The 72,089-nt window shown below is 35.9% G+C and overlaps 1 protein-coding gene across 1 annotated transcript; it reads right to left on the bottom strand.

Annotated features, from left to right (window-relative positions):
* Positions 1–42,442: 42,442 nt before the first annotated feature.
* Positions 42,443–65,266, bottom strand: LOC131077772 (TMV resistance protein N-like). Its single transcript, XM_058015322.2, has 3 exons — positions 65,070–65,266; positions 52,964–53,927; positions 42,443–43,186 (listed from the first exon to the last, which is right to left on the bottom strand). Exons 1-3 carry the CDS (start codon positions 65,264–65,266, stop codon positions 42,443–42,445), a joined length of 1,905 nt encoding a protein of 634 aa, XP_057871305.2.
* Positions 65,267–72,089: the final 6,823 nt, after the last annotated feature.

Below are 72,089 nucleotides of genomic sequence, written 5' to 3'. Positions count from 1 at the left end.
GTTGAGGAAATAATGAGGAGGGATAGACAATACTTCTTACAAATGATGGCACAAAGTGGAGCAAAGATACCTCATGATTTTGACATGTCTCAAATAATGGAAAATCGACCTTTGCAACAAACTCACTCCAACATGGATCAAAGGAGACCTAATAGTGGAGGAAATAGAGGACCACATATGGTACCTGAATCACCATCAGCTTTGCTTCAAAAACCAGAGGTCCCACATACACATGGTCAAGCATATGATACTCACCTTCACAGACCATTATGGAAGTCTTATGCAAATAGATATGCTCAATCACATACCAATGCTAAGGATCAACCACCAAAGCAATTGGGTATTCAAAGGCATGCTCAAAATTTGGACACAAGGAAACCCTATGTCAAATTTGGGGACAACACATTAGAACATGACATGCCTGTAGAATATGGTATACATGCACAAAATAGATATGGTGTTCCTCAACATGAATCTATACCAAGTGGTCCATATACATAGCATTACTATAGACCTCCTCCATATGAACATGTGTATGATCAATATCGTCTGTATATGCAACATGCTCCTCCTCCAATTGGTGCCTCAAGCATGGGGTATGGTCCAAGAATTCGATCTCCACCTAAAAGCAATTTGGAGCGACAAATCAGGGACTTACAAAAGAAAATGGAGGACATAAATACACCAAAGCCAACATACACAATGAAAGATATATGTCCTTATCCATTTGACAAGAGCATTCCAATGCCTCCTTTTCCTACACACTTTTTGATGCCTAAATTTGATAAGTATAGAGGAAAAGGGGATCCTAAGGCACACATAAGATAGTTTTTCATAGCCTACATTGAGGTAGCAGCAGAAGAGACATATTTGATGAGATTATTCCCACAAAGCTTAGGTGATCAAGCTATGGAATGGTTCTCCCAACTTCCACCTGGAATTAAGTCATGGGGTGACTTAGCAGAGGCATTTATTCAACATTTCTCCTACAACATAGAGACAGACATATCAGTCACTACTTTGTGCAACACCAAGCAAAAAGAGGGAGAGTCTTTTGCATCATTTTTACAAAGATGGAGAAATCTAGCTAGCAAATGCTCTTGTGAAATTCCACAAAAACAAATGGTAGAAATGTTCACCCAAAATGTTAACAAAGACATTGGCTATGACTTAAGGAAAGCTTGTTTGTCCACCTTCAAGGACATTATTGAAAAAGGCTTAGCGACAGAAAAGGTCCTCATTGAACAAGGAGTCATTAAGCTATTCAAGGAAAACAAAGATGACTTTAAAGGAAAAGACAAGCCAAGATTTTGGAATAAAAACAAGAACACAGTCAATGATGGGGTGGTTGATGCCAATACAGTGCGACCCAAATTCATCTTTTCTAGATCAAGTTCTACAAACAATCAAGTGAATACTCAAACAACTTCCAAATCACGAAGGAAGTACACTCCATTGGGAGAACCACTTGAGTCAGTCTTCAAGAAGCTAGTGGCAAATAAGGTAATCACAATTCCAGATTTTCCCCCATATGAACCAAAGGTCAAGCCAAATTGGTGGAATGATGATGAGTATTGTGAATTTCATAAGAGCAAGGGTCATAAGATAGGAAATTGTCATCGACTGAAGAACATCATACAAGATCTCATTGATAGAGGTGACATTGAGATTGAGGGACATTCGTCTAATCAAGAACATGAGATGTTTAAGGAACCATTCCCAAAACATGACAAGGTAAAAGCTAAAGCCACAGAGGATCAAACCAACTATACCAGAGCATCTTACAACTATGATTCAACCATCAATCACATCTCGATGGACAATTATGTCTCTACCATTATCATCAAGGACAAAGCGTCTGAGAATTCTACTCGGAGACCCAAGATTGTCCTAAAAGGTATTGGATCTTCTTTTGAACCTACCTCTGAATGCCATGTTACAACCCGCCGAGGTAAAATCACTTTGCAAGGTGTTCCAGCCAAGAACACCACTTCCTCATCAACCAAACCTGAGTATGACCTTGTAGAACAATTAGGGAAGACACCCGCGCTCATCTCCATTCTTGAGCTCCTATGCATATCCTCCGCACATAAATCCATTCTTGACAAAATCTTGAGAGACTCCGACGTTCCTACTGATCTGAACGTGGACCAGTTTCAAGCCATGGTGGGATACCTTTCCATTCCACACTCCCTTACATTCACAGAAGTCGATGATGCCTCCGTAAGTTAGCCACATAATGCACCATTACACATTGAAGCCTTCATACACAAACATAGAATCAAACGAGTCCTGATAGATGGAGGAGCAGGTCTAAACATTTGTACATTAAGCACTATTACACAATTGGGATATTCTGATAAAGTTGTGAATTCTACAAATCAAATCACCATTAAGGCATATGATGACAAAGAACGTTCATCCAAGGGCACAGTCACCTTACCTCTCAGAGTTGGGCCAGTTACAAAGGATGTGGTTTGTCAAGTCCTGGATTTAAATCTCACTTATAACATATTGTTAGGACGTCCTTGGATTCATGAAATGAGGGTAGTCCCATCCACATATCACCAATGCATTAAGTTTCCTCACAATGGCATGCAAGTAATAGTTAATGGTGATCCTAATCCATTCATATACTGCAATAACCTGAAATCAAAGACTGAGACCATCATTCCTAATAATCGTGAAGTTGTTCCTTCGTCGGCATACATTGATCCTGAGTCATTAAAACCTTCGACTTCAAAACAAGGTGAGCTTAAAGGCAAGTTTTAGGACAAAGGCATGAGGGAATATACTTTCAATCAGACCATGTGCTTACGACAAGTCATGACTTCCCCAAAAGAATATGGAAGACCACATCCTAACAAGCAAATCTCCATCATGATGCTCAAATGGGACCCTACTACCTTTCAAAGATGGGGTGAACTAGAAGAGGAAGATCTATACAAAATGCTTTTCAAAGATAATGAAGAGGAAACACAAGATCACATCAATCTACCATGTGAGAAATATGGCAAAGGCTTCAAAATTCTACAAAAATTCGGGTATGATGGAAAAAGCCCTCTGGGGTTACGAAAGGAAGGCATCATTGAACCTTTACAACCTGAATTGACCTTCAAAAAGGAATGCTCCAAAGGACTTGGTTTCTTAACTTCCAAGGACCACACCCAAAGGACAGAAGAAGCTTTACAAATCAAAGCTGCCAAAATTCAACAAGAGGATCGCTATTCCACAGATTCCAATGAATGGGAATGGGGTTCAGACAAGTCTTCCAGTGACTACAAGCTCAATGAGATATTCAGAGAGCCAGATGAACCCACAGAAGAAGAGGAATTTTATAACAAGTTCAGAGTTGGTCAAGAAACAACCCATGAGGATTCCACACAGTCCTTGTCTCAAGGTTCTAGGTTGAAATCACATAGGATGAGAACACCTGTCCTAGAATGCGCTACTAGTGATGATAATTTGGATTCGCTCACGATCGAGACTGATGAGGAGAGTGCCATTGATGACCTCGATAATTACCTTGACATACCCGAATACAACTGTATCTTCACTCTTAGCTCCCCTAACTTCGAAGACATTAACGGCCTTCCCCTTGTTCACCACCAACTCATTGACTGGGATCATGAAGGACCTACACAGTTTGACACATTCCAAAATGATGAGGCTTTTATTGACTATCTTGGCATACGGGATGATCTTCCCCCTGGAGACCATAAAGCGGGATACACTATAGAACTCAATAGCGTGGCATATTTTGGTGAGGGTGTCGGACCTTGTAGTCGCAAAAATGTGAAAATAAGAACAAATCAAGGGTCTTATGGCGAAAACCACATTGTGGCGCTGTCTAACCCCAAAAAAGTAAAAAGAAAGGACGTATCTAAGGGCGAAAACCTCTCCGAGGCACCCAAAGATGGAAGGCTTGACATTCTCCCAGCATCATATGAGGAAAAGTCATCCATGTTGGTAGAGAAGACTATCAAAACAAACATTGGTAAAGAAGAGGTTCCACACAATATATTCCTAGCTCAATCATTGACAGAGTCCGAAAGGTCAAAATTCATAAGTTTCTTCAAAAAATGACAAATCAACTTTGCCTAGTCATACGCTGATATGCCTGGATTAGATCCGGATTTGGTAATGAATCATTTGACAATCAAACCGGGGGCAAAACCAGTAAAACAGAAATTAAGAAAAATGCATCCACAAGTGGCATTACTAGTCAAAGCAGAACTTGAGAAGTTATTGGATGTCGGATTCATACATCCAATCGATTATCCCTAATGGATATCCAACTTGGTACTTGTTAGTAAACCAGATCGCAACATCAGAATATGCACAGATTTCAGAGACATCAACAAAGTGTGTCCAAAGGATGACTTCCCATTACCAAATATTGACTTGATTGTTGATCTCACAGCAGGTCATGAAATGTTATCATTGATGGATGGATTCTCTGGTTATAATCAAATAAGGATCGCACCCGAGGATCAACAGAAAACATCATTTACTTGTCCGTGGAGAACTTTCTACTGGAATGTCATGCCTTTTGGGTTAAAGAATGCAGGTGCTACATATCAAAGAGCCATGACTACTATCTTTCATGATCTCATGCACGTAACCGTGGAAGATTATGTCGATGACCTCTTGGGAAAATCCATAGACAAAAATACACATTTGGACATACTTTCAGTCGTCTTTGATCGGTTGGAAAAATACAAAGTAGGATTAAACCCCAAGAAATGTGTCTTTGGAGTAACCTCCGGGAAGCTCCTAGGATTCATTGTATCCAAAAGAGGAATCAAAGCTGATCCAGCAAAAGTCAAGGCCATCTTGGAAATGCAACCACCAAGAAATATCAGTCAACTTTGGTCCTTACAAGGCAGACTCCAGTCCATACAAAGATTCATAGCACAACTTGCAGATAAGTGTAATCCTTTTCAACACCTGCTACATAAAAACATCAAATTCAAATGGGATGATAACTGTCAACAGGCTTTCCATATGCTCAAAGATTATCTTCTAAATCCACCAGTTCTGATGCCACCAGTTCCAGATCAACCACTATTACTATACATATCAGCTACTCCAACCGCACTGGGGGCACTCTTAGCACAACAAATTGCTGAAGGCAAGGAAAAAGCAATATACTATATCAGTCGCACATTGGTAGGATATGAGCTAAACTACACACCAATTGAACATGCATGTCTCACCGTGGTCTTTGCTTCACAAAAATTACTCCATTACATGCTCACTCATAAGACTTAGTTAGTTGCAAGGATAGACCCATTGAAATACCTTCTCAATAAAGCAACACTTACTGGGTGACTGGCCAAATGGGTAATGATCCTGAGTGAATTCGACATCGAGTATATGGATAGAAAAGAAATAAAAGGACAAGCCATCACAAATCAATTAGCAGATGCTCCCATGATAGATGATGTTCCTCTAAGTTCAGAATTTCCAGATGAATCCATTTTGACAATGTCACATGCAAAGCCATGGCAACTGTACTTCGATGGCTCATACACACAGCATGGGGTAGGAGCTGGCATCCTCTTTATAACTCCTCAAGGGGATTCTATACAAAAATCATACTGCTTATCATTTCCTTGCACTAACAATATAGCAGAATATGAGGCATTAACAACAGGATTACGAATTGCAGTTCAATGGAAGATCCAGGAACTTTGTGTTTTTGGGGACTCCCAACTTGTCATCCATCAAGCAACTGATGATTACCAAAAAAAAGATGAAAAATTAATGCCTTATAAACAAATGGTGGATGACTTGAAACAACACTTCACAAAGATAGACTTTGAGCAGATACCAAGAGAGCAGAATCGCGCCGCAGATGCCATGGCTACAATTGCTTCACTGATTGATCTACCTCCAAATGAGACTTGCTATGAGTTCTTGGTGGTAACCTTTTGTTTCCTTCATATGAGATCATGCCTACTGAGATGATATGCATTGTCGGTCCCGAATCCCAATTATATGGTTCTATTTTCACATACCTACGTGACAATACTCTACCTCCTGATCTATCAAATAACCAACGTCGCACTTTCATTTGCCAATCCTCTCGATATGTCATTTTAGCTAATATCCTATACCAGCGAGGTCTAGATGGCACTCTTCTTATATGTTTAGAAAGTGACGAAGCTCGGATTGCGTTACGGGAAGTGCATGAAGGGATATGTGGTCCACATGCTAGTGGTCCTACCTTGGCCAAGAAACTCATCAGGACTGGATATTACTGGCCCAATATGGAAAAAGACTCATATCAGTTTGTTAAGAAATGTAAGCAATGCCAAATTCATGGAGACCTCATACATGCACCAGCACAAGAACTTCAACCACTTGCGTCTCCTTGGCCCTTTTGTCAGTGGGGACTCGATCTCATAGGCAAGATTCACCCTCCTTCTTCCAATGGTCATAAATTCATTATCACTGCCATAGAGTATTTTACAAAATGGATTGAAGCCGTGCCTCTCACACAAGTCACTGGAAAATAGATTGCTACATTCATCCTCAACTATATCATCTGCCGATACGGTATTCCTATTTCCATTATCACTGATAACAGACGTCCCTTCAAAAATCAGGATGTTCGTGAACTCTGTGACCGCTTCCATATTTCCCATCATTTCTCCACACCATATTACCCCCAAGGTAATGGCCAAGCTGATGCGTCTAACAAAACAATCCTTAAAATCCTAAAGAAGACAGTCAATGATGCTGGTCGTAATTGGCATATCCAACTTAATCCTGCACTTTGGGCCTACCGCACAAGTGTCCGCACACCTACAGGAGCTACACCCTATTCACTTGTCTATGGCGCTGAAGCTATCTTGCCTATTGAGGTTGAGTTACCCTCTTTACGAGTCTCTTTGCAAAACATCATCAGTGATGAAGACTATAGGGTCTCTCACTTACAAGAGCTAGAACTACTGGATGAACGAATGAGTCATAGCTACAATCACAAAGTCAAGCCTCGCACATTTGAGGTAGGGGACTTAGTTCTCAGAGAAAATCCTAAAAATCAACAGGATAGAGAGAAGAAGGGCAAGTTCGAACCAAATTGGCTTGGTCCTTACATCATTACAGCAGCATATGGATTTGGTGCATAGCAGCTCTCAACTACAGAAGGTGAACCTTTGGAGGATCCTATCAACAGCATGCATCTTCACAGGTTTTACACATAGCTCTTCAGAGTATCCTAATTCAAAAAATACAAAAAGAAATCAAAAAATTTCAAAAATACAAAAAAAATCAAAAAATTTCAAAAATACAAAAAAAAAATCAAAAAATTTCAAAAATACAAAAAAAAAAAATCAAAAAATTCAAAAATACAAAAAAAAAATTATAAAACAAAAAAAATCATTACTTGGTGAAAACCTGGCAAACAGGTACCTTGTGACACAAAAAAAATTGAAAAAAGTAAAGAAAAACATTTCGTCCAACAGTGAAAACCACTTCGGTGGCGCCCTAGGCAAGTACCATGGTGACAACTGGATCACCAGCGCCATGTGTAGAGACATTGCTCCTCCATCCTTCAGGATTCTCTTTCATCACTTCACTTTGCACACACTTATAACCTATTCATTCATAATAAACTTACCCATTCCCATCATAGCTTGTTATTGATCTACCCAAGATTGGTTAGCCATTCATAATAAACCTCCCTTTTCACTCCCTTTCCATCCATAATAAATCAGATCCTATCAGTGGCTAAGGCAAAATCCTATGTCTAATGATGGGTGTGGAACTGAGAACATCACATGTTTCGAGGAGTACTGTTTCTTCCAGCTTCCTTCAGTCTATCCGCGCACAATCTGCAATAAAGCAACATTGGCATCACAGATCCACAATAAAGTTTCATCTTCTCCGCAATAAAGTATCGGTTTCATGAATTCACTCAGTTTCAGATGAGACACAACAGCAACAATGGGTTTCAACGAATCAAATCTTTCAATAGACTCAGACAACATTATGGTTCAGTGCTATCTATCCATTTTGTGAAAGTGAACATTGTGACCACAATCAAATAAGACTTATACAAGTGACAAGAGACACTAAACTTGAGGGCTACAGTGGATGTTGGTGTCGAGTCTTGGTTTTCTTTTGATTTCATCTTTTTTTGGTGACATGTCTTTTAGCTTTTTCGGGATGTCTCTGACTAGAGATTTTATCTCCAGGATGTCTTTGACTAGAAAGGCGAGGATGGGGTATTGTCACCTATTTGTATTTACTGTCTGTGGATTGTCTCTTAGTAATGCTATGACTGGTCCAAGGATATGAGGACACTATGAGTCTAGTGTGAACTGGGGCATTCCTTGTTTGTGACTGTCTTATCTCCATGCAAATAGGTACAATGACTTTCTGGGTCAAACATATGCCTCGATTTTCATAACCTACTTGCCATAATAAAGCTCAATGATGATAACGCACAAGAAGCTCTTTCACTTTCATATCTTTTGTCTTCCATCCCCCTTTCTTGATTGACCTCCATAGTCCTTCTCGAGTCCGCGTAGTCTGCTATCACATGACTGAGTATAATGACACACCAAAAACATTTGCATTTCATGTAGTTGCACCTGCATTACCACATATAAGCATTTCATACATACATATAGATATCACAACTGCATCACATCCTGCACACAACACCTGTTAGCACAATTTACATTTGCATTATCATATTCATCTGCATTACATACATTCACATTTGCATCATGCATACACATATAAAACATAAAAGAACAAATATATATATATATATATATATATATATATATATTGCATTGCATCATATACATATTTGCATCCATATCATAAGCATCACATAAGAACATACATCACATAGGTACACATGCATATAGCTGCTGCAAAGATGAATCATCTCATATAATCATAAAGTGTCATGATACAATGATGTCAAAATCATATGGCTACAAAAGCACCCGCAGGTGTCTACAATACAAAAATGGTACAATACTAATACATAGGGAGCCCTCTACGGCTATGATGAACTCCCTCCCTCGGAGCCGCCCGGCCTTGATGGAATCTGAGCCCCTGAAGGACCCGCCCAGGATCATCCTGTCTGTCTCCTCTATCTGGTGGTGGTGGAGAACCTATAACCCCACCACTCGATGCCTGTCTCCTTTGGCTCCCTCCCGTAGCTGTTGCTATACGCGATGGTCTATGGAAGCTCCTCACCCGCTGATCGGCTAGCACTGCACCATAGTAGAGATCTCGCTAGTAGGCAATCTCCTCCCCTGCTTGCAGGACATAAGCATACCCTACCCCTGTGTCCTTCGCTGCCTGTCTCCCGGCCCTCAGTGTTGTCTCAGCCTCTATATAACACTGAATAGCTTGATCCCGCTCACACTCAGTATCTCTGAGCCTCATCTTGATCCGATCCCTCTCTCTCTCCAGCTCCTGGATCTCATCTGCCTTGCCCTGGCAAATCTCCCTCAGCTCTAGCAGCTCATCCTCCACTGGGTCAGCCCCCTTTGCCTCTGCCTGTGGCTCCCCTTGCACGGGTGTTTGCCCCTGTGCCTGTACCTGTACCTATAATAGTGCCTGTACTGGTACCTGTCTCTATCCTTGTCCCTGTATTTGTGCCTGTCTGGGACCCTGTGCTGCTGGCACCTGTAGCGGAAATCCACCGTGACCCCTCACTACCCGAGCCTGCCTCTCCTCACGACCCTCCCTTCGAGGTGCAACCCTCCTCTCTCCAACTGCTCCCCTCCTCCTCCATCGGCCTCTGCCCCCATCACCTCCACCATCATCATCATCCCCACCCCCATCTCCATCCAATGGCTCTCCTGGATCTATCGAGCATCGGAAGGGATGCTCTGCCCAGTATGTTGTGTACTCAGCATCCATGTCGGCATCCTCAATCTCTGGCCACATGTCCTAGGGTAGGGGCATCATCTCTACCAGCTGTGTAACTGCCTGATCATATGACAGTAAAGGCCCAAATTGTGCCTGATCTCTGACCGTCTGGGCATACATGCCTGAGCCCCGGGGCATCCTCTGAATCCTATCAAACTGTCAGCCAACCCTATCCACTAGCTACCTCTCTAGCACATAGGGCGTCCGCCCAATCAGATACCTACTCCGGAAGGTGTAAGGCAACTCAACTGCATCATCCTCCCACTGCTCACATCCCAGATATGGCCTCCATATGACCACATCAATATCATCTATCACTCGCCGCCAGTGCTCCAACCTACCAATCTGTGGTTGCGACATGATCATATCATACAGGTGCATAAAACTGCATCTATGTCCCTTGCCTCTGAAGTGTATCGGCCTCGTCACTGGCAGATGCTCATAAGCCCACACCTGCAACAATGTCACCCCGCAGCCCAATCCCACTAATCCATGGTATACGAACTGATGCAGCTCATAGTAGAGGTGTGCTAGCACACACGATCCCCAAGCATATCTAGTGTGCTGTGTCACCAGTGTCTCCAGTGCTCCTCCCCAACCCACAGCCAACCCCCGTGTCGCCCTATCTGGACACAGGAACCCACTGATCACTCCTCCTACCACTACCGGTAGTGCTAGCCCTGTGGCTGTCATAGTATCCCATGCCACATGTCCTACCCTCATCTCCAGTTCTCGGTCCTAGAATACTCATCTCAGGGCCTCCCTGTCTCCATCTTGATCATATGGGATCAACTCCCCATCGATCGGTATCCTCAGTATCCGGTATACATCCTCCAAGGTGACTGTCATCTCACCCATTGGCAAATGAAAAGTACAGGTCTCAGATTGCCATCTCTCCGCCAGCACAGTCAACAGTCCCATGTTCGCCTGAAACTCAGGCACATACAGAACATGTCTCAATCCCATCTCCTCAATGGCAACTCTGTCCTTGAATGACAACTCAGGTCGCAACCTCTGAGTCGATGGGAATCTCTCCCGTGACTCAACATCGGCAAATACTCCTGCAGTCAAGCAAATCAATCATGTCAGTCATAGTGGCATTCACTGTTCATCACAAAATGCTACTTTTTTATCCAAATGCATATTGCTATCTATCCTAGTGACACTCACTGTTCATCACAAAGTGTTTCTATTTATCTTAGTAGTACTCCCTGTTCATCACAAAGTACTACGTGTGTGACACTCACTGTTCATCACAAAGTGTTGCTCATATTTGCACTCCATGTTCATCACAAAGTGCTGCTCATATTCTAGTACTCCCTATTCATCACAAAGTACTCTATCTTGGTACTCACTGTTCATCACAAAGTGCCTTGATCTATCCTAGTCTTCCTAGAGGACCTGCTTGAGTGTATCCTCTCAGCAGCTTATCCAATCGACAGCGTATGTTCATCACAGAACTGTCGATTTGACCTAGAAGATGCAACTTTACTTTTTAAAATGCAAACGCACTTACTTGACATAAATGCTCTCAAAGACTGCACAAACGTGCCTGGAAAACACAAACGCGCCTGACAAACACAAACGTGCCTATGCTCTACATAGATGCGCCTGGGTGACACAGATGTGCCTTCTTGGCACAGACGCGCCTGCACATCACAGACGCGGTCGCAATTGACATAGATGCGGGTTCAAACGCAGACGCGCCTAGCACAAACACAGACGTGCTTCATGAGCATAGACACGCCTGGCACCAACGCAGATGCGCCTGGACGTTTTTGGACATTTTTTGGACCCTAGTCTAAGTGCATTTATTACCCTATCTAGCATGCATTAATGACAAAAATTAAATGCATCAAAGTACAAGGAGGTTTGGTGGTACTTACTGGCTCTCCTGCCTCTGCTGGCCTCTGGAATCGGTGAACGTGGTCGAATCTGTGAAGGAAGGCCATCACTGCTGACTGTTGCTACTCAATTTTTGCTCTGCAATATGCTCTTGTGGATGTGTAGATGACAATGAGGATGTATTTTCCCCCATGGTTTATCTTATAGCCTACCCTACCCCTAGCCCTCGTTTCCCGAGTCAGTCTTCATTATCCCGTGACTCTATCACTTTATCCGGTCAATCCATTCTATCCCGTCTTTCTTATCGAGAGATTGTCTGCAATCTTTTCAGACATTTTCATCCAATCTCTTGAGGGGGCATATCATTCCCATCTTGGGGCAACTTTGTATCAATTCATATTATCTTCTTTGAAACAACGCGACAAGCCGCATTGTCTCAAAGAGGGGCAAAATGTAGACACCTAAAATTGTCATGGCTAATTAAATAGATATTTTATTTATTTAATTATCTAAGCCTAATTCTTCTATTAATGAAATAAATCTTTATTTATTTAATTAATTCATTTATCCTCTTCTAGCCTTATTTCTCATTTAAATAAATACATTTATTTATTTAAATTATCCTTTTCCTAAATTAAATAAATATCTTATTTATTTAATTATCTCATTTCTTCTATTAATTAAATGAATCTTTATTTCTTTAATTAATTCATTAACCTTTTCTACCCATGACATATGTCATTCATCTCTTAATTCATACACTACCTACCCCTTTCATTATTTTATTATTTCTTTTACGTACCCTCTAATCATAGCCGACCTCCTTTTACACCTCTCAATCTTATCCCTCCATTTCATATAGTGTCTTCTATATAAGGAGATGCTTCCTTCATTATCAAACCCTAATGATATATTCTAATGAATCTTATACACTTGACTACACTATGATCCTACTTGCAACCACATTCCGTTCTTTGTTGAGCTCTTGTGCATATAAAATCTGAGAGCAAATATATCAAGCAAGATCAATGGAGATAGGAAGAATGGAGATCAAAAACCTATTGGACATGTGATGGTATAAACTTTGTGATTTCATTTGATTTGCATTGTCTTAGGTAATCTTCATATGTTATGGTGGATCTTTGTTGTTGTTAGGCTAGGGTTTTGTGGTTGAATTCATTTAGCCTTTCAATATTGTTATTATTGTTATCCATTTTCACCATATATAGGTGGCACCTGTGTTCTTTAGTCCAAAGGGCATGACTTGAGAGAAAATATTCCCCATGGAGTGCTAAAAGTTGTTTTATGTTGATTCTCTTCAAAAAATTTGATTTGGTTGTAGCTAGAGAAACCATCCATCAAAGAAAGCATCTTGTGTCCAATTGTAAGGTCAACAATCATGTCAATGTTTGGTAGGGGAAAATCATCCTTAGGATATGCTTTGTTGAGATCCTTTAAGTCTGTACAAATGTGTATGCCCCCAGTGGGCTTGCCAACAGGTAGAATGTTTGAGATCCACTCTAGATAGTCCAATTAGGGTGCCCTTCTCCTCAATGTTTTGGGTCAAATTTTAACCACTTAATGGTCCACTTGTTTGAATAGGAATTTTAAACCCATCTTGGCCTGCTTTTCTTTTTACACCCTAAAATGCTTGTTGAGGTATAAAGGCAACTTATTTCACCTCATTTTAGGAGGGAAACAATTGTAAAGGACTAGCTCTGCAATTTCAAGACATTCTATGAGGTGAAGATCTATAATCAAAGGAAAATCAACAAACATCAATACTTCAATCCACATTTTTCATCAATCAACATGGAATCTTCAAGAGATGTTGGAGGATAATAGGGAATTACAAACTGATGATTGGCTTGTACATTTCTCTTTGGGTGTGGCATGATTTCATATTATTCTCATGTTTCTACATACAACCTTCAGATCTAAGTTTCATTATTTCAAGTTATGTGATTCATATAATTTTATTTTCAATGTCATTTAGGGTTTTACACTAATACATTTGAGTAGATCTCTTGGCTATTTTTATGCATTATTAACTCATAGAAATATTAGGCACTTAAAATTCAAGAGTACACATGATTCCAATCTTGATATCAACTATTTGTGGAGATGGAAACTATTAAAATAGGGGTTTGACAAAGAAAAACCCTTATATGGACACACATACACACCATTTTTATGTGTTGCGGGTTTAGTTATAAGTCTAGATAAAATTTTGGTAGAAGAAACTACCTTTTGCACTATCGTAGACTTATATCTTAGATTTCAACCTCATTTACATGGATCCAGTCACCCAGGGTTCCCTAAACCTATGAGAAAGGTGCCTTGGGTGTCCCAATCCCCAAAAATTTAGTCTAGATTTCACCCAAAATCATAACAGACCTCCAGGAACCTAGATCCTAAATCCTAGCTAGTTTCTTAGTCTCAAGAGCCAGTTGCTTTGGGTGACCAAGTCTCTACAAGAATAGTCTAGATTTGAATCACAGGTGTAGTGTACTATTCTTGTTTTGTTTCTACACCTAATTTGTAGTTCACATATTTTTGATACATTTTTTTTTAGACTAAACCTTAAAAACCTAGCCTTTTGTATCATTCCAATTGACATCTCCAAGCAATAAAAGAATAGAAGCCCTAAGAGAATAGTTAATGAATTGAATCTCTTGGATAAGAGATTTGTCGATCATATTCGTCTCTTGGTGGCTATATTCTAATATGATTGGAAAAGAGGATTCTCAACCTAGTTGGCCTATCTTATTTTCCCACTATCACACTACCACAAAGTAGTTTTATCATTGATTAAGATATTAGTAATTTTGAACAAGGAGGGGTGCGCTTGAAAAGTGACTTTGTTATCATTTATTAGCATTAGCCTAACTCCAAGCATGTTGATTTCTCAACCAATTTAGTATTTTATAATCTGAATCACATGGATAATAATTTCTTCATTTTATCACTTAATGTCATAGAGCCAAATGATCATATCTATATTATTGCATTGATTTGCATTTTCTTTTATATGGCATAAAATTGAGTAAGAATACTTTAAGACTTGATTTCTTATCTAATACATATACTTAAGCGCTTGCACACTAAAGAATGTTAGTCTTCCATAGTAGTTTTCAATTTTCTCTTTCTTTATTGTAGATTACAAGATATAATCTTGGAAATTTGCAATATGCTATCTTATAATCTTATAGTTTGAATGCATTGTAGTATGTTTATTTTCATATAACATTGTTGAACATGAACAGGAAGAGGAACCCACCAACTGTCCACCTCATGTGGTTTTTCGGATCCTTCCACAAACCCTTTCAAGATCCATGAACTAACTTACTCTAGTGCTATTGTTTGCCATTATGCTTGTGCATCAAGGAAGTTATATAGAAATCAACATACATATCACAAATGGGAATGGAACATTGGGGTAAATGCACAAAGTTGGGTCCCAAACCCAAGGAAGTTCGAGGGTTGGGAAAAGATCCTACTAGAAACAGGTGCTTGATTTTTACAAATCGGGCACCCGTTTCACTTCGGGTGCCTGAGGTATTCAAAAGCGGGCACACGTTTTTTGGAAACGTGCGCTCGTTTTGGTTCAGGTGCCCGAAGCTAAATGGGCACCCCCGATTTTTACAAATCGAGTGTCTGATTTGTAAAAAATATGCGTCGTTTTTTTAATGTATTTATTTATTTTTCTTAAACTATTTTCCATCATTTTCACTGCTTCAAAAACAGGTAAACGTTTTAGAGGAGCATGGGTACCCATTTTTTTCATCCCAGTTGACCCCCCCCAAACCTTTTTTTACATCCTTCCAGGTACGTAGTCTTGTTTTTTATATTCTTTTTTTTTTTTTCATAAAAAAATGTTAATTTGTTGTTATTTTTTAATGTAGTGTTTTAAAGTTTGAAAAACGTTTTTTATTTTATTTAATTTCATGTATTAGATTTCTCCAGGAGGTCATTTATATAGTCTTCCATGATGTCATGTAGGAGGCCATGAAAGATGTTTTTTATTTCTCTTTGATAGGTGGCACCTGCGTTCTTTAGTCCAAAGGGCATGACTTGATAGAAAATATTCCCCATGGAGTGCTAAAAGTTGTTTTATGTTGATTCTCTTCAGAAATTTTGATTTGGTTGTAGCTAGAGAAACCATCCATCAAAGAAAGCATCTCGTGTCCAACTGTATGGTCAACAATCATGTCAATGTTTGGTAGGGGAAAATCATCCTTAGGATTGTAGCGTCCTAAAATTGCGACACTTGCAATTTCGACTGCATTTCGGTCTTCACGATGGTGACGCAACACGCAACCTGAATGGAGACCCCGAAACTTGCTCACGACACTGAAAACTGCATTTTTCAAGCACCCTGGCCTGAACCTCCTTGCACCCTGTTGTCCCGGGAGGTGGGACCAGAGCGCCCAGTGCCCTGGTCCTTCAGGACCAGGGCGCCCAGCGCCCTGGTCCCTGGGTCCTATTTTGGGCCCGGTCTCCTAAGGGGTCTCGGGTCTTTTTGTTTGCAATTTGGAAATTAACTTTTCTGGTTGGCCTAAGGTCGGGAAAATCAGTCTATCAGCCCTAAATGACAAGTATATAAACTACATTTTTCTCTCTCATTTGGCATGAAGAGGATATATGTAAAAGTGTGGAAACTATACTCAAGTATTCAAGCATTCAAGCATTCAAGCATTCCTTCAAGCAATTGATCATTTCAAGTCTCCATTCAAGGCTAAGTGTTGCATTCAAGTCAAGGATTCAACCATTGAAGAGGAGATCACATACTACATGCTACAACATACAACATACAACATCTATACCTTCGCACATAAGGATACAAACATCCTTAGAACAAGGTATTAGTACTTGTTTTACAGTCATTTACATTTACAGCACTTGCTCATTTCTTGGTTAATTCCAAAACTGGGGTTTGACTTAAAGGCGAACCCCTAATCCCTAACCCCCCAATCGTCTTCGCTTTTCTATGTGTAGGTTGCAGGTACACGGCTGAAATTGAAGATCTGAAATCCTTGTGCAGAGACGAACAGATCCCCCTTCGTTTCGCGGATTTTTCGGAGGACCGTGGTGCCGGGCGCCATCGTCCCGACAACTTTTGCTCAAATTTGCAGGACAGTGCCATATCGACATTTTACTGCTAATTCCAGGTCCGCAGCTTCATACTGTATTCCTATCTCAGTTTATAAGCAATCTTTATCAGTTTATATGCATGCTTAGCTTAATTCTTCTATCAACATTCTTTACAAAAGAGGGTAGCCTTGCTGTCTTAACCCTTGAAACACATTTAGCATCCAATCTTGCATTGCGTGGGATTGGATCTTGTGGGTTTCAACCCCTCTTTTGAATGTAAAGTCTCTCCCCTAAGTGAAAACCATCGAATCCTAGCGAACCTCCCTTCTCTCTCCTCGGAGTTGGAGGAGGGGAGAACAACTAGGGTTCGATCGCGATTTTCCGCTTTACATTTTGGTGAACCTGACATGAACATCCTTTCTGATTTTTCATGCTTAGATCTGAAAAAATTGATTACATTTCCATGTTTGATCTTTTGCAAAATTTTAGAGGTGATTGCATAAAAACCCTAAATTTTCTTTTTAGTAATTGAACTTGCGAAATGTCTAAATGTTAATGCCTGTTTCAGATCTGTCCTTCTATTACAAATTTTCAATTCATATTTGTGCTTTAATTCTGAAAATTAAGTGGTTAAGTGTCAAAACCCTAATTTTTGAAACCCTCTTGATTCAACCTTTGTCCGACAATTTCACCAATCAAAACATCTCCAAATCAGCTGTAACTTTGGATTCCGCAATAAAATCACAATATCTTTCATCCCTAAAAATTTGGAAAAAAGTTGCAAGGACCGTGGCGCCGAGCGCCATCGTCCCCGACATTTTTTCTGAAATTTCGGGAGCGAGATCTTACTGTGTTTTTCTGCTAAAATTCAGAATTTTGGCTGATTTTATCAATTATAACACCTTGAAAATTACAGTCAAAGTTGGTCTTGTGATTGCTTGGATTAAGGCTTCTAAACATTTAAAAATCATTGAAATTGAAATTTTGTGTCAAAATTGTGTTCTTACTGTCCTAAATCTGAAAAGTGTGTTATCATTCATTAAAAATTTCAGTGCTTTATTCAAATTCTTGCAATTTGTGACTTTTGAAATTAAGTGCTTAATTACAACAACTTTGATTTCCGCTTTCAAAATTGAATTTTGCATGAAATTGAGTCAATTTTCAAATTTCAAAATTTGCATTGCTCTTGACATTCCCTCTAAAATCATAAAATTCAAAATTTCAGTTTCCCTCTCTTTTTCAAAATTCAAATTTTGCATTTTTCGACAATTTTGGTAGGGTTCAATTTTGAGATTGCAACTTTAATTTGGCCTATCTACAGATCGTAAAATCACTCAATTTTTTCAGATTAGCTCTAAAATCATCATACCTTTCATCCCTGCAAATTTCGAAAAAAGTTGCAAGGACCGTGTTGCACTCCGAGCGCCACGGTCCCGGACATTTTTTCTGAAATTTCGGGAGACTGTTGTGATTGCATTTAACAGCTTAAATCCAGAAGATTGGCTGATTTTACTGAAAATTGCTACCTCTAAATTCAAAATCTTCTCTCTCTTTCTAGTGCATGAGTTTTACAACAATAAGCCCTACTTACACTATTCCCGTTAGACGAAGCCGTAGAATTAAGTCTTTCCGAGGTTTAACTACTGAGGAGATGGAACCTAATTTGAATAGCCTTTTTAACGAGGACATGGGTAATTCCTCTAATCCTCCTAATGATGAAGAAGCTCTCCATGAGGTTTCTGTAGAACAACTTTCGAAATTGGATAACCAATTTGACGATTTTCGACAATGGATGTCTCAAGAATACCCTGATAGTCAAGCTCTTCCTTTAATTGAGGGTCTAAAACGTATGCTTCAAAGTGATAAGAATGGAATTGATATTTTGCGTGGTATTGCACACATTGTGGATTCGAATGTGATGCCTATGAAGAGTTATGCTGAAAATTTGGGTTATACACAACCTCCTACTCAAGTCAATCATTCTATTCCTTTGACAACTTCTATTGCTAGCGTACCTACCTTTACATCAAACATAATGGCTACTTCTACACAAGACATTCCTCCTGTGATCACCAGTCATGGGGGCAACCCTTCTTCTTCAATTAACCCTCTTCCTTCATTCAATCCGACTTCTTCATTCATTCCTTCCATGAGTGTGCCTATTATATCACCACAAATGAACATGATGCAAGGGGGCAATTCATTTAACCATTCCATCCATCCTTGTAGTATTTCTCCTATCCAATCATCTCCTATGACTAATTATCATAGAGTCCCACCACCTTACTTTTTACCTTCTTTCAATAACATAACACCTCCATCTCAATCTAACACATCCAATATGAATTCTTCGACTGAAGCGACCATTAACAATCTAGCACAAACTGTCTCTTCTTTACAGCAACAAATTGCCTCTATGAATCAATCTAAGTTTAGTGTGCCCACATTTGACGTTGCGAGCCCACTTTCTCTTGACATTGTTCGAGCTATCCCTCCTAAACATGTTGAAATCCTGCATTTGGAACTTTATAACGGTAAAGGAGATCCTCTAACACATGTTAAGACTTTTCAAACAATATGTACCGATTTTGCTTATGACCAAAGGTTGCTTGCAAAACTGTTTACTAGAACATTAAGAGACAAAGCCCTACAATGGTATTGCTCGTTGCCTTCTTATTCTATTACTTCTTTCGAACAACTTGCAAATGCTTTCATTCAACAATTTCAAAACAATATAAGTCCTAAAGTTACTTTGATTGATTTAATGCATTGTAAACAAGGTGTTAAAGAAAAAGTGACTGATTTCATTGGTAGATATAAGCATTTGTATGCTCAAAATTCTTTTCCAGTGCCTGAAAATGATATTCAAAGAATCTTTATTTCTAATTTACAAAAGGATATTCGAGACGAACTTCTGTTTTCTGAGTTTACTTCTTTCCAACAGTTGTGTGCAACTCTTCACAATTATCAACTGACTGTGAGTCAAATGGAACAATCACATCCTATGGCTCCGAGTGATAAGGGTGATAGCAGTCAACAACCATTTGGGAAGTTTAAACCAAACAAAGATTCCATCAAATTCAATGAAAACATCATCAACAACAATGTGAATGCAGCATCAGGTGTGCCTCCTATTTCTAAATTTTTCAAGAAAGAAAGAAAGTATACTCCTTTGAATGAATCATTGCATAGTATTATGAATAAGTTATTGGAACAAAATGTGCTTACTCTTCCTCCTATAAGACAAATTGATCCTGCAAAGATTACTTCACCTTATTTTGATAACAAATCTTTTTGTCAATTTCACCGTCAGCCTGGGCATGATACTGAAAAATGTTTTTCTTTAAAGGGTAAAATTCAAGATTTGATTGATAACAATACTATCTCTGTTTCTGGAGTGAATGATAAAGGCAACACATCTGTAGCTCCTCCTAACCAAAATCTTCAGATTTTCACTGATCCATTGCCTTCTCATACCTCTAATGCAATTGAGGCTAAGGATTCCTCTCTCTCATTTGATGGTCTTGTGTCTATGACTCCGAATGTGATTAACTTTGTAGAACAGCAAGAAATCCCTAAAGAACCTTCCATCACATTTGATTCCAGTGAAACCATTAGGGCACCTGATGGTCCTTTATACATAGTTGCAAAAGTTAAGAATACACCTTGTCGTGGAGTGCTTATTGATCCTTCATGCATGATTAATGTGATTACTGAAGAATTCCTTTTTACTTTGCAATTGAATCAAGTGATATATGACAAAACAGATGTGATTGTAAAATTATTTGATGCATTTTCTTCTCCTGCAATTGGTTCTATTACTTTACCTATTGAGGTCCATAACAAATCTCTTGATGTGAACTTTGCTATTATTCCATCTTCTGAACAATTTCGTGTGAAGCTTGGCTATCCTTGGCTATCTTCCATGAAAGCTATTGCTTCTCCTATTCATAAGTGTTTGAAATTTCCCCATAATGGTGAAGTTGTTACTGTCAATCATAGTCTCTTTAAACCAGCTGAAAGAACTTCTAGCGTTCCTCTTGATTACTTTTGGCCTAAACAATTCCAATCTCTTCCTCCGCGAAGTGATCATCTTTTCAAATCTTATCAAAAGTGGAAAACAGATATGATCCTATCTCTAAGTGAACCTAGAACACCTAAACTTGATATTCCTATCATTCTTGAGAAGGAAGTTCTTGCTTTGAAAGATAAAACTAATGTCTTTCCTCAAGAAGATTCCCAACCCATCCCTATGGATGTGACTATGTCTATGCCTAATAAACTTCCTAAGAGTAGACCTATACCTCCTCGTCATGATGGACTTGGGCTTCTCCCTAAACCAAAAATTCCTCCTTTATATGGAGCAGTTCCTCCTCCTTCTTTTTATAGAGAGAAGAGACCTTCTTCTTCTCCTATTATCCAGCCTAAGAGACCACAACCTAAACACCCAAGTGCTAAGGATGAGAACATTCCTCCTCCTCAATCTTCTCCACTTCCTACTAAGACTAGACGAAATCGTTCTGCACGTGAACGCCGGCGAAAGCGTCGTCTTAGAGCTCAAACTTTGCAATCTCCAAAAACACCTTCAACAAGCATTATTCCATTTTCTCCTCAGCCGGACATTGAGCCTAAATCTCCTAAACATAAGATGCATGATGGTCTTGATCCTGTGTGAGTTAAAGATCCTATTTTTATAAATCTTGATGATGATATAGATGAAAATGTTATTCCTGATGAAAATGTTACTCCTCTTGCTTCTGATAGCGAATATGAACTTGTTGATATTGATAACCATTTATCTAATGAATTTTCTAAAGCACTTATCCTAGCTCCTAGACAAGAACAACGTGGCTCAGAACATGAACATAGCCCTTGTTTGGATCTTGTGATAGCTCCATCTGTTGTGTTGGATGTTCCTCCTCTAGCGTGTTCCCTGCCTTCCCGAAACATTGATCAGCAAGATCGGGGGGTAGATGACGTGCTAGACTAGTTACATTAGCATAGCAGATTCTCTCCCCCTCTCTTTTGTTACTTCTTCTATATGTTATTCTCATTCTTCTATTTGTTGTCCTTAGTGTTGTCTACTTGAGGACGATGCAAAGTATTGAGATCTCTTGATCTCTCTCATGTTGACTCAAAAGACACATGTGTTCCCTTCTTCTAGGTGACCTTCCTTGATTGGGGAATGAAGAACAATTATGCATACATACATATGATATATATACATGAATTATCATACAGCATACTGACCCCGAGGAAAGCGAAGTCACCTTGTGCTTTGTGTTTTGTGTCTATTATCCTTGGGTTTATCTCACACTTGGGGGCTAAATCCTTGCGATAATGTGCTCCTTTCCTTTCTCATTTCTTATGTGTATCACTACGTTAAAACAAACACCCCCAGTGCGGCGTGTGTGATCGCTTTAACGTAGGGGGGCATACATCCCGTTCATATCTTTTCAAGATACTTGAAAATTTCTTGGTAAATTTAGCCTTGCCTTGAAAATTTTTGATATCTTTCTTGTATGACTCATAGTGAGGGAACCTTACTACTGACAGTCATGGTTCTTCCTCGTGATCTTCCCTTTTACTTTGTCAATCGAAGTCGTAAGATCCTTAGTCCACTGGGGGCTTGGTGTATCTTGCCTCCTTGACGTGGTGAAAGTCTTTCAATATTGTTTCCTTGTACTTTACCGGAAGTATGAGCATACATACTCTCGCTAAAGTGGGGGCTAAATGTAGCGTCCTAAAATTGCGACACTTGCAATTTCAACTGCATTTCGGTCTTCACGATGGCGACGCAACACGCAACCTGAATGGAGACCCCGAAACTTGCTCACGACACTGAAAACTGCATTTTTCAAGCACCCTGGCCTGAACCTCCTTGCACCCTGCTGTCCCGGGAGGTGGGACCAGAGCGCCCAGCGCCCTAGTCCTTCAGGACCAGGGCGCCCAGCGCCCTGGTCCCTGGGTCCTATTTTGGGCCCGGTCTCCTAAGGGGTCTCGGGTCTTTTTGTTTGCAATTTGGAAATTAACTTTTCTGGTCGGCCTAAGGTCGGGAAAATCAGTCTATCAGCCCTAAATGACAAGTATATAAACTACATTTTTCTCTCTCATTTGGCATGAAGAGGATATATGTAAAAGTGTGGAAACTATACTCAAGTATTCAAGCATTCAAGCATTCAAGCATTCCTTCAAGCAATCGATCATTTCAAGTCTCCATTCAAGGCTAAGTGTTGCATTCAAGTCAAGGATTCAACCATTGAAGAGGAGATCACATACTACATGCTACAACATACAACATACAACATCTATACCTTCGCACATAAGGATACAAACATCCTTAGAACAAGGTATTAGTACTTGTTTTACAGTCATTTACATTTACAGCACTTGCTCATTTCTTGGTTAATTCCAAAACTGGGGTTTGACCTAAAGGCAAACCCCTAATCCCTAACCCCCCAATCGTCTTCGCTTTTCTGTGTGTAGGTTGCAGGTACGTGGCTGAAATTGAAGATCTGGAATCCTTGTGTAGAGACGAACAGATCCCCCTTCGTTTCGCGGATTTTTTGGAGGACCGTGGCGCCGGGCGCCATCGTCTCAACAACTTTTGCTCAAATTTGCAGGATAGCGTTGTATCAACATTTTACTGCTAATTCCAGGTCCGCAGCTTCATACTGTATTCCTATCTCAGTTTATAAGCGAATCTTTATCACTTTATATGCATGCTTAGCTTAATTCTTCTATCAACATTCTTTACAAAAGAGGGTAGCCTTGCTGTCTTAACCCTTGAAACACATTTAGCATCCAATCTTGCATTGCGTGGGATTGGATCTTGTGGGTTTCAACCCCTCTTTTGAATGTAAAGTCTCTCCCCTAAGTGAAAACCATTGAATCCTAGCGAACCTCCCTTCTCTCTCCTCGGAGTTGGAAGAGGGGAGAACAACTAGGGTTCGATCGCGATTTTCCGCTTTACAAGGATATGCTTTGTTGAGATCCTTTAAGTCTGTACAAATGTGTATGCCCCCAGTGGGCTTGCCAACAGGTAGAATGTTTGAGATCCACTCTAGATAGTCCAATTAGGGTGCCCTTCTCCTCAATGTTTTGGGTCAAATTTTAACCACTTAATGGTCCACTTGATTGAATAGGAATTTTAAACCCATCTTGGCCTGCTTTGCTTTTTACAACCTAAAATGCTTGTTGAGGTATAAAGGCAACTTATTTCACCTCATTTTAGGAGGGAAACAATTGTAAAGGACTAGCTCTGCAATTTCAAGACATTCTATGAGGTGAAGATCTATAATCAAAGGAAAATCAACAAACATCAATACTTCAATCCACATTTTTCATCAATCAACATGGAATCTTCAAAGAGATGTTGGAGGATAATAGGGAATTACCAACTGATGATTTGCTTGTACATTTCTCTTTGGGTGTGGCATGATTTCATATTATTCTCATGTTTCTACATACAACCTTTGGATCTAAGTTTCATTATTTCAATTTATGTGATTCATATAATTTTATTTTCAATGTCATTTAGGGTTTTACACTAATACATTTGAGTAGATCTCTTGGCTATTTTTATGCATTATTAACTCATAGAAATATTAGGCACTTAAAATTCAAGAGTACACATGATTCCAATCTTGATATCAACTATTTGTGGAGATGGAAACTATTAAAATAGGGGTTTGACAAAGAAAAACCCTTATATGGACACACATACACACCATTTTTATGTGTTGCGGGTTTAGTTATAAGTCTAGATAAAATTTTGGTAGAAGAAACTACCTTTTGCACTATCGTAGACTTATATCTCAGATTTCAGCCTCATTTACATGGAGCCAGTCACCCAGGGTTCCCTAAACCTATGAGAAAGGTGCCTTGGGTGTCCCAGTCCCCAAAAATTTAGTCTAGATTTCACCCAAAATCATAACAGACCTCCAGGAACCTAGATCCTAAATCCTAGCTAGTTTCTCAGTCTCAGGAGCCAGTTGCTTTGGGTGACCAAGTCTCTACAGGAATAGTCTAGATTTGAATCACAGGTGTAGTGTACTATTCTTGTTTTGTTTCTACACCTAATTTGTAGTTCACATATTTTTGATACATTTTTTTTTAGACTAAACCTTAAAAACCTAGCCTTTTGTATCATTCCAATTGACATCTCCAAGCAATAAAAGAATAGAAGCCCTAAGAGAATAGTTAATGAATTGAATCTCTTGGATAAGAGATTTTTCATATTCGTCTCTTGGTGGCTATATTCTAATATGATTGGAAAAGAGGATTCTCAACCTAGTTGGCCTATCTTATTTTCCCACTATCACACTACCACAAAGTAGTTTTATCATTGATTAAGATATTAGTAATTTTGAACAAGGAGGGGTGTGCTTGAAAAGTGACTTTGTTATCATTTATTAGCATTAGCCTAACTCCAAGCATGTTGATTTCTCAACCTATTTAGTATTTTATAATCTGAATCACATGGATAATAATTTCTTCATTTTATCGCTTAATGTCATAGAGCCAAATGATCATATCTATATTATTGCATTGATTTGCATTTTCTTTTATATGGCATAAAATTGAGTAAGAATACTTTAAGACTTGATTTCTTATCTAATACATATACTTAAGCGCTTGCATACTAAAGAATGTTAGTCTTCCATAGTAGTTTTCAATTTTCTCTTTCTTTATTGTAGATTACAAGATATAATCTTGGAAATTTGCAATATGCTATCTTATAATCTTATAGTTTGAATGCATTGTAGTATGTTTATTTTCATATAACATTGTTGAACATGAATAGGAAGAGGAACCCACCAACTGTCCACCTCATGTGGTTTTTTGGATCCTTCCACAAACCCTTTCAAGATCCATGAACTGACTTACTCTGGTGCTATTGTTTGCCATTATGCTTGTGCATCAAGGAAGTTATATAGAAATCAACATACATATCACAAATGGGAATGGAACATTGGGGTAAATGCACAAAGTTGGGTCCCAAACCCGAGGAAGTTCGAGGGTTGGGAAAGATCCCGCTAGAAATAGGTGCTTGATTTTTACAAATCGGGCACCCGTTTCACTTCAAGTGCCCGAGGTATTCAAAAGCGAGCACACATTTTTTGGAAATGTGCGCTCATTTTGGTTTGGGTGCCTGAAGCTAAATGGGCACCTGATTTTTACCAATCGAGTGTCCGATTTGTAAAAAATATGCACCCATTTTTTTAATGTATTTATTTATTTTTTTAAAACTATTTTCCATCATTTTCACTGCTTCAAAAATAGGTAAACGTTTTAGAGGAGCATGGGTACCCATTTTTTTCATCCCAGCTAACCCTCCCCCAAACCTTTTTTTACATCCTTCCAGGTACATAGTTTTGTTTTTTATATTCTTTTTTTTTTTTCAAAAAAAAACGTTAATTTGTTGTTATTTTTTAATGTAGTGTTTTAAAGTTTGAAAAATGTTTTTTATTTTATTTAATTTCATGTTTAAAATAGTTTTTAGTTTTTAAATATTGCAAAAAACATGAAAGGTAAAAAATAGTAAAAACTTAAAACCGTAGGAAAAAACAAAAAACAAAAACGTAAACGAACAATAAACATTAGACACAAAAAACATACAATAAACCTTGGATAGAAAAATGAACAATAAACCCTAGATAGAAAATAAGCAAAGAAAAAACCTTACAAAAAAATCAACAATAAACCCTAGACAAAAAAAAAAAAAAAAAACTAGAAAATAAACGAACAACAAACCCTAAAAATTAACGAACAATAAACCCTAGATGAAATCAACAATAAACCCCCCTCTCTCTCACACACACACGTTATCCTCTCTCTCTTTCATTACCCTCTCTCTATCATTACCTACTCTCTATCTCTCATTATCTATTCTCTCTCTAACTCGTTGTATCTCAAATTACCTTCTCTCTCTCTCTCTCTCTCTCTCTCTCTCTCTCTCTCTCTCTCTCTCTCTCTCTCTCTCTCTCTCTCTCTCTCTCTCTCTCTCTCTCTCTCTCTCTCTCTCTCTATTTTAATCGTGCATAAAAGTTTGAATGTTTAAATTTATATTTCTAAATGTTGTATTTAATTATAAGTTTCTTTTGTAAAAGTTAGATGTTTAATTTATGTTTTGATGTTTAATTTATGTTTAATTTATGTTTAAATTGAATTTTAAATTGATCATGTGTTGAAATGTTATGTTCTATATGTTTCCAATGTTATGTATAAGTATTAAACATGTATAGTTAGAAGTTAAAATGATATCCTAGGACACCTTAGTATAACCTACAACCTTTTAAGATACCTAGGACTCCTTAAGATGCCTAACTACCCCTTAGTAGGACCTTTAATACCATAAGATTCCTTACCTTCTCTCTCTCATATTACCTACTCTCTCTCTTATTATCTATTCTCTCTCTTATTATCTATTCTCTCTCTCATATTACCTACTCTCTTTCTCTTTACATACTCTCTCTCTCACTTATTATCTATTATCTCTCTCTCATATTACCTACTCTCTCTCTCATTACATACTCTCTCTCTCTCATATTACCTACTCTCTCTCATTACATACTCTCTCTCTCTCTCTCTCTCTCTCTCTCTCTCTCTCTCTCTCTCTCTCTCTATGTGTGTGTATATATATATCCTCTCTCTTTCTCTCTTATTATCTATTCTCTCTCTCTCATCATCTACTCTCTCTCTCTCTCTCATTATTTATTCTCTCTCTCATATTACCTACTCTCTCTCTCATATTACCTACTCTCTCTCTTATTATCTATTCTCTCTCTCTCTCATGATTATTTTTATTATTTTGGTGGAGCTTATACTAATGCATCTTTAGATGTTAAATCAAATTCATGTTCCTTATATAATATTGATCTATCTTAAATCAAATTAATTTATCAAATTCATGTTCCATATTAAAAATGACTTATATAATAATTATTAAAAAATGATATATTAAGAAAAATAGGTAAAAAGGTATTGTTTGAGTTGCATTGGCATTATGATGTTTTATTTTGTAGAATATTTTTTATACTTTGATTTTATTGGGTCATATGGTGTCCTAAGGGGTCAGATGGTGTCCTAAGGGGTCATAGAACACCATATAACCCCTTATGACATTCTATGATCCCTTAGGACACCATATGACCCCTAACGACACCACCTAATGGGTCATAGAATACCATATGACCCCTTGCGACACCATATGACCCCTAACGACACCATATGACATGTCCTAAGGGGTCATATGGTGTCTTAAGGGGTCATAGAACACCATATGACCCCTAAGGACACCATATGACCCCTTAGGACACCATATGGTGTCTTTAGGGGTCATATGGTGTTCTAAGGGGTCATAGAACATCATATGACCCCTTAGGACACAATATGACCCCTAACGACATCATATGACCCCTAACAAGACCATATGACCCCTCAAGACACTATATGGTGTTCCTAGGGGTCATATGGTGTCCTAAGGGGTCATAGAATGCCATATGACCCCTTTTGACACCATATGAGCCCTTAGGACACCATATGACCCCTAATGACACCATATGTTAGGGTCTTAACCTAGCTATGTTAGGGTCTTTAACTATTGTCGTAGCTCACCATATGTATTCTATGCCTCCCTATCCATATCTAGCTACTGACTATGGTACCCAACTGTCTCTGTTCACGCACCATATGTGGATTGGTGGATTTCTCATAGTTGGCGCTGCTGCACATGCAGCTATTTTTATGGTAAGAGACTATGATCCGACTACTCAATACAACAATCTTTTAGACCGTGTTCTGAGACATCATGATGCAATCGTATCACACCTCAACTGGGCATGTATTTTCTTAGGTTTCCATAGTTTTGGTCTATATATGGTGTCATTAGGGGTCATATGGTGTCCTAAGGGGTCATATGGCATCCTAATGGGTCATAGAATACCATATGGCCCCTTAGGACACCATATGACCCCTAACGACACCATATTGTGTCCTGAGGGGTCATATGGTGTTCTATGACCCCCTAGGACACCATATGACCTGCTTTAACATCCTATTACATAACATGAGCACTTGCGACACCATATGACCCCTCAACACAGAATATGGTGTCATTAGGGGTCATATGGTGTCCTAAGGGGTCATATGGTGTCGTTAGGGATCATATGGTGTCCTAAGGGGTCATATGGTATTCTATGACCCATTAGGACACCATATGACCCCTTAGGACACCATATGAGCTTTAACGACACCATATGACCCCTTAGGACACCATATGACCCCTAATGACACCATATGGTGTCGTTAGGGGTCATATGGTGTCATAAGGGGTCATAGAACACCATATGACCCCTTAGGACACTATATGGTGTCGTTAGGGGTCATATGGTTTCATTAGGGGTCATATGGCATCCTAAGGGGTCATATGATGTCCTTAGGGGTCATAAAACACCAAATTCCCCCTTAGGACACCATATGACCCCTTAGGACATCATATGGTGTCGTTACGGCTCATATGGTGTCCTAAGAGATCATATGGTATCCTAAGGGGTCATAGAACACCATATGAGTCCTTAGGACACCATATGACCCCTAACGACACCATATGACCCCTTAGACACCATATGACTTGTAACAACACCATATGTTGTCCTAAGAGGTCATATGGTGTCCTAAGATAGATAGTAATGGTTTCCTAAGGGATAATATGGCCCACCATGCTCCTGCACATACCCAAATGGTTTATATAAAGATATAAGATACCTAGAGGGGGAGATAGGTGTGAGAAATATAGATAGGGTGAGAGAGAGAGAGAGAGAGAGAGAGAGAGAGAGAGAGAGAGAGAGAGAGAGAGAGAGAGAGAGAGAGAGAGAGAGATGGTTGAGATAGATGGAGGGGGATAGAGAGAGGTTGGTAATGAGATATGGATGGAGATGTAGAGTGGTGAGGAGGGAATGAGGGAGAAACCTAGAGAGGGGTAGAGAGGGTGTGATGGAAAGATGATGATGTAGATAGTAAAGAGAGAATAAGAATGTGTAGGGAAGGGAGAGAGATGGGGATAAGGAGGGAGAGGGAGATAGAGAGGGAGAGTGGAAGAAAATAATTGAGATGCCTATAAATGGGAGGGAGGGATAAGAGGAGAGATGAAAGAATAAAGAGAGAGAAGAGTACGAGGGGATTGAGGGAGAGGTAGACATGGAGTGACTACAAGACCTAGGGAAGGAGAAGATAGAGAGGTGGGGAGAAAGAGAGAAGAGGAGGAGAGAGTTCAAAAATAAATAGGGGTAAAGGGGGAGGGAGATAGAGGGGAAGAGAGAGGGAGAGAACTAGAGAGGGGACAAATAGATAGGTGAGAGAACTATATTGGGAAAGAGAGATGAGAGACCTAGATGACAAGAGAGAGGAATGAGATAGATAGAGGGGGGTAGATAGAGGTGAGTAATGAGACATGATGCAGAGGTAGATAGGTGGAAAAGAAGGAAGTGATAAACCTAGAGAGGTGAGAGAGAGTTTATGTCCTAGAATGTAGAGAGAGAGAATAAAAGAGGAAGAGAGAATAAAAAAGTGGGGGAGTGAGATATATATGGGGGTATGTATGGATGGGGAGGTAGAGAGGGAGAGGCGAAGAAAGGAAGGGAGAGACCTAGAGAGGGGAGGGAAGGATAAGAGAAGAAATAGAAGAACAAAGAGAGGAGTAAGAGGGGATGGATGGAGAGGTGGACATGGAGGGAGTGAGAGACCTATGGAAGGAGAAGATAAAGAGGTTAGGGGAGGAAGAGAAAAGGAGGGAGTTCATAAAGGGATAGGGTTAAGGAGGAGGGAGAGAGAGGTAGAGAGGGACAGAGAGAACTATAGATAGATGAGAGACCTAGATGGCCAGAGAGGAGTGAGATAGATAGAGGGGGATAAAGAGATGTGGGTAACAAGACCTATATGCAGAGGTAGATAGGTGGAGAGGAAGGGAGGAAGAAACCTAGAGAGGGGAGAGAGGGTGGGATGGAGAGGTAATGACCTAGACAATGAAGATAGAGAATAAGAGAGGAAGAGAGAAGATGAGAGAGTGGGAGAGGGAGATAGAGAGGGAGAGAGGAAGAAAGGAAGGTAGATACTTAGAGAGGGGAGGGAGGGATAATAGAAGAGATAGAATAACAAAGAGATGAGTAAGAGGAGATGGATAGAGAGGTAGACATGGAGGGAGTGAGAGACATAGAGAATGAGGAGATAGATAGGTTTGGAGAGAGAGAGAGAGAGAAGAGAGGGAGAGAGTTCATAAATAGATAGAGGTAAGGAGAAGGGAGAGAAAGGTGGAGAGGGAGGGAGAGAACTAGAGAGTGGACAATTAGATAAGTGCGAAACCTAGAGGGGGAGAGAAAGGTGGGTAATAATATAGGGAGGGAGAGGCAGTGAGGTGAATAGGGAGGGAGGGACAGCCCTAGATATGGGGAGAGAGAGGATAAAAGGGATAGGTAGTGACGAAGAGAAAGGAGTGGGAGGGGAGAGAAATAATAAGAGAGTGAGAGAGAAGAGAGAGGGAGAGAGTCAAGGATAGAGAAGTGAGAGAGACAAGAGAGGGAGAGAGATAGGTCTAGAGTTTGGGGAAGATAAAGAGAGTGAGATACATAGCTAAAGAATGCTAATAGGAGCATGTTGATTACTGAAATTTGACATGCTGATTACTGAAATTTGACTATCTAAAATTTTATATGATCCTCTAAAAACTAGAATCTACATTATAAGTCCTAAAGAGCTATACTTAAATGTTATATTTCATGTATATATTCTCCTTTGGGGGATGGATATAACTTATGCCCAGATTGGAAAATCTACACACTCACAAAACCTTCACATTGGACAATACAAAATATTTGGTGCATGCCAAATGTGAAAATTCAAAAAATTTCATTTGGCGCTCGCCGAATGGTTTGCCTGGGAGAATACCAACCCTTTGGGTTGGATTTTCCCTGGGCATCCAACCCATAGGTTTGGATGACCTTTTCATGCCAATGACGCATTTTTATGAAAAGATAAAAAGTGGCACCTTTTTGGTACCACAACTTGGTGCACTTACCCCTATATATATATATGATGGTATGATGAAAGAATAAGTATCTGGCAGAATACTGAGAGGGGGGGGTTGAATCAGGATATTGAAAAACTGATACAAAGTTCCCAAACACAAACTCAGTCAAAGGAAACATATCTCAGTCAAGATCAATATTCATAAGAATACTTGACATCAACTGATTTAACTGTTATGACAACTTTAACAGTAAACAACTTCAATCTTGTAAACATCAACAATGCTTAATCATAACTCAACATATTCAACTCTCAATGCTTCTGCATAACATGCCTTATCAGAAGTTAACCAAATCAACAAATAAGATCACAACCACAAAAGCATTCACCACTTGACACAAATGTTTATACGTGGAAAACCCAAATAGGTAAAAACCACGATGAGATGAAACTCACAAGGATAGCTATCTGAACTCTTCTGAAGTTTGCCCTGTTAGGAGCCAAGCCTGTTAAAGATTTACAATAAGTCTTGTTAAGAGCTAATTTCGGTTAGGAATCACCCGGTTAAGAGATTTACAAATATGCCTTGATGAAAAGCACAATACCCTGTTAGGAGTAAGCTCGCTGGAGGATTTAAGAATTCAAGCTAATGGACCACCTTGTTAGAGGATTTAATGAGTAACCAAGTTTGTTAGAGCTTACCTGGTTAAAGGATTTCACTTCTGCTGTAATTGTTAGAAAACAACAGGTTTTTCTTGATATGTCTGAGTAGCACTAAATTTTCTTGATTAGATCCTTCTAAGCTTCAATTTGTCTTCACTCAAAGTGCAAATCCATTCACTGGTTAAGCAACTACACACTCAACAGGTTTCTATCAATCTTGCCAGCACTCTTTACAAACAACTTCATTGACCTTAAATACAAATCAATTAGGTCGGTAACACAAGAAAAACCTAATTCTCATCATCAAGATTACAAACAAGTTGGTACAATCTTGACCATTAGAAATCATGACAATCTCTTCACATTCTTCAAGAAAATTCCAACCGCTCCATGATCACTGCTTCATCAGACTTTGTAACTCATCACGCATTGTGCATTAGATGCAATCCACTTTGCTCCTTCCCTAGACAAGAAACAAACATGCCAAAACAATTTGAACATATCCTCATACAATGATCACATGTGTCTCTATCATTACCACTTATCAGATAATAAACCATCAAACTTGATCAGTTAGGATTTAACAGCTGATAGGGTTACCGGTTACATTACATAGAAAGGTTTAACCCTTTACACCGGTTCACCGGTTCAACTTACAAACTTTACATACCAGTTTACAACATCTTCCACAAAGCTCTTCTTACCAGTTACTAGCCAATATCAAAAACAACAATATCAACAATAACATGAATACCATTATCGGTTCAATTGACATCAATGACAACATATCATTAATGCAATCTCTATCCAAAATGCCAACAATATACTTTATAATTTATGTATATACAAGTTTGATTCATGCTTTATATATGTTGTCCAGGTCGATACCACTACCAATATTGGTATGGCTACGGGATTGAGCCAGATGCAACCGTCGACATTGTCATTTGCGGTGATGGTTACAAAAAAAATTTCTAATTTGTTTATACTATGTATCTGGCTTTTATAGGGATTATCAAAATTGATGTACAATGTTTTTTTACAGGACTTGACTACAACCACTTTTCTTGTTCATGATAGTGGACCTCCATGTACCAGTGAGGGCATTGTAAAGCATGGTCAAATGGTAATTTATTTTAAATTTTCAGTATTTGATTACTTTATAAGTGAATTATGCAAGTAACTTTTTCTCATGTAAATTTTTTTAATAATGTACAGGAGGGTGGAGACACTGATACTGCACACACATAGGATGGTGCATCTCAAGACCACGTGCAGTAGGATGATTCATCTCAGCCACCTTCACGTGGAGTGAAGAGGACTCTAGATGAGATGCATGATAGTTCTTAGCTTATATATTTTAGATCATGTCATGTTATTGTATTATGGACTTTTTATGATGACAGTTGTTATGTTATCCTGGGACTTGTTATTATGTTATTTGGACTTGTTATTATGTCATTTCCTTGTTATTATTTTTTCAGGACTTGTTATTATGTCATTAGGACATGTTATGTGATTATATATAGGACTTTATATTATGTCATTTCCTTGCTATTATGATATCAGGTCTTGTTATGTGATTATATATGATCATTTTTTATGTGATTTGGTGTCCTATAGTGATTATATATGATCTATTTATGACTTTCTATTTTAACATTGTGATTTATCATCTTATAGTGCAACAGTTTATAATTCAATAAAATAATTATCCCAATTTACAATAACATCCTATTCTTAAAATAATAATAAAATCAAGAACTTACAATTAATCTATGAAGAGATTACAATAAAATAAATATATCATAAAAAATTAGAATGATTGTAACACAATTATAATGTGCACAAAATAACATTAAATTATTATGAAACCAAAATTGTATCAAAACTAGACAAATACAATGTAACACAATAAAAAATTAGAATGATTGTAATACAATTACAATGTGCACAAAATAACATTAAGAAGAACATAACTAATACAATGTTGTTTATGAAACCAAAATTGTATCAAATGTAGACAAATACAATGTTAAAGGGACAAAGAAAAAAAATTATCATAATTAAATATAAAAAAGTTCACACAATTAACACAAACTTACATGCATATAAATTTGATTCAACCTAATGTACCATCTGCATCCTCTCTCTTCTACAATGCGTCTATGATTTCCTTGTGCTCTTCTACTGAAAGTGTCCACAATACCTTATTAGCAAGTCTACCTTTGTATCTTTCTAATTTGATGTTTGTTGCCACCACCAAATAAGAAAAGTGTATAATCTTATTTTTTGATTAGTAGTCTTCATAAGCTGGTAAGTCATTCCTTCTTGTTAAGTATTTGCGTAGCCATGTGCCAACTACCACAACAGACCCAACTGGATACTAAAAACCATCATCATCTACTTGATCACATATCAACTTTTTCTTAGGTTCTACACATATAGATAGCCAATACTCAAACTGCTTATCATTATCCTCAGGTGCAACAATAGCATGCACATGTCCTAGAAAACAAATTTAAGTACATGTAGAAATAAAACCTATTAGAATTTATAATTTAAATACAATCATAAATTATATGACAATACATAAAAATATATAATTTAAAGTTATAAACAAGAAATTGAATTAAATTACCAAGTTGTATGAGGTCTGAAATACGATCATAATCTTTTGATGCAAATGCATGATCTGGGTCTTCATTTTTTCTAACATCTTGATATTGTGTCTCACTAGGTGTTAAGGATTTTTGTTGTCATTCTTAGACCCATTCCGTATTCTCGCATTTTTCCCATTCACCTACAACACAAAATTGACAAAAACATGCAAGCTCTCTAGTCCATATAGTCCAAGTGTTAGAATTAGAACTCTTAAATGAATGCCATCTAGCTGACCCATTAATTGTATCAAAATCATATCTTGGAAGGATATTCTCCTCTTTAACTAGCCTTAAGAAACATCTAATTATAGATTTCTAACTTCATCCTGTGGATAAAGTTGTACTACACCAATCCACAATTGCACTTGCATTTTTAAATTTAGCCTTTTCCTCAAATTTGAGTTGCTCTCTGCAAAGGGCTCTCTTAACACATGCACCAACACCATCATGTTCTCCTTTCCCGTGTCGAGCCTCAAAAAAACTCCACGTGTGTTCGATATTAGTTTTCTTATGAATCCTACTCAACCAATAAAACATTGTAGCATTCTTGAATTGCCCTGTGCAATCAAATTCTCAAAAAATGTCTTGAAGAAATACTGGACAAACTCATATGAGTGTAATTTATTATCACTCATACAGAAATGGTACTCTCACAAAATTTTATGATCCTCTTCTGTACTATCTGGTGCATGCATATAGACAATATGGACAAAAATCGATACTTGCACTAAATTGTAGTATTGTGATTGGACCTCATCTTGTGGTGAAAGTGTGTAGTTCTCTGCAAACTCAACGACTGAAAGTATACTACCAATAGGAAATGTATCCTTACATATTCAAAACTGACCATCGAGCCATCTAGCATTTTGAGAGTGTTTAACATATTTAGGTATGATCTTACTCTTAAATTCATTCATAAATGCATGAACACTAACTTTTTCAATGATTAGATTGCACCGTCTTCCAACCTTTCCATCCTTTAATGGATACTCAATAGTTTCAAATCTTTTAACATCAACTAATTTTTGTCCAAAATCAATTGAAATATTTTCATGCAAACATTCATCCAACAATGCAAGATTGCCACATATATCACATACATTAGAAACACATGCATTGAAAAGAAAATTTTGCTCATTTGGTGGGTTCCAAAACAAACTTGATATATCCTTTATAGTTTCAGGTGGTATATTTATACCACATTCTTGCAACATTCCATTACTATACATGGTAACACATATATATCGAAATACATCATAATGGTAGCGAAATTGAACATGAGTTTTACAACAACATGTGACTCTTTCCTTGTTAATTCGAACATACCAAGGTTTACACTTTTCAAAAGACCTTTGACAAATGCTAATAGTCAACACCTTATTATCCAAAAAAAAATTGTACAATTTAGTTTTAGTCATGTCCAATAGGTTTTTTGGATGTGGATCACGAATTTTTGACCCAACTCTTAATTTAAGAACATCTCTAGCATTAGGTGATATTCTCGTATTATCGTGCCAGAATTTTTCGATCAAATTTTTGACTTCACTAGTAAGTTTCATATTAGACCTTGGTAGTCTACCACTAAAAGTCCACAAATTATTTCTCGGATCACTTTCAAAGTTAACTCTTCTTTTTACAACTCTTGACAAATTTTTACGATGAATATTAAGATATCCACTCATGTTACTCATCATTCTTTTATTAGAAGTTGTTTGGCTTACTAAAGTTGTTGTTATTGCCTATCGTGCCGCATTTTTATCTTTAGAATGACTCTTATTTTCAATTGTATCAAAGGCACTAGCAACAGTCGATACAACTTGTTTTAAAGACTCATCCTTCTTCTTGGGTTTGACATAAAAGCCTAACTTCTTCATCACTTTTCGCATTTTAGTCATTTTAATTAGTTGTACCATTAATTGACATTGAAACCCAAATTTCTTATTATAAAAAAAATGTCTAAACAATCTATTTGCATGTGTCCTAATCTGTCTCCATGAAACCAAGCCAGGAAGATTGTCTAGTACATCACTTTTAATTTCAAAATTTTCATTCGTTTGATTATTATTCAAACATGTTTCATTTTCAATTGGTGTTTCCATGTCTACATCCACATTATTGGTTTCAATTACAAGTGGATTTTCAATTTCATTTGGAGTTTCAATTTCGATTTCAATTTCAGTTTCAAGTTGAGATCTAGTTTCATTTGGGATTTCAATTTGGATTTCAATTTCAGTTTCAACTTGAGTTCTAATTTCATTTGGGGTTTGATTTCCAATTGGTGTTTGATTTAATAAGTAATCTGCTTCTACTAAATCACCAATTTCTTCAAGAGAAAAAACATAGGGCTATAAAGACATACCTGTATCCAATAATGGATTAGAAGATGCACCTGAATTAAATGGTTCTATTGTGTTTCCTTCATCGGCATTTATGGTCTCATCGATGTTCTCCTCTTCTGAAACGATTGTGGAACTTGAAGCTCCGTGTCTCATTCTTGCTATTCTCTCTCATTGACGTATTGCCTCCTTCTCCCTATTTGCTGCAATCTCCTCAGCTATCGAAACCTTCCCTTGCCTCTTCCTATGTTGATTTGATCCCATGGCTACACCAAATTTTGAATTCGAAACGATCTCCTTACCAAATTGATAATAAGACAAGAAAAGAGAATGATTAATCAAAACATTCTCTTTGTAAATCGTACTTGTCAAACAATGATTGAAAAATCATTCAATCATTGGGATTTGTTCTTGTGGGCCAGATTTTGGCCCAACGAATCTTTTCAGAAACAGGTGCCCATTATTTAATGAAATGAATGCACATTTTAGAATCGGGTGCCCGTTTCTAAAAACAGGCGCCCATTTTTCTTTCAATGGTACGAAGCGAAACAGGCACCGTTTTTTGAAAATTAGGAGCGGGAAACAACCCTTAGCCTTGTTTGTTGCTTTGGGATACGCTTGGTCCCACCAAGCCTATGCTTGGACCTTGAAAAAAATGGCTAAGGTAAAACGACATCAGATTTCTACCTTGGCCTAATTTTTTGAGGGCCTTCCTAATTGAATTTTTTGACAAAACAAAAACCCATTAGATTTCTCAACATTCTGATTTCAAAAATATAAATTTTATAGTGATAAGATTATTTTTACTATTTTTATATTATTTATTAATCAAAAGTGGTACCTAAACCTAAAATACCGAGGTTCAGTAAAACTTTAATAACTTTTTTTTTTAGGCTCTTAGAAAAAAAAACTATATGACATCAATCTACATACAATTCTTTAAAAAAAAAAAAAAATTAAAATTGAAAAATATGAAATTTTCATCAAATTATGGTGGCCATACACCCGATGTTTTGAAAATATACTTTATTGTCAGTTAAAAATTAAAAATATATATATATATTCAATAACAAAATAAGAAAAAATATTCTTATCAATATTTGGTGTCTTAGGTATCGTTTCCCAGAAGGATTTGCAAAAATTCATTTATTTGTATAAAAAAAGGGTGGTCATACACATGTGTGGAACAGGCATTTTGAAAAACTATTTTTTAAACATGTCTACTAAAAAGAGATTTCTACCATGTGGGTATTAAAATAAACTACATATTTGAAAAGTAGACTCCGAGCACTACATTTTCTATTACTGAAGTTTTTTGAGATTCAATCTCTAAGTGCATCAAATTTTGACATCAATCAACAGAAAATTTGAAAAATAGAGAAAACACTTCCACTTTTTGCCCAAAAGTGTGACTCAACTTCTTGCAGCCACCCATATCATCTTGACATAAATTCTTTTCTCTAGTGTGTCATATTTTAAAAAAAAAAATTAATAATTTTTAATATTTTCCTTTGACAAGATAATCAATCTCATATTTTAGTGTTGATGACCTACTTTCAATAAAAATAAAATATAAAAAATAAAAAATAATTAAAATTTTAAAAGATATATATTTTGGAGTATTGACTTGTATATATATAAAAGGGTAGTTTTTTATTTCAAAAAAAATATTATTTATAAGAGTAGGAGTTGTTGAAACATTGAGTTTTTCAAAACAAAAAAAAAATCGTAATTAGACCCAAAGTGATACAAAATATACAATTAGTAGACACTTCCAATTGGAGAAGATGTGGCCCATATATAAACTAGTTATAATGAATCTAGATATACCATATGTTTGACTAAAATTAATTTTTAGTTAGAAATACTTAAATGCACTTGTGTTGATAAGTTGACCTGAAACGTGACATAGTATTGCACTTTTACCTGGCTCCAAAACTTTAACTCCATCTGATTTTTTTTCATTTTCTAGTTCTTCATTCTCATCCTTCTTCTCATTTTCAACAATTGATACTTCATCAACTTGCACCTATTCTATGGAATAAGAGTCTTCCTTGGGCTTCAATTTTTTTAGCGAATTATAATTCTCAATTTCTAAGGTGCTAAGAAATTCCTTAATAACGAAATTATTTTCATCATCTAATTGATCCAAAAACCTCTTTTGAGTAGCCAACATCTCATACAATGTCAAATCTTAATTATGATGAACAAATCCAACTTCAGCTTGACCCTCTGCTACATACAAGGTGCCCAATTTGTTGCCCCAAGAAATTACCAAGGCCCATTTTGTTACTTTCCACCTATTGGATTCAAAATTGATTTCACATCCTTAAGAACCCAATTGACTAGTAGAGATTAAGTTTTGTTTGAGCTAGAGAACATATCTAACTTCCCACAACAACCAACTATTTCCACTTTTTGGTTTTAATGAAATATCCACTTTGCCAACAATATCATAAGATCTATTGTTACCAAGAAAAAAATTACCGAATTCACCACTTTGCATATTTTTTAAATACTCCTTGCATGGAGTGACATGAAATGATGCTCCCAAATCAAGTACCTAAACATCAGTTGCAATTTTTTCTTTGGTTAAAATAAGAACACTTGCATCTTATTGGTACGCTACATTGTCTTCCTCCTCTTTCGGCTAATTTAGTGTTTTCTTATTATTTTAACAATTATTTTTTATGTGGCCTTGCTTGCTACAATACCATCAACCACCATCTCTACCTTTAGATTTTGATCTTCCTCATGATTTCTCATGATCTTTTGGACTCTTTACTCTTTCTTTTGATTTGCCTCTATCATCTACAATCAAAGCATTACCTAATGTTGGAGTCTCACCCTCACTCTTCCTTTGCATTTCCTTACTTAGAATTACACTAACAACATCATCAAATGTTAATGTATTTGAACTAGAAATAGAGTTACTAACTACCATAACCATGCTATTCAATATTTCTAGCAAATAGGACAAGATTAATAGAGCTCAAACTTCTTCATCAAAACTTATTTTTATAGAAGCTAACTGACCGCTACCTATATTAAAATTATTTAAATGTTTTGCTACAGAACTACCTTTAGCCATTTTCATATTAAACAACCGCTTTATTAGAAACACCTTATTTGATGTTGAAGGCTTTTTATACAACTTATCCAAAGTGCCCATTGTAGACACCTAAAAATGTTTCACGAATCATGTACTAATTATTCGTCTAATTAATTAAGTAATTCTTTAATTATTTAATTAATTTAAACTTATTTCTTCTAAATTAACTCAATCATCACCTTCTACACAATACTAATTATTCTATATATGTTTCATAATCAATTCATCATTAACCCCCTTCTCAAATATAAATTAAATATTAATTTTATTATTTAATTAATCCTATTTATTATGATTAAATAATTTCATTTAAATTATTTAATTAACTAATTTATTCTTCCAAATCCCCAAATTCAAATTTTAACTGATTTCAATTAATTTCATATCATCAAATTCACATTTCACCAAATCTGAATTTCAATGAATTCCAATAAATCTCATGTGCATTTCATCATTCGAAAATCAAAATCAAAATTCAAATTGAAAATGAAAATCAAATTCAACTTCAAAATCCTACACCACATGTTGAAACCATGACTAATTGATCAAATTAGTTAACCATGTTAACTCTCCAATCTCCCCTTTTCACTCCAAATCACCTTTTCTGACTAATCAATCAATTCAGCCCTCTCTTCAATATATCCAGTCAACTGACTAATCTATTCAATTCACTATCCAATCAATCTAGTTGACTATCCAATCAATTTAGTTAACAAATCAATCAATCTAAGTTAACAAATCAATCAACTCTATTAACTGGTCAATCTAAATCAGTTCACTCCCAATCAGGACTTGAGTTCAAAATCCCTCCCCATCTCTCATGAAAATCTATATAAACAAGATCATTTTTTCAATTCAAGCCGGATCACACTCTTCAAAATAATTGCTATCTTATACAGGAATCCTAGTGCAATACCTAAGAGCCACCTACACCAGTAATTTGGAGAAGAACAATGGAAGCAATAATGTAGAATAGGGAGTTTAAATCAGTTTAATTCTTCCATTTCTTTCATTTATTCTATTGCATTATGTTTTAAATCAGCTTGATTAGTTAAGGATCTATGATCGCCCTTATTTCCTAATTAGCTTAGATTTATGATTTCAAGCATGAAAACACCCATCAACTCAGCAGTTATTGTTGCTTTAGATATGTTAATTGCCACAAATGAAGACAAGCACAACCAAATCACTCCCCGTGATTTTCTATCCAAAATATCCTAATCTTCATCTAGCATAATTGTCGGTTTCTTTGCTTTAACATATAGTGGTTGCCACAAATTTTTCTGGTATTAAAATCCTTCTGCATTTTCCACAATGGATAATTGTGGCCATTGAATCTTTTGACCTTTCCTTCATCAGTCGACATTACTCCCATTCAAATTTGAATTTCTCCTACTGAACACAACATGCTTTGATACCAATTGTTAAATAAATAAGAGCAAATAAATTAAATTAAAACAGAAATAGAGATTCAAAAATAAGACACAACATAAATTTATAGTGGTTCACCATAAAAATATACTTCCACTCTTCAAGCAGGACAATATATTATTCGTTAAATGTTTCTTAGAGATACATTATTGTATATTGCATACAACAGCAGCATGTCATTTATAATATCCAGAATATAAAGTGGCAAAAGTTATTGGAGTGACTGTTGGGTTTCACATTCAACACGGTCCCCAACAACACGTAAGCACCATGAAAATCTTGCGACCCGATCTCGTGTGCACTCTCAAATAAAGTGGAATCTGGTATAGAAGCTGGAAAGAAAATCCGCCCGTTTTCACGGAATCCTAGTCTCTGTTCTCTAGTCTCTTATGTAGCGGATATTTAAAGCGGAAAGTTGAAATGGAATTGCGATTGAATATTTGGAGACAGCAATTTTCGGGCTCCTCTGCCTCGTTAATTGCTTCCCCCATATCTCTCACAAGCCTCTGCATCCTGAGTCTACCATCACCATCTATGATTATTAATGATTTGAACTCAAGATTTTTAATGACTGTATGCGCATCCCAGTTAAATTTTTTCCAGTGTCGGATACCCTGCTCTGTCTTTTGTCCTACGTAGGAACAAGCAATATGCACGAAGATTTTTTTCTCTTGAAATGTTAGTTTGTCATAATTAGGCTTGATCACGTCGTAAACTTTTTGATGACAGATGCTCTGAGGTGTGCTCAAGGCTTCACTCCAACATCCAGGATTATCGGTTTTGTCGTGCAAAAGATCTCCAGCGGCTACGACGGCCAGCGGCAATCCATCACAGGCTTTTACAATCCTTTCGCATTCTTGGGCATACCGTGCATCTGGTTCAGGACTCGAAAATGCACGCCAACTGAACAAACGCAGAGCCTCGTTGTGTTCCAGTCCGTCCATCTTGTAAATTTCCTTTATTTGTGCTCTGTTCAATATATGCTTATCTGGAGTTGTAAGGATCATTCTGCTTCCAGGGCCTGCCCAATTTTGCCCTCTTAGAATCTCCAGCTGCTTGCTATCAACAATGTTGTCTAAAACGATGAGGGTGCGCTTCAGACCGGAAAACTGTTTTACACAATCGCAATGAAAAATACCCATAAATTCAAATGGAGCATTTTATTAAAGAAAGAAATGAAAGCAAATTTCTGCTATATGCAAAGATTCTGAAACCACTTTGCTATTCCTTTAGCCAATCTAAAGGGAAATTATAAAAACGGGAAAAGAAAAAACACCACTTACATCAACTATAAAGCTCACACATAGTAGTAAAATAAATATAACATATAGTAGCTGAAAATTCAGAATTTTTTTCCTTGTTTTAATAATATATGAAAGATGTGATTGATATATGTCTCAACCCTCATGAAACAAAGAAAAGTATGTTGACTAATATCAATTTTCTAACAAGGATGATCATGGAGAATTAAAAATTGAATTTTTGTAATTGTTTTTAAAAGATATCTATAAATTGTTGGAGTTTTTATATATCACAATATCTTTTTTGTTGTCTTTATATAAATTTTGGATGGTTTAATCATATGTCTCAAAAAAACAGAAACTAGATATTTAGTCTTTTGTGGGTTAGAAACATCAAACCTTCAACAATTAAGTTATTTCATCAATTATTTCAACATCATCTTCTCTAGATAACATAACTCCATGAGTAGTTGGATTGGAAGTTTGTTTATAGTCAACCATATTGAATTCATTCTTAGAAAGTTTTGTATGAGACCTAAATTTATTTCAAATTCATTCATCATAGAAATTTTGAATTCATCTTTCATCTTACAATGGTTGTCTATATACAACAATTATCCACATACAAACTTATTATAAAGATGTCATACCTTCTTTCTTTTTGTAAAGAGTAAGCTCACACTTGTTCTCTTGAAGCTATTCTATTGAAAATATCTATTAATCCTAGCATACCAAGCTCTTGTTTCTTGCTTAAGGCCATAGAATGATTTTTTTTCAAAATTTAGTCTTAGTATTCTTCACCTTGCATTTCAAAACCCCATTGCTATTGGAAATAGTCTTCCTCTTTAAGTACCCATCCAAACAAATATTTTTCACATCCATATGATGTATGCTTCATTTCTTTTGAGTTGCTAGTAAAATCAACATTCTAAGGGTCTCTTGCCTTGCTATTGGTACAAATGTGTCTTCATAATCTATTCCACACCTCTATGTGAATCCTTTAGCAACTAAGCTCACTTTGTGTTTTTAACACTACTATCACTTTGATACTTAGTCTTGTAGACGCACTTAATACTAATTTTTTTCTTTTTACATCCAAGCATTGTAATCTCATAAGTATCATTTTTATGAATTGAATATCTCTTATTCCATTGTTTGCACCTATAATTCATTAATACATGTATATTTAAAACATGATGGTTCAAAATCAACTTGTGAAGGTGAAGTGAAATTTATTGTCTCACCTCTTTGGTTCTCTTCATGTGCTTGAATTGTACTCCTCCAATAAATATCATTTAAAGCTTCATATCTTTCTTATAGAACCTAGACTAGAAGTTAAACTTGCACTAGAACTTGAACTTGCATTGTAATTAGACAAGGGTCTACTTGGTGGACTTGTAATACTAGGAATTCAAATATTAGTTATATACTAAATAATTATAATATATTTAAAATATTGAAAAAGAAACAATCAACCATTGACACCCAGATCATCTTTAAATCCAATTTGAAATGCCAATGGTACATGATTCTACAAAAACCTTCAGATTTTTAAATGCATTTATAAAAAATAATCACCATATACATACATGGATCAGATTTGAAGTAAATAACATTAAATTAAAGAACAAAATTTCTCCAAATTTAATGATAAATCTGAAAAAAAAAGAAAAAGAAAAAGAATACACAAGATAAATTCAGTGAATTGCAGAATCTAAGGATCTTATTCCTCATTAATATTCAAATAGGAATGGTACCATCTTCACTCAAGTGATATTGGAGTTCTACAACTTCCTACAATAATGCCTATATATTTAAGAATGTAGTTAAATATTGAAAATCAAAGAGAATATCTAGGAGCACAAATGGTTTGAAAATTACATTTATATCATAGCATAAGAGAAAGAAACAAGTTCCAACCCAAAACAAAGTAAATTGGGAGTCTCGCTAGCATGCAAGTTGTTCCATCTTTACATTCTATTTTTAGCTCCCAAAAAATCAAGATCCAAATGATGTGCGGCGTGCCCATGAAGACTACAGTTTGGAAGAAAGAAAAATCAAAGGAAAGATGACCCCATTTCGATGAGAAAGAAGGCACTATGCATTGCATCATGTAAGGTTCGACACACTGAAAGAAAGTTCACATCATATCTAAGGTGGATGTGCCAGTTCACTGTAACTGAAGACCATATGCCGAAGTATAAGTAGTTAAGTGCCAGTTAATAGGCGAGACTCGGAATGATTCAAATCACTCGCACAGGTCACCCAACAAATGAATATTTAAGGAATAAAGAATATTATTTTATTTTAAAAGAGTCAAAGGATATGTTATCCAATCATAAATTTCAAATTTAGTGTTGCTTCTGCTTCCTCTTGGAATGAGAAAAGAATTAGTGTTTGACAGGGTCACTTATTAGAGAGATCTTACCACAAAACTTAAAACCTAAAACAATAACATGCTATGATAAATAAGAATTCTAAAACTATTTCACTATTTTTTTAATGAATAAAATAAATTGTAACAACAAAAAAAATAGCTTTCTGATATGGCCTTCCACTCCCCATTTCAATTTCTCACCTCCTGTCTGAGACCACAGCGGTTATCAATTGCTCGATTTGCAACCTAGCGCTCGACATCTTAAATACATACTAGTTTCCCCAGCTAAAATTTTGCTTGTTTCTTCTAGTGATTTCATCATTGTCGAAGCTTCGATGAACACTTCGCTAAATAATTCCTTTGCAACTTGACTACGCAAACCCTCAAAGGGTTCTTCTCTTAAGACTAAGAAGTGTCTCTCATGTGCCTTCTCTATTCAGAGGTGGTGCTTGGTCAGGAGCTACTAGACAACATCTCCTAAATTGAAAAGAAGGATTTAATTTATAGGTTTAATTGATTATGGCCCTCACTTCCTAAGTTGCATTCCTAGATTTTAGAGTACTGAAACCTGGTAGTCATAGGTAAGGTCGAGATTTACCTGTATGTCCATGGTATTTTTATTATCTGTTTCAATTCTACAGATGATCGTTATGTTGTTCTGACAATTAGTGACTAGAAATGGGGATCTTATGCTCTCACACTTCGTCCTTGGTCGCCCTCCTTTAACCCCCTAATTGAATCTACTACTATTTCCCCTTTCTAGTTTAGGTTGTCCTACCTCCCCCTCCATTTCTAGTGTAACTCTACCTATGAAGTTATTGTTAATACAATGGGTCATTTCCTCACTAGTGGACTCTAATAAAAGATATTTCTCTCATACTTCTTATGCTCGGATTCTAGTGGATTTGGACCTTTCAATGCCGCTACTTGTATGGTGTGAGGTAAGCCATGATATAAAGTTTCAGACTATGAAGGGATCCCTTTTGGGTGCAAACACTATTTTGCTACAATTCATTTGGCTTCTTCTTTTCCCCATGACTCTCGTCCATATTCTTCTCTAACCTAGTGGAAGGATACTAGTCGTTGTCATTTCACTATATTTCCTATTGCTTCAAGTAGTGGGTCAGAGTCTTCTACAAATTCGATGCCTCCATCTTCTACTAGGTTATTTGGTTCGATGGAACGGGTCCCTACTGTTTCTCAAATGGTTCCTCCTTTGGATCCTTTTTGGGTCTCTCAAGTTCTGGACTTATCCCTCAGTGGTTTCTAACTTTGTCCTCGGACTGTAGGATTCCCTTTCCAAATTTGGTGGCTCGTCTAGGCAATTTTGTCACCTCTAATGAGTCATTCCTCCTGCTATGTTAAATTCTCTTAACAAAGATGATTCTTCTTGGACCATTGTTCACCACAAGAAAAAGTGCCAGTCTTTTATTGTTCCAAATACAGTAGATTGTCCCATTGGCACCACTGATGAGTCCCAACTCTGATTTTCAATAAGGGTTTGTTTTGTTGTTTTGTCCTATTCCATGGATTGTTTCATTTAGTTTCAGCTCTATTGTTTGTCAGCTTTGACTTTTTTTCTATTCCTCTTATGTTTCTTTTGCTTACCCCTTTGGTAACCTCATGCTTTGTACTAGGGTTTGGACCCTTTCAAAAATCCACTTATTTTAGTAAAAACAATAGAAAAAATAATATCACTTATAATAAACATAAAACTCAAATTTAACAATAAAATGAATATAATATATAAGTACATATATCATCAAAATAAAAAACCTACAACAGAAATTAAAATTTAAATACTACAATTATTACTTCAGCCCATTCTTCACAATTTCTTTCACTTCTTCATCATGATTTGGGCAGATAATTTTCATTTGTGTTTGTTGGCCATGTTTTATTCATACCCTAAGTTCTTGTAATTTGTTTGCCTAAAATGTTGGTTCGTGAGCTTTATCTATCACATGATCGGCCTTTTATAGCATCCTTGAACCGAGTTTATTCTTTTCTTTAGTTCTTGTTTCCCCCAATAGACCGATCGAACATATAAAGGTTGAGTCTTGGTCGCGTCAAAGTTATCTCTAAGAGGCCCCACTCCATTTATAGCATCGACATATCGCCCATTATCATAACATTGATCCTCACTTTGTAGTCCCGAATACTCTTTGTTCCCCGATTGTCCGATATGCCGATAAAAGCAAGTATAGATAGTCAACGAGGGGCCTCCACTTGTCTTAAGTATCGGTCGATCACACTTGTTAGGAACTCTGCACACAATTAATTCCTCAGTTCCAGCCTATGTTGATGATCCAATGAATAGAAGTTTGGCTTTCAAAGCACCCTTTTGGACAGTGACATCAGCAAGTACTATGTACTAAAATGCATTTAATGCAAGATCAAATCATAAGATGGGAAAAACTTGATCATCTTTTCTTAGAAACAATGTCAGTATTTGATGGCAAGTAGGATGGTATGGTAAGCCGCTAGAATTGATTAAATTTATTTCTTAAAGCACATAAAGAGCTACCACCTTTCATGTGAGCTTCATTTTACATCTCAGGTGGTGAAGGAAGAAGAGGCCAAAGATAAGTGTGGATTCTGAGCGCGTTTTTGCAAGATAATTTAACTCGAGTAGAGAATTTCTCTCCTCTCATTTCCTGTTTTTCCAGTCATAAGAGTTAGGTTTTAGAAAAGGGTTTTAAGGAAAAATCCTTTTGATAATGTATATGAACTCCTCCCCTTACTACACCTTATTTTTTCCCCCAATTGCTCTGTTTCCTATAATATTTTTAGAAACCCTAGTCCTTTTTTTGATACATGCAATGAAAACCAAGACATCCCCTTGTATAGATAGTGAATTGGAAAAAGTGAGAGATACGGATATGGGAAACACTAGCCTCGGTGAAATTTTGAAGAGGTTGCTAAGATGAGACCCTTCCCATGTTGCACAAAAAGCAATTGACAATGGACTCTTATGAGAAGGAGGTTACCCACTTGCCATTGCATGTCCAGAATTCGTCATGACCTACATCCAAAACTATCATGTTGATTCCTGTTAAATTAGAGGGTCAAATGGAATCGCAATAGCAAGGATAGATTCTGAGACTGTGGCTACTATATTACAAATCTCAGACCAAGAGCAATATGTACACCTGTCAATGTAGTATGGATGGGAATACTTTCAAAACCATGCATATTGGTGTCTCACCTAGTTGGCCCAAACGTGGTTGGAGGTCAAAAGAAAAGGCAAGTTGAAACTCCCTTCCCGAAATAAAACAAAGCTTTTTAAAAGTGATATTTCCAATGTGATTGTGTTATTACACCAAGCGACTGGGAGACCTAGCATAGAATATTTCAAAGAATGGATATGTAGGTTCTTGTTGGAGATTTGTTTTGAGGATGAATATGCAACATTGATAAGTGAACTCCTGCATGAACAATTGAATAGCTACCCAAAAAGATAAGAATTTCATTTATGTTATGTGTTGTTCTATATACTCACTGGCAGTGAAGAGGTTTCACCCAGCCTAACTATGGATGGCTCACTGGTTGAAGGTAGACCTATCTATGATTTTTTTCACTAGTTACGGGATGATATGGGAATGAAGGAGTTTTTTTCGTGTGTATGATGCATTTTTCATGACCCTAATGTGAAGAATTGAAGAGTCTCCTGAGGAAAAAATTTATGCAAAAGTTGCTGCCCTAGTGATGCAACTTGGTAGATTTTACATTCAATTCCACACCTTTACCTATCTAAGGATATAAAAATATGAAAGTGTTCCTTTGAAGCTACCCAGGTATGCCTCAAATTATCTTGTTTTCCTGTAGTTGTGTCGCCAAATGTCTTTTGTGAATATTAAATATTCAAACTTGAAGAAGTGTATCCTTTCCCTTTATCTATGTCTTATTTTTCCTGCAAAAATAATGAAGTTGCAAAGAGCACAAACAAGTTGTTAGTTGAGTTTGGATTTTGTTACCCACCCCTGAGGAGCAATTTTTATGGTAAAGGCTATGCTCGAGAAAATCTCTATGGCTCAACTTCATACCTCCATGTACCTCAGCTAGAAGATTTTTGGGAGGATTGTCAAGATGATAGAGAGGTCCAAAGGAGAGATTTCATGAGATTGATGATGGATCAAATTATTGCTTTCAATGTTCCTCTCCTGCTCTCAGAAGATGAAGTAGATGATGGCTCAGGCTTAATTGACAAGCCCTACCATGATTGAGCTGTAATGCCTTTCCCTCCAATTTAGTGGTCTCAAGATGAAGGGACAAATATTAACATCCGCACCTCCGATGTTTTGAAGAGAACCCAACAGTTTTATAAGGTGAAATCTCATGTCATCTCTTCTTCACAAAAGGGAACCCCATCTGTAGAGAAGAGTTCATCTCAAAGCCCTCAAGGTACCAGAACCACAACTGACATCAAAGCAACTTCACACAAGTCCAACTCCTAATCTAGAATAGATAAAGAACCCCTGGAAGATCATGCTAAATTAAAATCAATTTGGGAAGAAACCATCACCAACCCGCCAAAGAGGAAGAGAGATCGAAGGTTAGCTACACTGATGCCACCATCTATAAAACAGGTAGTTACTCCCATTGTTACTACTATTGATGATGACTGACATATTTCTGATAATATAGATGGAGACTCTTCTTTAGACCTTCTTCTAGGCGAACCAGCTCCTCTAACCCCAGCATAGCCTTTATCTTCAGTTCCCTCTGTTGTTTCCAAACAATTCACCTCTATTGTGATCAACTTGCCTCTTCTATTGTTGCCTCTTCCCCATGGTTAAAGAAAGTTGTAGAGAATAAGAAGAAATACACCTTAGCAGTGGAATTGCATGTATATATTGTCACCTAGTTTCTAGAGGATACACCAAAACCCAAAAGGGCTAGGAAAATGTCCCATGTGTCATTGATTCTAGTACAAGACATCAAGTCATGAAAATCATCGATCCCATAGTAGATAATGAAGAGCATAAACTTACTGAGGTTGACTATCAACTAAGAAGGATCGACATCGATCCTTCTAATACAGAAGATGATATTTATTATGCTAAATTTTTTGTAACTTGTTGAAAAGAATAAAATGAGAAGAATAAAAAAATTGTGAGCTGACTGAGCAGTTGAATGCCCTTGTCACTTTTAAATTCGATCTCTTCTGTCAACTGGAAAACAATCTGATGAAGGTACCTCAAATGCACCAATTTTAGGAGGTATCAATGTTGATCAATTGGAATAGGTCAAGAGATGTCGAGTGATAACAACAGCAGCAGAAGAGTGGGTAAACAAGGCCAAAAATCGGTGCTTCATATTTATTGAAGAAGGTTTGCGAGCTCATGCCACCCTTGAGAATAAAATAATCACTCTCCATACCAACCTAAAAGATCTCAAGAAAGAAATGAGAGGTTTGGAGCTCAACTCCCACCAATTAGAAGGAATCTTCAGCACCTCAACCTATTGATAAAGGAGAAAATTATTAAGGATCCCACTAAGAACAAAGCAGCTAATTAAAGGAAAATGGTTGAATGGAAACTGTTTGTGCTAAAAGAACTATATGTAGGGATAATAGAAGCTATCACCCGACATATATCTACTATTAGGACCGTTCCCACAAATTTCAACACTTTGGATTTTAATATTTTCAAAGAAGGTGGGCAGGAATTACTAATGGCGAATATAGTTCAAGGAGATCAAATGAGAAAGATAGAGGATGACATTTTGCTAGCAAAGGTAGGTATGTAGGCCCTAGAAAGGATAAAAGACACCCTAACCCTCATTCTTGGGATGAGAGAAAATATTAGTGAGTTACCATAACAGATAGCGGAAGCAAACCAGTAAATCTATAAGCGAAAGCTTCGATTTGACCTGGTCAGTTGTCTAAACAAGAGGAAGATGTCTCTTATGCTTCAAGCATATGTGGGTTACATGAAGAGGAGGAAAATATTGACAAAATTGGACAGCCAGGTGCAGGTTCCATATGATGATGAATTGGCATCGGACAATGATGTGGAACTAATTGGCAAGTTAGAAGGTGGTGATATGTCGCAGCATGATTAGTTTTGTTTTCATGTCTTATTTCCTCTTACTAAAAAAATATTGGCTCTAGAGGGCCATTTAATTATTTTCTATTTTAAGGACTTATGTTTTAACCAGTTGTCTTTAAAATAAGTTGTTATCTTTACAAACTAAAATGTATAGGTTGGCTATTTATGTTTTGAAAAGCTAATTTGAAAGGATCCTTTTTGGGGGAGAAGCAAACTTTGTGTTGTTTTGAGAAGAAGAGACACTGCTTTATTCATTAGATCAATTATTCTTAATAATAGAAATAGAAATTTCTAAGGTAGCATTCTGAAATATATAGACTTTGTGCTATGGTGGATGGATATACATTCTTCGTATGTTGAATGCATCTCTGTTTCAGTTTTCTGTGGTGAAATATTAAGGTGATTGGTTTATCTTTATCTTCTCCATTGTCATTAAGTGTTCATCTTTGTATAAATATTGAATGGCAATGATATTTCAATTTTTAAGTTCCTATTCCTGCTCTTCTAATCCCCATCATACTTCGATATGAGAGTGAGAATCGATTAAAAGAATCTTTGTTTGTTTTCCTTTTTAGAATTAGTTTAGATTTATGCCTTCTAAAGCTTTCTGGTCAAAATATCTACCTTTCACTGCTTTCTGGTTAAAAGCATCCATAGTTTTTCATTCATTGCAAACATTTAGAAGGTAGTTGTGCCTTGTAAAAGAAGCAGAGAGTGGGTGTAGAAGGACATCACACCTATCTCAATTGTTTGTACAATTTGTTACCTATCCGAGCAACAAAAAACAGAGCTAGGTGACAAAATTTGTCAACAAATGTTATTGTTGTCTTATTTTCATTTTTCTATTCTCTTCTAAAAGCTTGGTAAGGGTGAATTTGTAGTAAACCTCTTTTAATTTTTATTCTCTAGACTTTAATAACATCTATTATTGTGTAGAAATCTTTATGTGACACTTTCAACTTCAACAATTAAATTATATTATCTTTTTACCAAAAATAGAAAGAAAAGAAAGCAACTAATTATAGTTCTTTTCATGTTCATTGTAAAATGAATTTTACTAAATAAAATCTGAAAAAAAGTGACTTCTTAAAATAAACTGACTGCAAACTGTAATTGCATGAAATCTTGCGGCTAGCATCAATTTTCTAACATTATTCTTCAGTTCTACCCAACTTACAGATTCTTTCTAATTTGAGAAGAGATTATGCCAACAACCTGTGCCATCACTGAACGCCCTTCATCAGGAATATGAAACCTGCGGTACTTCCTCGAGGTTAAGTCTCTGAGCCCATCCTTGTGCTGACACTTGGTACTATCGTCGGACAGAAAACAATAGGCTTCAAAATTTTCGAAGATACGGTTGAAAACGGCCTTGGCGATTGTAGTCTTGCCAATCCCATCAAGCCCCCAGATACCGACTGCAAGCACATTTTCTTTGTCGTCAATGTTGAGCTTTTGTATCACCTCTAGTATCTTCCTCTCGAGTTGCACAGGATACTCTGGTAGGTTTTGAAACGGGATTTTACCCAATTTCTTGGTAACGTCATGGACGACCTGTTTTAACAGTCTTCCCTCAAATTCAAATTCACCGTCAGTAGTCCACCCTTTGAAATTTGAAACTTCCTTCAATGCCTGCTTCCACTCTTCAATGATCTCTGGCAGATATCGGCCTTTACGTTGGTGCTCTTCCAATGCCTCACTGTATGGGTTTGCTTCACTGGCTGCTTTTGGTTGACTGTATGCGTGTCGAATCTGGCACGGCTGGACGTGATAAAAGAGCGGAATGATGATCATTTTGTATTTCCACATATGCACGAGCTCGTCCAGGCACCACGGTGACCGAGCATAATCTCTGCTAAAAATGGGGATGATGATATCGCTATCATCAAGTGCCTTCGTCAAGCTGGTCCAGATATCGTTTCCCTTTTCCCTGGTTTGGTCGACCCGATAAACCTTTATCCCTGCAGCAGCAAAAGATTCCAACATATGATCCACTAAAGTTTTCCTAATGTCACTGCCACGAAAACTGAGGAAAACATTGTACTGCTTTGTCGGGAAGACGATTCTTTTGCCTCTGACAAAGGAATCCATGCTGAAATATTTTTGGAAAATTATGTGTGTTTTGGTTGCATTACCGTCGAGTACTCGAGGAGGGCAAAAATTATCTTGGCCAACATGGCTGTATAAAACAAAAAGATGGGGATTAAATGGTGAGTGAAAAAAAATTTCATCATTAAGTTAGTATCAAAAATCATATGACTAGTACTTGCACCGTACTAAAGAAGGTGCAATAGATATGTCAGTAGATATGTGAGTTGTATTTTATATTTTGAATAGATGTATCACAAGAAATTGGGTATAGAATTTGAATCTAAAACTTTTGTTCAAGATCAAATTATTTAGAAGGTAAAAAATTAAATACATGATCACAAGAAGAAACAAAAACTAAGCATATATAACGATTGGTATACATCTTTTCAAGAATAGCTCTTCACATCATGACAAGAAAATGAAATATGAAAATAAAACTCATATAGAAGGCATGCAAAGTAGATAAGACCACCTAATGTATGTGCAAAGGAGATAAGAATTATTAATTATGAATTTTTATGCGTGGAATCAAGAATATTTCAACTGCTTTTTGTTCACACCAAATAGTCTATTGACTAATAATTCATATAAAGAATGAATATTTGATCAGAAGAAAATTTGAAATATTTTTATATATTTTTTTTTAGTTTTTCTATATGTTAGTAATTGTCATTTTTTAAGGCCTTCGGGGCAATTTCAACCCTTGAAAGTTTGTCGTATCCTTTAAAACGGTGTCGTAGGCACGTTCTTTTAGGACTTCGCTTCAAACTCTTGGAGACCTTTCCAACGAGTTAAACGGCTCGTAATTTTGAGTCCCGAGCAGAAAGTTATGCTTAGTTAAAGTCAGGACAAAATTTCATATAGTTTTTTGAAATTTTTGTAGTTTTAGATTTTATTATGTAATAAAAAATGTGACTGTTGGGCTTCGATTCTCAAGGAGTTTTTGTGACCCTTGGAATCTCATGAACTACTATATGTTGGATTTTCGAATGGAATAGATCACTTTTTGGCTTGCTTCAATTCTGTGCTATCTTGTTCATCCACAATACCGCAGGTTCTCACTTAGGTGTTGTCATCTAAATCCATAATTCGGATCAGTGGTATCAGAGCAAGTTCGCTCTTGTATGAAACATATCAAAGATTGGGGTTGGAAACAAGGAATCCTTCAGACTACCTTTCTTTGAGACGCACAAGATCACAGATGGCTAAGTTGCAGACCGACGATGACATTAAAGCGTTGGTTGCAAATGCATTAACAAAACAACAAGAAGAAATGATGGAGCAGTTCAAGCAAATGCTGGAAATTCATGGGTCACCTACAAACCCACCATTCAAGGTGCAAGTGAATTTCGATATACCCACATTTCAAGGAAAGATTGATGCGCATGTCGTTGATGACTAGGTTTCAAAACTGGAAAGGTATTTCTCTGTCAACCAATTCTCAGATGAAGAGGAAATAAATTTCGCTCTTCTTAAAGTTGAAAATCATGTGAAAGATTCTTGGGAAGCGAAGTTAGCAACCAAGGCAGCAGAAACTGGCACTACGTTCATCTTTGATCAAAAACCCACATGGGGAGAATTCATGGAGCACATAAAGGAAGAATATTTTCCTATAGATACATATGAACAAAAATATATGCAGTGGCAATTGCTTCGATGGAAAAAAGACCAAACTGTTCAAGGATATACTAATTTGTTTCATGCTTTAACAACAAAACTTGGCATCAAAGATTGTGAGAAGCACCGAGTTTTCAAATATCAGAGTGGAATCCATAGGTATATTCAAGCCAAAATGGAATTCCTGAACATAGAGACTTTACCTAGTGCATATAAATTTGCTACAAAAATTGAGGAGAAATTCAAACAGAAAGGAAGGACGGATAACTTCGCAAATAACAGATGGAAGAGTGAAGGTAGAAAAACTACGTGGAAACAAACCTCCAAGGAATCTTCTCCCAATTCACCAACGAAAAAGGCATGGGGTATGAAGAAGACACAAGAGAACAATATGTGGTGTGAAATCCATAAGAGTCCCTCTCACAGTACAAAAGATTGTAGAACCATAAAAATTTTAATGATGGAGACGCATGAGGACAAGGAACAACCTTAGGTGGCAGAATCTTTCCCAAAAGAAAGTCATGAACAGGTCATTGAGGCTGATCCATATGCAACGGTAGCTGCTACAAAGATATTGCCCTGGGAGGATGAGGAGAGATTGTTTCACTCATAAATGTGGGTCAGAGGAAAAGCCCTGCACTTTATTGTTGATAGTGGAAGTCAAAAGAACCTAATATCAGCAAAGACCATGAAAAGATTGAATCTAAAAATAACAACACATCTGCAACCATATTCTATGGGATGGGTAAGTCAAGGGAGAGATATCCAAGTGCACCAGCAGTGTCGCATTTCCTACTCTATAAAGCCTTTCAAAGATGAAGTTATATGTGATGTGACTCCTTTAGATGTTTGTGATGTTTTATTGGGACAACCATATATGTACCAGGGCCATGGTGTCTATGAGTCCAGACCTCGCAATGTGACAATCAGATTAGGTGAGCAGAAATACTGAATACTAGAGGTAAGCCTTGCATACACTACCTCTTTGATTAGTGCTAAGCAATGTAGGAGGTTGGTTGCCAAAACAACAACATTCATATTATTAATGATTCATTCTGAAGAAGAAAGGAAGTCTGTATATAATTCCAATGCCATCACAAACACCACAACACAGCAGAAAAGATCAATGGACCAAATTTTGATAAAATATGAGAATTTGTTTAAGTTGCCAACTGCGGTACCTACACACTGCCAAGTAAGACACACTATTTATTTGATACCAGGAACTTCATTGCCTAATGAACCAGTCTATCATAGATCAGTATTAGAAAATGATGAAATTAAGAGGCAAATACAAGAATTGATTGAGAAAGGACATATTCGTCCAAGTGCATCACCCTGTGGTAGTCCCATTGTCCTGGCAAAGAAAAAGGATGGAACTTGGAGACTTTGTATTGACTATAGGGCCTTGAACAAAATTTCAGTCAAAAATAGGTATCCACTTCCCTGGATAGATGACCTCTTGGACTAGCTTAGAGGGGCCCAATTCTTCACAAAAATTGATTTGAAATCGGGATACCATCAAGTACCAATTGACTCAACTAATGTGTGGAAGACAGATTTCAAATCTAAAGAGGGATTGTTTGAGTGGCTAGTGATGTCTTTCAGTCCAAAAAACGCCCCAGCGACATTCATGAGAATGATGAATGATGTACTCAGGCCATTCACTAATTCTTTCGTGGTGGTATATCTGGATGACATACTCATCTTCAGCAAAACTTGGGATGAACAATTTGCAATAGGTGGAAAAAATTCTCTCAACTTTACAAGATCATGGGCTTTATGCAAACAAAGAAAAGTGCTCCTTTGGTATGCAGAGTATCAAATTATACTTAGGATATGTTATTGGCAGTGAGGGTGTCCATGTTGACCCAGAGAAGATACAAGTAATTAAGGACTGGCCATCTCCTAGAAATCTCATAGAGTTACGAAGTTTCCTTGGATTGGCAAACTTTTATTGCAGATTTGTGTTGGGATTTTCCCATTTGTCTTGGCCTCTAAATCAGTCATTGCGGGGAGAAACACAAGCAAACTTTAAATTGACAGGTGCTCAACAGGAAGCATTCAAGGATTTAAAACGAAGATTATGTTCTGCACTAGTTTTATCTCTTCCTGACCTGCAACAGTCATTTGAAATACAAACTAATGCATCAGAATATGCCTTGGGAGCTGTCCTTATGCAGCATGGTCACCCAGTTGCATATCATAGTTAGACTTTTTCTGATACAATGTGTTGGTATGCCACTTATGACAAGGAACTGTATGCTATTGTTCAAGCCTATAAGCAATGGAAACATTATATTTTGGGTAAGGAGACTGTCATCCACACAGATCACAAACCTCTTCAATTCTTGCAAACACAAGGGAAGTTGCAAAATGATCGACATCAACAATGGTCAACCTATCTTCAACAATTTCATCTCAATATTCGCCACAAGAAGGGAAGCACTAACAAAGTAGCAGATTGTTTGAGTAGGCCTCTGATTGCAGCTATCAGTATGGTATTGGACTCATGTGGTCATCAAACTGAAGCCCGGGCTTGCTTGTATGAGAATGATGTTGAATTTGCAGATGTTTATAATCAATTGGTGAAGGGACATCAAGTGAATGATTTCTATTTGTAGGATGGAATGCTTTGTCACCTTGGCCACATCTATGTGCCCAATGCAGAACGCAAAAAGATGATATGGGAAGTCACTATAGTAAGGTTGTTGGTCACTTTGGCATAGGTAAGACTATTGCTATACTTCAGAGGTATTTTTATTGGCCAAAGTTGAGAAATGATGTCATTTCATATATTCAAGCTTGTACCGCATGTGCTATTGCTAAGCCTGCCAATCGTAAACTTGGATTGTATTCACCACTTCCTGTTCCTGAAAAACCTTGGCATTCAGTGTCTATGGACTTCATGTCTTGTCTTCCTACCACCAAAAGAGGCCATGATTGTGTGTATGTTGTGGTAGATAGGTTCTCAAAAATGGCAGTATTAGTGGCTTGTACAAAAACAATTTCTGCAGAGGACACTGCAAAGATTTTCTTTGAACACATTTGGGTTCATTTTGGTTTGCTGAATACCATCATTTCAGATAGGGACAGCAGGTTTCTTAGTAAGTTCTGGTCCACATTATGGGAAAAGATGGACACAAAATTAACAAAGTCTACTGCTTTCCATCCTCAAACAGATGGCCAAACAGAGGTAGTAAACTGGATGATCGTTCACATCCTACGCATGTATCACTCAAAACATCCCCCCACATGGGATGAAAGTCTTCCATACGTTCAGCATAGCTACAACAGGGCAATTCACAGTTCCACTGGTCACAGTCCATTTTAAGTTTGTCTTGGTTATTAGCCACTTGCACCCATGGATGTTGCCATACCACTTATTCAACCCGATCTGGTTCCACATGTTGGTAAGGAGGAAGATAAGGCAACCCATTTCATTGATAGAATTTATCATTTGCAACAACAAGTCCATGAAATCTTAGAGCATACCAATAATAAATATAAGGAGAGACATGATGAGCATCGTACTCATAATTTTCAAGTCGGGGACAAGGTGTGGTTGCATATTCAGAAGGAACGATTGCAGGGTGCCAATAGGAAGCTTCGCCCTCTACATTATGGGCCATACACAATCATCAAGCAAGTTGGTGATAATGCTTTTGAGCTTAATTTACCCCCATTTCTGTGTCTTCATCCAGTCTTCAATGTGGAACTCTTGAAGCCATATTTTCCTCCACTATTAGATGTTGCAGATGTGGCAGAAACAATTTCCACTACAGAATTGAATCTAGGTGCAGCTTCTCCATTCCAATGTGATCAAATTGTGGACACCATGGTGAAAACACTCAAACAACCGTAGATCTATCTATACAAAGTGGTTCGAGAGGGTAGATCGCTCAACAAGGAAAGTGGTTTACCAAGGAGCAGCTTCAGCTTCGTTTCCCTCATCTCATTCAGAGTGTTGATGCAATGGAGCCCATTGCTCTTCAAGGGGGGAGTAATGATCAAAAGAAAATTTGAAATATTTTTATATATTTTTTTTAGTTTTTCTATATGTCAGTAATTGTCATTTTTGAAGGTCTTCAGGGCATTTTCAGCCCTTGAAAGTTTGGTCTGTCCTTTCGAACATTGTTGTAGGCACGTTCTTTCAGGACTTCGCTTCTAACTCTTGGAGACCTTTCCAACGAGTTAAACGGCTCGTAATTTTGAGTCCCGAGCAAAAAGTTATGCCTAGTTAAAGTTAGGACAAAATTTCATATAGTTTTTTTAAATTTTCGTAGTTTTAGATTATATTATGTAATAAACAAATGTGACTGTTGGGCTTCGATTCTCAAGGGGTTTTGTGACCCTTGGAATCTCATGAACTACTATATGTTGGATTTTCGAATGGAATAGATCACTTTTTGGCTTGCTTCAATTTTGTGCTATCTTGTTCATCCACAATACCGCGGGCTCTCACTTAGGTGTTGTCGTCCGAATCCATAATTCGGATCAATATTAAATATATTTTTAATAAAAATATCAAAATTAATAATTTAGAAACCATATTAATATTTTTTAAGATATTAATATTGACTACAAAGACAAATATGACAAAAAATAAAAATTTATAATTAATAATTACTTTTAAAAATATTAAACATGTCCAAAAAAAATTAAATATAATAGAATATATAAACCCACTAAACTATTTTAATCATAAATTATAAGAACTAAATCTAAATGACAACCAAAAAAATAATCTGAAATTAAAGATTCCCAAATAAATCACTGAAGCCAAGGCAAATAACTTACCTCAAATTTCTCCAAAAATTGTGTTGTGCTGTCAATGGTACCGACGAATAAAATAGACAGGGTTTGCAAGAAATGTAACGAAACCTACCAGAGCATACAAAACCTAGGAGAGAGACCCTCGGGCTGAGAAGATTTAGACGTGTGTAAATAGAAATATCCCAAAATCAAAGAACTCGTTTTCCCAATTCTTAAAACGCCATTTTTGCCGATCGGCGGAGGTGGCAACTAAGGTGGGTCCAACCCTCGATTTTCCTCCATTTCTTCTCCCGATCATGTTTATCATTGGCTATGTTTTGACACCCGATTAATCCTCAAAACTGCACAATTTTATGCTCTCTATATTCAGACTTGTGTACTCCATTTTTTTGTTTCTGCAATTAATGACAGACATCAAGGATTTGTGTTTTGTTGTTTGAAGTGATGAATTTACTTGTATTTCGTTAAGTTGATATATATGCAAAGCTATTTGTATATGTTGATTTATTTCAATCATTGTACGTGTAATGATTGTGGCAGTCATTGTGGTATTTTAAGAGGCTTAGTACTGAGGGCTTAGATGATCTACTCCAACTGAGCTAGATAAATTAAATAACAGTCAGACATGCTTTTCTTATTAAAAAAAAATTGCTTTAGAATTTGAATGGCTGTTGCAGGGAAGAATGTGGAGCTGGAGCTGATGCCTAGCTTTCTGAATAGGAGCGTTTTTACATTGTGATTTTGTGTTGGCAAAGCGTGCGGTCTCAGCTCAAATCTTAGCTAGAAAGCCAAATAGGAAAGGGAGAGAGAAATAGAAAAAGGAAGAGATAAAACAATGAGTAGTTTCCGATGTAGGCTCAACCTACGAAATTTGGTACTATGCTTTCAATTTTCATTCTTGAGTTTCTTGAGTTTGTTGAAGTAGCGAGTGCGCTTAGATGGTTATGGCATATTGGTTCAAGTTCCTGCATATGAGCACCTACTACTCCAAATCAAAATCAAATTGCTTTATAAAACTCTCCAAAGATACATAATTTGTATATTAATTTTTTGTGTGAGAGGAAGTTAAAGGGTTTTTCATTGTACAAATAATTACAATGTACATTTCGATCTCAATCATAATAGTAATGACAATTTACAACAAATTCTCATTAGTAAAAAAGACATGGACTCTTCTTTATTGTCGAACCTTTCACAATAAATGGAAAGTAGATCTATAATATTGGCACTTGGAGAATAGATTCGTTGATATATTAAGAATTTCCATGTGTTTTACAATTTACATCCTACCCATTGATCCTTGAAGATATCATTTCTTTTTACTAAGAGGATGATACATGTTTTTAGTTTTGCATCTCTTAAATTCTATTTCTATATCTAGGGATACACTTAAAGATGATGATACCTTCCTAGTATTTTGTTTACGCTCTTTGCCACTCTTATACATGCACTTAGTGTTTTATGATTTGAAAATATCATGGTGCTTGCTTAGTCAAAGATGAGCAGATGTTATAAAAGATACATCTTTAAATATATTTTCTTATGATCATAATCATTGTGATAAGAAAGAAACATTTGAACCATCTTTCAAATAAAGAAACAAAACACGAGTGACAACATCAAATATATCATCTTTATATATAACTTTTGTGTATGAAGAGATACTACATGATGGGACCATACTACTATCTTCATATACACAATCATAACATCTTAGGAGATGCTTGCACTGAGACCAAGAATTCCCATCACAACCAAATTTCACTAACAATTTTGGTTTTTTTTTTTGTGTTTATCTTGTATTTTCAATTTTATTTTTTTTCTAGTTTTTTTCCATGTTTTCACTTGATATTACCATTTGAGGGCAAGGTATTGTTTCTTTTTGTAGATTCAATTCGCTAAGGTTTTTTCTTCTTGAAGACAAAATTGGGATTATCATTGTAACATCTAACATATTCATTGAACATACAAGGTAAGCATCTTTAGTGAAGGGGTTCTATGGAACTAATTTAGGAACTATATTTATGGAATAGGGGTTCCCATGAGAAGAAAAATATTATTATACAAGATAATTTAGAATTTCATGCAATAAAATAGGATCTCCTACTTTGTAGATTTCAAATTTAAGAGGATGTTTGTGGGTTTATAATTGAAAGTTTCTCACATTTGTATCCTAAAAAAATTCTACCACATGTCATTTATCTATAACTTTTAAAATCCTTGCAAAGGAGTTTTAGATTTAGCTATATAATTGTATATTTACCATTAAAATAATAATAAGATCACCAACTTCTTCAGATTTTGGAGCTTAAAGTTTTAAGCTTGTCAATTATTACAAAATTCATGAAACTACCTACTTATAAAATCTCCTAAAAATTTTAACAACCCCTACTAAAATATTTTAGGAATCCCCCCATTTAGATTCATAATTATATTCAATTTTTATTTTTATTTTTATTTGTAAATTTCTCCATTCGATTTATACACATGATATTATAATATTAAATGATATATATATAGTACTTCCAAATAACACGATTTTATTAATCATCCTTCTTCAATTCCTCTTTTACAAAGATCAAATAATTCATCACGTTATTAAACTATAAACCTATTTCCATTACTATCAAATAAAATTAACAAATATTTAAATAATAAAACACAAAATAATATATTTGTATATTATATGAAAAATATAATTAAAGATATTAGACAATACTTCCCCAATCTATAATATATTTTATAATAAAATATGCTAATTTCACGTTATTTTTTATTTAAAATTTTAAATAATCCAACAAACAAAAATCTGGTGTAATCTAACTCCTCCCATGTTAAGACACCCTCCACACTATTTGAACCTAGATTACTGCTTGACCCCTGCTATTCCATACAAACCCTAGAGAAATAAAAACTCTACTACAAAAATCCTACTTTCCAGAAGTTGCTATATTCACAGTTCAGCCTAATCCAGGCTAAGATGGATATGAGACCTACATTTGTTTATCGATAGTTTAGTTCGTATTCACAGACAGAGGGAGTTGTCTATGCCGTCAATAAAATCGCACCTATCAAGACTATTATTTCTATTTAAAATAAAAATAAGAATATAAATATATTTTGACTGTTAATTTAATTAATAAATCTAAAAAATAATCTTTGTAAGGTGCGGTTTTGTTGGTTACATGACAATTCCTTCGCAGAGCAGCACAGTTGCATACAAATTAAAATTTATTGTGCAATAAGACAGATATGTTAGTCCGATCAGTTTGTGCTGACTGTTCAATGGTAACATGTAATTTTCAGAATATATTTTTGTTGATTTAGTAGTTACAGTTATCTAGGGGAGAGCATCAGTAGTTTTCATAGCTAATTTCACGCATTCACAGATTTTAAAGGTACATCATATTTTGACGATTTTTTTTAGTTGTCTTCGTATGCGATTTAACTGCTTATACCTATTGTTCTGGCTTCTGAGTAGTAACTGCTTATAGCTATTGTTCTGGCTTCTAGTAGTAACGATGCACACTTAGGCATCAGTTATGTGCACAAGGTTAAAAAAGTACACATTTTAAAGTGTCACCTATACCTAATTAAAGATGTTCCAGTAACCGTTCATTCAAAATTGCAGTACTTGCAGACAAATGTTCCAATAGTTTTGCACAAATTTTCCAGTAGTGATGCACAAATAGATCAATTATGAACAAAAATTAACAAAAAGTGATGACTATTGGTGCATATGAAATTTATTAATGAGCTTTTCAAAAATTGAAACTATGACGACTATTAGAAGATCACTATGACAATAAATATGCGATTATTGAAATTATAATGAAATTATAACGGCTACAACATATATTTAAACGAATATTTTTATAAAATGCAGCCAGTAAACAATCCCAAATTGACGCCTGAAACAAAATTACCGAGGAAAAAGCAAAGACAGAAGATTAAAGCATGAATACCTTAGAATCCAAAGCAGGATTGAGATCCTCGGAGAATAGAAAGTCGAAAAATTGTGTGCAATTGAAGCCCTTACCTTGGAAAATCCCCAAACGCCTGCGAATGATAGACTCTGCGTCTTTCTCTGCGGCGTCAGTCTGCCCCTGAATCTTTGCCAGGACCAGACTTTTTACACTTATTCTCAGAGTATAAGGCTGACAAAGATGGAGGAGAAACCAACGTACGTTCAGCAAATCCATGAGGATGGCCAATAAACCCAACGAAGGTAGAGTTGTCCGTTAGCTTCTAATAAATCGTTGGCGAGTCACCCAAGGCTTCATTGGACTTTAAACATTTTAAAAAACAAGCATGCATGGTAAGGCCCGCCGTTACCTCGTCGCCATCGGGGGCATCTGGCTATGGGGGGATTATTTGCACCTCCCCCATCTCCATGCTCGGTGCAAAACCCGTCAGAAGCACACTCTACCCTGACAGCATAGGTGTGTAAGTTATAAATGAGAAAAGAAAGATACATAATTAATACAAAACAGTAGAAAGTCAATAATATAAACACAAAATATAAGTTTAACGTGGTTCACTATTAACTGGCTACGTCCACCAGAAATGTAGGGAGTTCTTTTATTAATCAATAATACAATACAATCTTATCAAGCATGGACTGTACTCATGTATTTATAATCATATAGATCCTTCAAGTGAAGAGTCTCTAGAAGATGAATAGTTGTGACCGTTGGGCTTCACATCCCAACAATCTTCCACTTGAAGCTCAACCAGCACAGCCATGCCTCAACATTCTTTGCATTTCCAATTCTTCACCTCGCAATCAGGCACATCAAAGACTTCAATTACACCAAATTTTGCTCACAGACATTACGGATAAGCCTTTTTCCAAATTAAACCAGAGTTATAAACATCTTCTCCTACTAATCTTCCAGACACAAGTTGACCCATTATATCATAACCAAGAACGCTACTTTCAACAGGTTTAAAATATGTTCCTTCATCACTACTCCCCTTGTTAGTATAATCAGCATTGACTTTTGCTAGAGGAACTTCTCCTTTCATGGCCATCGCAGCCGCAACATATTTGGGAGCCAAAGCTTGGCAATGTCCGCACAAAAACGCATAATATTTGACAAAATTATTTTGCTAATCGTTTGTAACTTGTTTCGATATGTTAACAGAGATCATAAAATTTGTCACATCTCCATTAACTGCAAGACCACTTGCCTCTGCCGATTCTCCAAAAAGATCATCCCGTCCATATTTGTATGTGTCAGGAAGTGTTCCGAATTAACAAAATAAATGGTGTCTTCAGTAGCACGATCTGCTATTGTAACGGGTTGCTTTCCTTTATACAACATTTGCGAAACAGCATTCGCATCAGCTGGATTTCGATAAGCAGTTTCTCTGGTCTTGAATTCATCTACAACCAAACTAGCCAATTTCATATCTCGGATTCTTCTTACTCTGTTACTGCTATCGTTGTGCAAAACATTGGAAATTATGTCTTTTGCACTAAGAACCTGATGCTCGGATTGTGCTTGGGCTTGATTCGAGAGTTTCCCTTTTATGCCTAGGTGGTCAGGCAAAGTGGGCGACTCACTATTCAAAGCAAAGGTTGGCCACAGCCCCGTCGATCCCCGCACCCGCAAACCTGCCTTTCATTCGACTGATGGTGAACGCCCAACACTTTCTAAACTAATGCTCCGACCATCACTTCGACCATGCGCCAGAATTCCAGAGACTGTTACAATTTCATCTGAACTATCCTCATCCTCCCGCGTCACCTTCACGGGCTCCAACCAGCACTGTCGTGACGCCAGTAGATTGTCCCAACAAGAAGGAGGTACGATGTCCTGAGTCGTTTGCTCCACATGAGCGGCTTCAATATAATCAAAACACGGTGCCTTGGACTTGGCCTTTTCAAACAAATCCCTAGCATTAACATTATTATTTCCCACCTGTGAGAACCGAAATGATCTACTATGATTAGACCCCTCCAGGTCCTCTGTCTCCACAATTCCAAACCTCTCCAATTGCGAAGGCAAGTAACGTGCGGATTCGATTACGAGCCTCAAGTAGCAAAACGAGTGCCTTAGCCCCTCATTTCGAGTCCCGCCCTCCTTATTTTCTTCCTCGCAGTCTATGCTCAACTCCATAAAAATAGAATGGACCTAAGCCAATTCTTTCTTCAGCTCTTTATTTCTTTTCTCTTTAGCAAACTCCCACTTTTTCTCAAATTTCTCTGTTTTCCAGATTCATAGAAGAGCACCAATCTTCTATTTCATCTTGCATACTGAATATTTTCTCTGTGAGAATAAAATTTTCCTCCCATAGTCTCTCAATTCGTTCATATAGGTAATCTTCTAAGTTGTAGGCCTCACCTTCTTCAAAGTCATCTTCATTCCCCAGATTCAAGACTCCATCCTCCTCACCCCAAGAGGCATCCTTCTCATCCTGGAAGGCAAAAAAACCAGTCTCTTCTTCTTCAAAGAGGGAATACTTCAAACCCTCTTCTTCTTCAACCGAAGTTTTCCCCTTTTCCCAGCCCTCCCACCAATGACGTTTGGTTTCAACCTCAACTTGGACATCACTCTCTACCGAGTCTAGACTGCCAAGAAATTTTCCGATGACTGATTTGGCTTCATCATCTGATTCGGCCTCATCATCTAAAACTTCAACCTGTTTGTCGATAACATAAAAGCACCCAACTCTGAGATCAAACACAAAGTAAGGGCACCCATATCCAAGATCAACTACCCAATCGGATCCCATCTCTGCTCAACATTTCACCATAGCTCTAATACCAATTGTAAGTTATAAACGAGAAAAGAAAGATATATAATTAATACAAAACAACAGAAAGCCAATAACATAAACGCAAAACACAAGTTTAACGTGGTTCACCACTAAGTGGCTACGTCCACCAGAAACATGGGGAGTTCTTCTATTAATCAATAACACAATACAATCTTATCAAGCATGGACTGTACTCATCCATTTATAATCATATAGAGCCTTCAAGTGAAGAGTCTCTAGAAGATGAATGGTTGTGACCGTTGAGCTTCACATCCCAACAAGGTGCCCAGGCCCACATCTTTCAATAAGCCTCTGTTTCCGTTTTAGAATTTATTGTTGTCGTTCCCATTGTCGTTTCAAACTTTTTTATTTGTCTTCAGTGTTCTTAATCCCACATGTGCGGGTAATAATGAGGACGGGTTTATAATGATATAAAGAGGGGTTGCTCATATAGAGGGATCATAATGTTGTGTAGTGTATTTTTTTATCCGTTTGAAGCATAAAATAAGTTGTTACTTCTTTTTCTTAATTGGCAATCATTCACAATAAATTATTAATAGTTTATATTATTAAAAAATAATTATTTTTTTAATTTAACTTTTTAAAATAAAATGTTTAATAAATTGTAATCTATATTTAGAAAAGAATTTATATTTAATTCGATTTAATCTTATTAAAACGTAATTAAATTTATATTCAATTTTAATTTTTGAAACTTAAATTATTTATAAATTATAATTTATATTTAATAAGAATTACTTTTAATTATTTTAAAGATTTTTAATCAATCTTTAAAGCAATCTACAATTCTATAGAAATCAATATATGATGAAAATAATTAATTGTGAACTACATTTATTTTTTCTTATCTTTTCATCATATTTTCTGTAGGTTATATCATGCAGTATGTTATGATTACTAATCCTCTCTTTATTTTGAACAAATAACTATCTTCACCACTTAAATATAAGATAGCTAGAAATATAAATATATGTCAAGTCACTAAGAGAAAATGATTGTTCAAAGTATCTAGATGATAAGGATATGGTTAAGTCCTTGCTTGGGTCATGACATTTTTAGTAATTCATGATTTTGGGTCTATATAAAAACTTTATAGTATTTGCCAAAATGATCATCTTGTAATAAAATCATAAATTATGTTATCAAAATATAAAATGCCAAATTATGAATTTCTTTTGAATAATTTTAAATAATTAGTAATCAATAATAAATAATTAGAGTACGTAGCAATTAGCTGCAAGCCTCCTACATGGGAGGTGTTGGGTTCTAGTCTACTCAACTAGTTCCTAACTCTAGGGAAAAGCTAAAAAATACTGCTTGTACCGTGACTTATCAAAAAATAAAAATAAAAAATTAGAGTAATTATTTAAATTCAATTTTTAATTAATAATCTAATATCATATTGCAATTTAAAATTTTTTTTAATAATTATTGATTGCATAAACTCTTAAAAATAATTAAAACTAGTGATCATACATTAGTGTGAAATAGGTAGGAAGAGGTGTTAAAAGTTAATTAGAAAAAAAAAAATTGGTCTATTAATTGCATCAATTTGTAAAGTACATGAGGATAATTGGTAGGTAATTTAGCAAATAATGTTGTTTGTGCAACAAAGGTGTCAAATGGAGAAGTGATATCTTGAATTAATTATGCATCCTTCTAAATACAATCAAAATAAAATCTTGAGTCAACAAGATAATGAGGCTAGAGAAAGTGAGAGGAGTGAGAGGGGGAGAGAGAGAGAGTAGGAGAGATGGAGTGAATAATAGAGAGATAAAAAGAGGGAGTGAAAAGGAGAGAGGTAGAAATATGGAGAGATAGGAAAATAAAGGAGGGATAAAGAAATAGATATACACCTTGGGAAAGATAGAGGAGGTGTGAAAGAGAGATACACATATAAAGAGGGAGAGATGAAAGGAGAGAGGAAAAAGGAGAAATCAAGATAGAAACCTCTAGCATGAGTTGGTAACATTGTACATAGATACACATCAAATATTCTACAATGAGAATTGAGGTTAAAAATCAAGTTTTTTTTAATAAATCTTAGGTTAGCTTGTAGAATTATAGAATTAAAAAGATCCAATAAATATTTGAAAATTTAGATTGTAGTAAATGTAGATCTAGGTTAAAAAAAGCTAGGGTTTCTAGAAAATCATTGGTTGAATTAAAGTAGATTAAGTGAACAAAGCTTGAAATGAAGGGATTTTTCAAATTGATGTGGAGGTGGTTATCTATCTCTCTACCTCCTCTCTCACTTTTTTGTCTCTCCCTCCTTGGCTTTCTACCACTATCCCTCTTTATATCTATCTCTTTCTTTTTCTCTATTTCTATCTATTTATCTCTCATTTTCTACTTTCCTTATCTCTCTTAAAATATCATGATTTAATATATATTTGATTAAATTCAATAATATATACTATATAATATGAAATAATAAATATAAATATAATATTAATTATATAAAAAATATATCATAAGACACAATATTAGAATAACACACTCATTCACTATTATAGGATATAATAAGTAAATATTATTAGAATTGGAGTTATAATGTATTTGATTGAAATATTTATAGTTATTTTATAATTATTATAATTTTTTAAATAATAATTAATAAATTATGTTTTATATTTTATATATGTTGGAATCTTAAAAATGAATAATTATATATTAAAATAAACTTATATAATTTTAATTATAAAAAATTAAATCTTACTTAAATTAATCAAATATATTTCAAGTAATTTTGTTGATGTTGTGCTGACAGTTGGCTTGCCACTGTTTCCTTGTTCTCCCCCTGAGTTAGCCCCCTTGTTTTGGCTGCTTTTAATATCAAAAACAATTCTCACAATTTAATTTAAAAACCTATAATTATAATTGTAATTTAATCTCTATAATTATAATAATAAACTGAATCTTAAATATAATTCTCATTATAATTATTTAAAAATATTATAACTAATTTTTTGGTTATTTTCATCTTTAATCTTAATCTTAATTCTAATTAATTACCCTTAATTTTAATTTTAATCCTCATTAATTTTATAGTAAAATTGATTTTTTAAACATAATAAAAATAAATAAAATAAAATCTAAGAGATAAAACATAAAACATAATATTAGAATTATATCCCTCCAATGAAATTTTTTTATTTCCTTATCACTGAACATTTTGAAACAGATGAATCAAAGCGTAAAATATGAAAACTTTAGGGAGGACAAATTGTCTATGTAGTTAGAAGAATGCACCCTAACATGCTTTTTTAGTAGAACAAAATTATTTTTTGTTTTTAACTTTATTCTTATTAATGTTTAGAATGAATTCTAACTAAATATAAATTGTAATTTAAAATAAAGTTAAAATTTTTTAAAAAATCATTTTTTTAATAATATTAACTATTAATGATTTATTATTTATAATTAATAAAATCTAAAAACTTATTTTTTAAGTTTTATTTAAAAAAAATAAAAAATTGTCAATATTAACTATTAATAATATATTGTTTAAGATTGCTAAAATCTTAAAAATAAAACTCTTTATCATAAGAAAAGTCCAAAAAAATTATTAATAAAAAAACCAAAAAAATAAAATGGCACCTCTTTTTAAATATCATGTTGCATGGAGAAAGAAACTCATTACGATACCTTTACACTGGTTATTATCACCCCGCATGTGGTATAAGAAACATGGAGCGGGACTAAAATTTGAAAGGGTGAGTCAACGAAAACGAAAACAGCAACGATAAATTCGAAAATGAAAATGGGGTATTATTTGGAGATGTGGGTCCAGACACTTAACCTGTCAGGTTAGAGTGTGTCGGTTAAGCCCGACCGTCAAAAGCTTCCCCTAAAACACAGCCCAAACAATTTATTTTAATATTTTTTATAATTTTTTATTTATTAAATATTTTTAAAACAATTATAATTAGTAAAATAATAAATTAATACTTGATTATATATTTAATTTTTTTTAATAATAAGTTATATCTTAAAAAAAAAATTAATTATTTTATCTATTTTAATAAAAATATATTATAATATATAATGAAGTGATTTTAAGATATATATTATATAAAAGTTAAAATAATATTATTTTTTAACTTTTAAATACATATATATAGATAAATAATATCTTATTTTTATAAATATATTTATTTTTTTAATAATAAATTATATGTTTAATTTTTTTTTAAATGTTCTTATTTATTTTAATAGTTTATATTATAGCATACATCATATATAATTAAGTGATTTTAACATATATGATTATATATATATATATATATATATATATATATATATATGTTAAAAATCATTAGTAATATATTATGTAACTAAATTATATATTATGTATATAAAATAAAATTGTATGTTAAAATTACTTAATTATATATTTTAAGTTTTTACATTAGTTATATATATTTTTACTTTTATTTTTAAGTTACATTAGTTCTTGGGGATGTGTAGGATGGAATAAATATTGTTTAAATGTGCCAACTTTAAGTTGAAATCATACCACTTGTATGATTGTCATTCCATAAAAAAGATAACTTAGTCATAATGAGTCTAAAATGAAGAGGTATACATGCTCCAACATCACACAGAGAAGTGCCATGTAGTGACTGTTATATGCCTTTTAAAAGTTCAAAGATTAACCAAAAAAAAATAAAGAGAAATAGAAATTAGAAAGAAAAAATGTGATTTCTTTCTCTAACCTTCATTTTGTTCAATTCAAGGGGTCTTATCTAACCTTCTTCAACTAAATAAGAAATAGATAAATTAAGAATTTATTATTTACTCTACATTATATTTATCACATTGTTTCTTTCTAATATTATTTATTTTTGAGATGTTGTATTAGATTATAATATATAATTTCTAATATAAGAAACAATTTGTGATATTTTCATGTAACTTTTAATATATTTTTTTATAGTTAATATTTTTTTCAAAACTAATGTTACTTCAATAAAGCATGTCACGACCTAATTCAGACCACCTAATTAGAGATTACTTTTATATGCCAAATACTTATACTGTTGACATTTTTGCATATGATGACTTTGAT

Source organism: Cryptomeria japonica, chromosome 3, assembly GCF_030272615.1.
Source record: "Cryptomeria japonica chromosome 3, Sugi_1.0, whole genome shotgun sequence".
Classification (NCBI taxonomy): Eukaryota; Viridiplantae; Streptophyta; class Pinopsida; order Cupressales; family Cupressaceae; genus Cryptomeria; species Cryptomeria japonica.
The sequence above is the reverse complement of the archived record's forward strand: the minus strand, read 5'-3'. Positions and strand labels throughout refer to the sequence as shown.

What these genes read in the sequence shown, in the direction of transcription:
- LOC131077772 (XM_058015322.2), bottom strand. Translation starts at nt 65,266, where the DNA reads ATGGCCATGAAAGGAGAAGTTCCTCTAGCAAAAGTCAATGCTGATTAT. An exon ending in ATTTGGAAAAAGGCTTATCC is followed by an intron (nt 53,928 to 65,069) that starts GTAATGTCTGTG and finishes TGTTTTATACAG; the next exon opens with CCATGTTGGCCAAGATAATT. An exon ending in GGCGTTCAGTGATGGCACAG is followed by an intron (nt 43,187 to 52,963) that starts GTTGTTGGCATA and finishes TGTGTAAAACAG; the next exon opens with TTTTCCGGTCTGAAGCGCAC.